Source organism: Dermacentor andersoni, chromosome 1, assembly GCF_023375885.2.
Source record: "Dermacentor andersoni chromosome 1, qqDerAnde1_hic_scaffold, whole genome shotgun sequence".
Lineage (NCBI taxonomy): Eukaryota > Metazoa > Arthropoda > Arachnida > Ixodida > Ixodidae > Dermacentor > Dermacentor andersoni.
Genome location: NC_092814.1, coordinates 241,967,791 through 242,039,879, shown reverse-complemented (window position 1 = coordinate 242,039,879; position 72,089 = coordinate 241,967,791). Strand labels below are relative to the sequence as shown.

Here is a 72,089-nt window from a genome sequence, read left to right as displayed (position 1 = left end):
TACTTCCAATCTCTTTTCACCCTCGTTAACCATGTAGTTCCAAAGTTTAGTTGTGATGCACAAACTAAGAAATTAGGTGATATTGTAATAGGTTCTGATGGTGTCTTAAACCTAATCTTGAATCACGACACTAAGAAGTGTACCGGTTCAGATGGTATCCACAATTCTTTTCTTGTAAGATACTACCAATGGACAGCTGAGTACTCTACTATAATCTTCCAGAAATCCTTAAACTCTGGTGAAGTACCAACTAAATGGAAAACAACCAAAGTCCTGGCTTTCCTGAAAAATCAGGTGATAAACAACTTCTCTCTAACTACAGGCCGATATCTCTCACACCCCAGTCATATAAAATGTTAGAACACGTTATTCACAGACATATAATCGGATTCCTTAACTCTAATGATGTTCTAACATCAGCCCAGCATGGTTTCCGTTGTGGTTATGGCACTGTGGCGCAATTAGTCGATTTCGGTCATGATATCGCTTTTAACCTAGACATAGATAATCAAGTGGATGCCATTTTAATTGACTTGTCTAAAGCTTTTGACTCTGTGATTGATTCTAAACTACTGGTAATATTAAACGCCATATTCAATAATCCCTGTCTTGTTTCTTCGATAGCCAGTTTTCTTCGTTATCGCTCGCAATTTGTTTCTTTTAACTCAGTGGACTCAACTCCTGTCGACGTTACGTCAGGCGTTCCTCAGGGATCGATATTAGGCCCTTTATTCTTTCTAACATACATCAATGATTTACCTCGTAGCACCTCAACAAAAATCAGACTTTATGCAGATGACTGCGTATTATACGAATCATTGATGACCACCACCCTCTTGCCCGATCCTATATGTCTTTCTGCGCTTGGTGCAAAACGCGGCAAATGAACATCAACTGTAGTAAAACAGTCGGGATGTCATGTGCCAATAGACAGAGCCCCTCTCGTTTGATGATTCTCTAGATGACATCCAACTTAAAAGAGTGTCTCAATAGAAATACATAGGTGTCATTCTAAAAGAACATCTTTCATTGTCTAAAGATATTGAATATGTAAACAGGAAAGCCCTAAAAAGTTAGGCCTAAAAGCCTAACACCCCCCGTGATACTTAACTGCTATTATGTAAAACGTTAATTCGCCCTGTTCTAGAATATGCATCTGTCGTTTGTTTCCCCTACAAACAATACGAAATAAGCTCGCTCCATAACGTTCAACGAAAATCTATCCGTTTCATTTGCCAAAATTACAGCCGCACTTTCTCACCAACACAGGCTGAACAATTTTTGAACATTGAGTCATTACTTTTACATTATCACATTGAAGCCTTAAAACTTTTATATGCATTTAATAACTCCACCTCTGGTCTTTCTCATTGTAACTATATTACACTTACTAACGCAGGTTGTACCCGTAGCTTCTACGCCTTGAACATATCACGTATTTATGCCCGTACTAACACATTCAAGTAGTTTTTTTCCACGTACAATGGAGCTTTGGAATTCTCTACCCGGTAACATTCGTTCATTATCACTAAAAGGTTTCATAGCTACCACTGGTAAGCACTTCGCTAACATGTAAAGAGCTTCTTCTTGATCATTCATCTTTTTGTGTATATGTGTGTTCATACACTACTATAACTTACACATTAAAATGTTCCCGCTCCTGCTATAGCCATATATTGGGCTGCAGTATATGTAAATAAACAAAACAAATAAATAAATATGCTTGTAAAGAATATTGGACGTAACGAAGATATTTTAGTGTCTCATGCGGCTTCTTTATAGCGATGCCTCGACTGTATACCCTTCCTCTACTCAAGTGTATACGATTGTACTTTCCTGAGAATGAGGCTGCGTTAGTCAGTGTGATTAATGCTGCCTTTGTATGAGAAGAGCATGGCAGTAATTTGTGTCGGAGGAAGAGTATCTGGGCGGAAGCTGCGCGAAATGTGGTCGCAAGATCAGCTTTCATCGCTGGCTCTCGTAGCCACGAGGAATGATGCATGATAATGAGAGGAAATAATCAAAGCAGCAAAGATGATGCGCTGCAGAGACAAATGTGCCATTGTGTTCTGGCTTGAGCTCGCTCACAAGGAGTTGAGACATCAAGTGATGCACGAGGAGTGTGGCCTTGCTTGTATGCCGGTTCGTTTTTATTTCTAGTTTTGCTTCTTGGTGTTTCGTATATTTGTTGTTGAGGCAGCGTGCTTTTCTGCAAGCACTTGCAAACACCTTGCGCCATATGGTGCTGGGGTGCAGGAATAATCGAGAAGTACTACCGTCATCATCACCACCAGGCGATAACATGCAGAAAGAAGCGGATTCAGAGGAAGAATTGGAAGACCAGTGGGAGGCTCTGCTGGTGACGCAAGACCCTGACAACCAGCTACGGTTGGTAAACAGGGCTCGGGCGGCGGCAGCTAGCCATGGCTACCTGGACTGAGGAGGCCACCCACCTTTGGGCTCAAGAAGTCTGGTCTAACAATAAAGTTTATCTCTCTCTCTCTTGCTTCTCGGTGTTTTGTTGTTGTTGAGGCAGCGTGCTTTTGTGGAAGCACTAGTAAGGCGGGGTTGGAGAGAGATAAGAGAAAATGAACCAAGGGGGGGGGGGGGGCAGTTTAACCTAAGGCAAGCTTACGGTTTTGTTCACTTCACCAGGATTGAGAACAAGATCGATGCGTAAATGTACGAGATAGAGAGACCGTGGAAAGGACAACACACTCGGGAGGCAAACAGGAGAAAAGAAAATGCGAATTTTCACGTGGACCTTCATGCAGGTCTTTTGAGTGCCTACATCGACTTCTGATAGTGTTAAGGATGGGGTTGGTGAGATCTGTTTTTATTAGATTCCGGTCGTCCTGCAAGGCTGAACGCATTAAAGGGGGACTCTCTCTGTACACAGTACTGCTGTCCGTATATTCAGCACACAGTGTCGGCACGCAGTAGTATTGCGTCGAACATGATAATCGGCTGTGACCGCAGTGGTAGTAGGCAACGCTGTCGGCGGTCATCCCTTTGTGGAGAAGAGTCTCAAGAGGCAATTTCACTTGGATGTCAGCGTTATATTTGTTGTCTTGCTTTCTTTTGTGCTGGTCTGCTGTCGTGCTGTAGGCTCGGAACACGAAGCACCAAAATGATGAAATTTGCACAGCCTTCATCGAGCAATCACTAAGTGGGTAGCAGAAGACCTGCGCCGCCTGCACCTTTTAAGCTGTGACGTCACGTAAGAATACTAACAGCCTATGTATCTCAATAGAAAATGCAGACAAAGCTTATAACGCCGATAATCTTTTGTTTTTCTTTCTGTTTTTTTCCTTGCAATGCATGAATTTCAATGGGAGCATTGGCCTTCCTAGACGACGTAAGAGTCAGAGCGCACAGACCTTCGTTATCTAGGACAGAAAGTGTGCCTCTCGGAGTCCAAAGACCGCTAGCTTCGATCGTATGACGTTGCGGTTATTGTTTTGCGGAAATGGCTGGGAGATAATCTTGTATTTGTTTCCCCTTTACACAGCAATAGCTCTTTTCAAAGTGCAGTTCGAACACATGCCTCTGTGTGGAACGAAATCGAAATCGCGTTTTAGGGCCCTGAGATAAACCTTGACCCAACACCACAATTTTCAAAGCGTTGATAACGGCCGCCGCCTAGGTGTTGTTCAAAAGCCTTCAAAACAGATGAGGTATGAACGAGTGAATGAAACGTACTGTCACTCTTCGTCACGAAAAGTAAAAACAAAAAAGTCAGCGACAATTACCATACTCGCTATTGCAAAATTTGAGCGCAGCTCTATATGTGTTTTCATTTCGCGATATACTGATGCAAAGAATTTTAGAGAGACATGTAACAAAATCTGATCTGTGGGGGAAGCGCGTCGAGTTTTATAGATGACTCATCGAAGGTTCCAGTGTAATCGCTGGTGCTCGTGGCTTCCAGAAAGTACTCACAATTCGCGTCGCAATCAATCAGATTAAAGAAACAATCGCAAACCATCGCAATCGAAACAAGCGCATACGAGACCAAACCAAGCAAACCAAACAAGCGCGAGCAAGAGCTGACGCGAGAATACAATAGTACGAAACGAGCGGTCCGGCTGAGACCAGTTACGAGTACGCATCGAGCGGTTGGACGGGTCTGCATGACACCAGTTTCCTGCGCACACGTCACTGAAGGGGCCGTTCTCATTGGTCTCCGCCGTTCGCGGCTCGCGTCTTTCATATCCCGCTCCGCGTTCGCTTTTTGATCTCTCGCTGGGCTCGTTCGCTCGGTTACGCCGCCGACGCTTGCCGTAGGAACGGGCGCCTAAGAGCTGCACTCTAAAAGGAGTAGATGAAGGGACTTGGGGTGAGGGAAGGGCTAAAACTGAAATCAATGCGTCTATTTGCAGCGAAGCTGTGGCTGCGGCAAGGATCCTGCTTTTTGGTTACTTCAATAATGCTAATGCCGGGGAAACGTGTTTCCTACTTGTGCGCGGTGTACTTGCAGTATGTACTAGTGCGCCGCACTCATTGCTTATAGCACCATCAAAAATGGTGTCAAGAGCGTGCGGCCAAGTTGATGTTCCACTACTGCTGACTGTGGCTACTTCCTCTTGGCGTGACAGGCTGGTCAGCGATGCACAAATGGAATCAGCTAAAGCCTACTGAGCTGCTGCCGCTAATTCTTGTAAACGGGCGCTTGAGCTAGTTTGTGGAGCTGTGTAGAACAACAGGGTCCTTGTTAGCGCACTTGAGTTGCGCGCCTACTAAATGTAATACAAGTTGATGTCGCAAGTATGCGACAGTTCTTAGTTATGTGGTCACTTTCAGTCGCAAACGTTCAACGTCTCCACTTTTTTATTCATTTGCGTAATATTTCTTCTCATAGTCTGATCCGTGAACTCATTAGAAGGAGAACTCCGTCTACTGGCGAAATTAGGCACAAATAAAGGTCTCTGCAAGGGCCGGGATATAAACACTAGTTGCTCAGTTCTCGGATAAATGCAAAGTAATATACAAGGTGATCATTTTTAAGTTTTACGGAATTAAAACAGAAATCGCCTACGGCAGATAGCATAATTATTGCCCTTTAGATGGCTTATTCGAAGAGACGGACATTACTAGCACTAGAAATCGAAACACACATTCAACTAATTAACAAAACATTCACCAATTAACTTCTTAATTACTTTACGGTGCATTTTGCAATTTACAAATTGCAGCCGGTGAGCTTGCAAGACGTAGCCACTTGAAATGAATTTCCAGGTTGACACCCAGCTTCGATATATTATTTCCTAAAGTGTGGAACGAAATACGTAGGCGTTGATTTACTTTTGTGCTTCAATGCATAAACGAGCGTTTTCTTAAAAAAGTAAATGGAACAACAGTGCATTTTAGGGCAAGTTCGATGGCGCATAGCTCCAAACTGGTGTCATTCTGTAAACTCATTTGAAGTGGATGCACATTGCAAACTCACCGGCTGCAATTAGTAATTTGCGATATGTGCCGCAAAGTAATTCATTTGAATTGAATTTTGAATTGCCTTTATTTCCATAAACGTACAATTTATGGGGGTTTTAAGGAAAAAAGTTGCACGCAGCAACTTGACGGGCCTTAAAACCCTGTCTGAGGACAGCAGCGGCAGGCACAGGCACTGATTCAGGACCGACAGCACAAACAATACATTACAATACAATACAATGTTGGCATCAACTTCTGCCGGCAAAAAAGACAATTTCAATATAAGAAGAAACACTACAAAAAATCGAGAAATCCGCAGTTAACACAAAGAAAAAAAGTAGCAAACTGAAAAAAGCAGCATGAAACAGCAAATTCGGTCATGATCAAATTTCGCTGAAAAACTCATACAACCGCGAAACAGGGCAGGAAGTGACATTGATATTATTGCGCATGAGTGTGTTTAACAGGCGTGGTAAGCAATGATGTAGCAGTTGAAAAGCGTAGTTGGTTCGAGGGCGTGGTACATGCCATTGTTCGGGTGATCGTGCGCTGTACTCTGTTCTGTTTTCAACTAACTGCGCTAGGGACGTAATGTATGACTGGTTTTGTTTCACGTGTTCACGATAGGCTAACGACAGCCTTAATTCAAAAGTTAACTTGTGGTTTTTGTTAATTAGTTTAATATGTGTTACGATTTCTCGTGAAGTAATGTCCGCATCTCACAATAATCCAACTCAAGGACTAGAATCATGCCCTCTCCAACAGGCTATCTTTAAAAATTCCACAAAACTGAAAAATGAACACCCTGTAGTACTACGTGCGATATTACTTTGGAGAACTGCATGAGTGGTAGCTGAAGTGGTGACTGTGAGGCATGTTTAGTCCCGTGTCCTCGCGTGGTCGCTTTTGTTGACTGACTGAAACAATTCAATTTCGCACGCACATTAACGTGCACGCGCACACACACACGCGCTCGGACACGCTTTTCGATTAGGACTAAATTTAAAAAAAATCACCGCCCTAGCACTTTATACAGAAGGTTAACCAATGAAGCCGAAATGTGCCGCCCCGATGTTTATCACTGGGTTAATCCCCACGGTTCATTGAACGACGACTTGGTAGGTTGCCGGATCCTCGGTATACTTGCTTGCGCTGCTTGCGCTCGGCTGCACGAGCCTGTTCTTGTGCTCGGGCTACAGCATCGGCACGGCGTAGATTAGCTCGTCCCCGGTTCTGTTCGCGGCTTTGCTGATCGAAAGCTGCCTGCTTCTCAGGAGTACGTGGCCTGCCCATTTCGGAGCCAGAGAGAAACTGCTGCGCGCTCGCTCGGTTGCGACGGAAAACAACGACGTCACTACTGGCGCAGCCAATCGCGCGCCTCTCTTCCTCTTCCTTTTTTTTTTTTTTGCGCATGCGCATGGAGTTGCGTCGCAGGAGTTTTCGGCGTACAGGCGACAGATGGACGGACGGACGAATCGGCTAGCCATATACAGCTTCGCTGTAAAAAAATGCTCGTCTACTTAGATACTCGTTAAAGAATGGCACGTGGTGAAAATTAATCTGGAGCCTACCACTACGGGCTCTCTCATAGCACGGTTGTTGCTTTGGGACGTTCAATCCCATGAATCCGTCGATAAATCAGGCAATAAAAGCACGGTGTTTCAACACAGCATTCCATTTTGAAATGCGTTTAAATGTACTATAATGCGTATCATGCGCGTGAAGGGCAACGAATGCGATCTGAGTGTTTCAGGGCCACATGTGTGTGTATGTCACAGTGTCATGTCGGAGTGACAGGAATGTTAGCATTTGTGTAGCTATGCAGCAACGACGGCGGGTCGGAAGGGTGGCTTCCAGAGGAGCGTGTTTGCTGCCCTTCTCTGGAGGCTGCGTCGGCGTACGGCTGGCGACGAGTGGCTTCGACGATAAGTTTCGTCGCTAACATTTCTCTGCATTGTCGAGCCAGTGAAGGACGCCAAGAGCGAGGCCTTGAGGCGCGTCACAAACGTCAAAGTGTGCTTGGCGGGGGAGGCAACAGTGCTGCGCATCGATAGAGCGACAGTTTTTTTAATACATGGTATTTAGGAGAAGTTGGCATCTTTAGGTGGCACCAGCTACCCATTTTCCCACAGAACAAGTATATAGGAGACATGACATAACGAGCCGGCACTTAACAAAAGAAAGGTAACAACGAGAAAGTCACGTGACGTAAATGCACTGAAACAATTCACCTCGCACACCGCATCAAAAACAATTTTGATCCTACAGTCATCTCACATAAGTTAGAGCGGAAAGTCGGCTCATATACAACAAATACAAATCACAACATATGTCATATAAGACACCCTAGAAAGTGAAGTCAGCTGTCATACACTAAATAAAGAAAAGACCAAGTCAAGTCACAGCGGTTCGAATGGTTATGGGATCAGAAAGGAATACAAACTACAATCAATAATTTCCAGCAATATTACCATCTTGCAGAAACCTTTGGAGGGTCAATACCGCTCGCCTTTGTAAGGTATCTGTCAGCCTAGGATCTTTTAATTTAAGAGTTCTGCGCTTGCGGTTTATTGCCGTTAAGGTGCGTATCAGATGACCTGTTTCAGTTTCACAACGTATACATTCCAGCAACAAACTGTGCATATCTTCATGCGCGTGGCCACAAATGCATTGCGGACTATCAGTGCGACATATCTTATGTAGGAATTTTTTTGTAAACGCGGTACCAAGTCTCAAGCGGTTAACTAGTGTTTCAAACGATCTGCTGGTATTTAGGTGTGTGGTATAATAAAACCAAGTCAAGGGTCAATTGTAAATAGTACTGAAGATTTTCAATTTTGATCAAACCGTGTTGCTTTGCAACTATGTGCTCAATTTTGTCTTAAAATATGGCGCAACTTCCTTTGGGATAGATGGAGCGAGAGGTGGATATAAATAATGAAAGGCAGGGAGGTTAAACAGGACGTAGCCCTGTTGGCTACCCTGCATTGAGGAAATGGAAAAGGTGAAGGAAAGATTAGCAGAAGGACAGAAATTCCGCGGTGGATATCGCCGACGTAGTAGCAGTCCTCTGTTCTCTATCACAACGGATACTCAGTCCGGTAGCCTTAAAAAATCGCAGCAGGGATATTGTGACCTTTTGTAACCGATATGTGAGGCCATCGCCCGAGGATCTTGTTCAAGGTGAAGTGTTTTCTGTCCAACTTATTTACAGCTGTGCAGAAGTCATGTCTTTTGGCAGTAGTACAATAGGTGGCAGTAGCCCAATAGGTGTTCTATAGTATCATCGTCACCGCAGGCATTGCACTCGGTGCTATCGCCCATTCCAATAAAATATGATCATGCATTGGTGAATGCAACGCCCAGACGTAAGCGACACAGCATTGTTTCTTCACCTTACGGAAGCCCAGATAGCAGCCGCAGTTGCAAAGATAGTCGAGAGAATGCAATCGATGGTGTGTAAATTCAGGTGCGTGCAGTGCTGGGCAGTATCGAAGATACATGTATTTTAGATACTATCTTAGATACTCTTTGAGTATCTTGTACCTGTACCATGGTACGTCTGGCAAGACGTGTATCTGTATCTGTATTTCCGACACTTGAAAGAATTTATCTCGGATTTTAAGGTACAAGATCGCAACATCACCGTGTGGAACTATAAACGTTGGCTGAACTCCGCTTCTCAAGCTGATACTGCTGCCACTACGCCACCTGAATAAAACTAAAGGCAGTAACATTATTTTATCTTTCGGCCAGCGCTGTTGCTGCTACACACCTGTCCGGTAAACCGGTATTGCGTTAATGGTAATACATTTACGGACAAGGTAAAAGTCCACAGTGGTATTTGCGCCATCATGCAGAGGCTTCTTATTGACGTTCTTGTAGTTAGATGGCAACTCGCTATAGCTGGTCGGCAAGCAGAACAGCGACTCCCATCAATTACAAAAGTTACATGCAAAAACTGCCGACAGCACAGCGTGTAAAGAGCTTTCATGTTAAGTAGCTGAAGCAACTCCAATAAGTTGTTTCGGGAGGAAAATATTATAGTTTGAGCAAGAAAGACAAAAACTTTGAGATACTAAGAGACATTTTATTCAAATGCAACAAGGTTGGTCGAAATTCAGAAATTCCCAAGCAACCATTTTTGTGCATACGCCGTAGCTCCTACATTATATATAGTAAGAAATTTGCGAATGTATCGAAGTATCTTAAGATACAAATGGAAAGTACCGTATCGGATACAATAATTGCGGTAGTATTTTGAATCTGTATCTCAAGTACTTGTTGCCCGAGTACCTTGTATCGTATCATGATACAATTGCAGAGTATCTTTTCCCAGCCCTGTGCGTGTGCCACTTCTCTAATGTCATACGGTGCACTAGCTTGCTTAAGCGTTGCACTGCGTCAGCCCTCGATAAAAGTACAGAAACAATATTTGTTTCTTCGTGTGCTTTCCTAGCAGCTTCGTCGGTGAGGTCGTTGCCGGAGATATATATATGCCTCAATGAACCGGCAGCCACTGAAACACGTTGTTGTGTACTTTCGCGATCACATGATGATGCATTTCTCGTATGTCCGACACAAGTTGTTCATAGCGCCCGCGACGAAGAGCTGATAAAAGGCATTGTAGGGCTTATTGCCCACCGATTAGCCTGTTGATGGTTAACATTATCAACGGCGCTTCGGAGGGCAACAAGCTCCGAACCGGTCGATGTTGTGACGTGAAAAATTCTATGTCTGATGCTTCTTGACACTGGTGGCATAACCGATGCGCTGGTGGAGCTGGTTTGAGTGGAAGAGCCATCCGTATATATGTGGACTCGGTCACAGTACAAAGTATGCAAACAATCCAGAGTTGCTTGCTTCAAAGCCAAGGTAGGTAGGTCAGTCTTCTTTCTTATTCTTAGGACGGAAAGGCGCACTTCAGGTTGTCGAATACACCACAAGGTGTATGCCGAGGGTGTGAAACCCGATGGTATAGAGAGGCACAATGAGTGCTGATTACGTTGCGGAACGACTACTGTGGACCTCTTTGTGGCAGGCAAGCAAGATACCTTGATTACATCCGTGAAAGGTGGCGAATATGCGCCCTCATTGTGTCGGTGGTAATGTAAGTCGTGATCGGATGGTCTCGAGCCATTATAACTGTTCCTGCTATTGAGGCGCTCCGCGGAAGGCCTAGGCAAACGCGTAGTGCATGTGCTTGCACCCTTTCAAGTGCTCGAAGATTTGACTTGCAAGTTTTGGAAAGAACGGGATAGCTTTAGCGTAGAAATCCGATAAAGAGTGCTCGGTACAGCTGTGCTATGGAGCTCCATTCGTGATCCCCATGTTCTGCTGGCGATAAAATTGAAGACGTGGACAATAGCTCTGATAGAGGAAGTCCTGATGTTTCAATGTCCTTGCGCGCTTGTCGTGCCACCTCATCCGCTGCTAGATTCCCTGGGATGTTACTCTCTTACCTTCTAACCTAATTATTAAGATAATATTGCTTGCATATGATGCAAGTGGGACGCACGTCACAGCTGTTTTCTTTTATCCTCTAATCTTCATTTTTTTTCTTTTTGCGCATGTAAACCGCTACTAGTGATAGCAGTGACGAGTATAAATTCGTTCTTTTTGAATAAAACTCCGCTGACAATTTGCGCTTCATTTGTCTTAGTGTCTCCCTTATTTTCTACTAACTCTGTGTGTCACCGTGCCTTCCACAACGCCACAGAACGACGAAGCTACACCAAACATGCCCTTTTCAAGCTCTACTTACTTTCTTTATGGAAGCTGCCACAACGTTTTCGAACAATTTGCAAGAGGATGATCAATTTAATTTCGACGGTAGCTTCAACATGATAATGGATCAGCCTTTTTTAGTATTGGAACACTGTGAGCGGCTTTCCAATATTTCGGAATAGTATAGCTGTTGCGATTGATGCCTAAATAGAAACTACTAGAGACTTCACTAATGGTTCAGCAAATCATCATATTTCCAACGAAAGGCATTTGGACTTACACTTATCCATGTTCTTCTTCATTATCCCGCAATAGAAGCTGAGAGAAAAAAAGTATTTCCCTTCCCTATATCGTGAGCACACACCTCTCCACGCAACATTTTTCTCAGCAATGAACCACTTTTTAATTTTAAAGCGGTGTTAAACTTTTTAGCAGAAACTGACACCTTAAAATTATTTGACCCGGCCATTTGTACCATGACCTCCTCTTGGAGGTTGAAGCTGCAGTGCAAGGATATCTGTAGAGCGCGTGTCTCCAAGCCTTTGCGTCCAAGGGCCCAGTGGAGGTACTAGTGCTGCTGTCACGTATACGTCTCGCTAATCATGCTTCATCGCAAAACGTTTATTATCGTAGCACACATCACTAATCATTCTCATTATTTTAATACAATTATATTTGAAGCAATTTACCGCAACTGATTATAGGCCCTCTTTGCAGCCACGCTACATCCATATTTCATGTATCATTGTCAATTTATTACACCATGTGTTTGGCGCTCTTTGGCCAGAACTGGTCCTTGAGCCAAGAAAATCCATTAATCAGCTAACTATACCGTTGGGTCCAGGTGAGGATTTCACTTTTAGCCTAGGAAACATGTTGACGACGCCATGGTAAGTTACAAGGTTAATATCTGAAATGGCTCGTGTGGTGCTGTTTGCTGACAGACTATATAAAAAGACGAGAAGAAAAAAAAATGCTGTGAAAATGATTGCTGAAGTGCTGAGTGATAGTCTTAGGACTGGTCTATCGATCCCCCTTGATGCTCCGTATACAATTTTTTTTTGTTTTTACGTTCCTTAATGCTCTTCCTAAACATGTCGCGGCCCTCACTCAATACTTTTGGTAGGGCGATTATAAAAAAATAATTCCTCGCACTTTTCATGGAGCTTTGAGATATTACGGCTAATGGGGCATATGGAAAAGGTGTCAAACTAAGATACTGCGAGTGCCTGCGCCAGGGGGTAAATTCACTTGGCTTCCAAACGGCGCCACAGAAGACGGAAGTGATCGCCTCGATGTCTTTCCATTTGTCCTTCGTGTCCTCTGGCGCCGTTTGTAAGCCATGACGAGCCAACTATGCAGCCCAACAGTACGTTTTGACCGGGTTGTAAATATTCCAATCAATCCGAATGGCACGGCCTTGCGGGCGGATTACGATCCAGTGTTCGTGCCAACCCACTCGACTCAAACTAGTGAGCTTCCCGAGATGGCCTGTTTACGAAAGTAACTAGCTCGTTCTACGTATTAATGCGACATAATTATGTGTGTCATTCAAGGGCGTTCGGCGTAATGGGGTATTATCGAAAACAGCCGGACGTGAGGGGCAGGCACGTGGACGCGAACGGGAATAAAAAAAAAGAAGGATCTAGGCAGGGGAGAGGAGGCATGCGTGGGCGATTACATGAGCGTCTCGTGACACTGTCCTCCGCCGTGGTTTGGAAAGAAGTGCGCATGCGAGGCACGTTTGGGTATCGCGCCGCTGCGTTGCTCCATCACTTGCGGAAATTGTTATAGAAAAAAGAAAAGATGTTGTATTTCTGTTGACATTTCGTTGAGCTCATTAGACATTTTCAGATGAAACGGAATTTCCTGCATGAATTTTTCAAAGGTGAAAAATTCGCTCTTCGTTCGTTATACCACCTGCTTTTCTTTAACTTTAATTCGAGCATATTTCTTATCAATCAACTGCTCAGGTTGATTATCTGAAGAAGTGTACCATACTTGGGTGACAAATGGTAATGTCCCGGTAGCCATTTAAATATGCTCACTGATAGACGTTTTAATTCTTCACTTTGGGCAACATGTTTGAATCGCGCAACATGTTTGAATCGCGAAATTAAAGCCGAGCAGTTGTGATGCCCGCTTAGCAGAAATCGCAAGACTCGCATAACTTTCGAGATTTCCTGTCTTAATGTGTGCTGCGATATACATTGGCGTTCTAGTGAACAGTATACCAAAAGCTTACATCACACAGTGTGGGATGATGTTAACTGTAACGCCAATGCGCCTTCCTTTAGCAAATATCGGATACAGATATCTGAAAAGCAGCGCAATAGCCTTAAGATTTCTGTTAAGCAGACAGGGCCTCACTACCGCTGGGCTTAAATTGCAGAATTAGAACATTTGCCCTAAACTGAATAATTAGAACTTTAATTAGTCTATTTTCTTTATTTAGCCACCTGAACACAGCAATTTGTCGCGCAAGTAACGCCCCTTCAGGTAAATCACCTGAGCAGGCTGAATCGCCCTATGTGTGGTTAAAAGAAATGCTTGGGCTAAACATACACGCGCGCGCGCACACACGAACAGTGAGTGGCCAGTGCTGAGCGGAGAGACGGTGTCGCGAGTCCGAAGCAGAGCGGGAGCGTCGGGTTGCCGAGACGTCCGAGCCACACTTGGAAGTTCCTTGGGCATCGAAAGCCGTGTGGAAAAAGACGACGGCTGCAGCCGAACGCGAAACTCCTTGTCAGGCTAAGGCAGAATATGAGATGGAGCAGTGTCAGACCCCGCGGAGAACCACGAAGGGGCTTATTCGGTGCCAATGCCTGTCTGATGGAGATTTCATTGAGTGGTAGAATCCCACAGGTGCTTATTGCACTGCATCTCTCTCGGCTGATAACATGAGGAGACCGCGAAATTTTTTTTTTTTTTTCGAAGTCCCATCGCTCCACCATTACCAAGTGAATAGGCTCCCGAACCTATTCTTAAACGTTGGCAAAGCGCAAACGAAAATGACTCCGGCGGGGCGTTATTCCCAAAGCGGATAACTCCACTGTGTCCTTTGCACGTAATATCTCTCGTACTGATTTTTGCTGGCTGACGAAGGGCGTTGGTATTCTTGTAACAACTGAATAATAATAATAATAATAATAATAATAATAATAATAATAATAATAATAATAATAATAATAATAATAATAATAATAATAAGAGTTACAAAAGGAAGTTGAGAAAGGGTGTAGTGCTCAAATTGCCTGGCAAGTTTTCCATTGCGCGGCATCTATTACGAAATGCGAGACAAGTTCTTGCCCGTGGTCGATACACTATGGCGTTTCATAACGGTCGCGTCCCTTTGGCCACGAGCCACTGTTTTCGCCGGTGTGGTGTGACGGAGAAGCTCCTGCGACGCACGTGCAGAGCGCTGTGCAAACACTCCATGCTCGTCGTGGCGCAACTGTTTACGCCGCCACCCTTTGTCTCCAGTTCAGCCGCCCCTTCAGGAGCTGCGCGACTCTGAAAAAGAATGCTATGCATGCATCGCGTTGTTGTTGTTGTTGTTGTTGTTGTTGTTTGTAAAACGACAATAAGGGAAGAATGTGTGGCTACCTTGGAGCCGGTTAACACTGCGCATCGACACACACAGACACAACAAAGAAACCAAAAGAAAAGAAGAAAAAGGGGGAGAAAATTAAGAGGGAGAAATGAAAAAGAAAGTTTCGTTGTAGCCCACGCTTACGTGGTAATCGGTGTTAAGAGAAGTTTTCTTTGATGTTCTAAAGCAAATGTTAAGCAAACGTAACGCCAATGACGCGAATGGTTTGCACAAAATCATGCAAGTGAATCGTAACTTTACGCATTTCTTTGTAGCCGACCTCTTCAATTTCTTGTTGCTAACTTGTTCTTTACTTCTATGTATAGCTGACGGCATGCTCACTCACTGCACGGACTTGTTGCTGTTGTTGCCTTAGAGCACGGCCTCGTCACATTTTGTTCTCTTCACTCCTTTTTCCACACTCAGCTGCTTCTCTTGCCACTTCTTCACTTCTTATTCGGCTTTTATATTCGAGCAGAGACCCAGCATAGCGTTTACCCAGTCACCCTAATTGTCTACTCAGCAAAGCAGCAGCAGCCAGATCCTCGATTGGGGGGGGGGGGGGGGGGGGGGGGGAGGCTAACGAAAGCTTCGTCTTCGTGCCCCATTCGCGCATATACCTCACGTAATGCCCATCAGACGGTTCTTTTGAAAGAAAATGAAGACGCGTCTTGAATCCTACACAGTAATTTAATGTTTATGAAGAAAAGCAGCGCTCCAACGAATACTTTAGAAGAATGCCTAGTTAGAAAAAAATAGGCTGCATGCCAAAGAGCTAAAAGCCGTAGTTTGAATAATTTATGACGGTGTTCTTGCCCCAGGGTCCATTGCAGTTCGCACGCTTGGTATAACTTTCGTCCTAACAACTTTGCATTTAGCAGTGAGCCACGCTGCTAGCGTGCATGAAGGTATTTTCTGCGTGGTGGCTCAATGCCCATGGAATTCCGCTGCTGAGAACGAGGCTGTCGTTTCAATTTCAGTTAAGAATACAAGAAAAAAGGCTTCTCGCCTTGGTGAAGCGAACAAAAAACTGGTTTTACCGGAGATGTGACGGCTTTGCGCGTAATATGTGCCCGAGGCAGGCGATTGATTTCATTATTAGGTATAGGCGGATTGAGGCGTCCACTTCAGCAAAACCAAGAGCACCGACAAGCCAGTATACTACAAATGAGCGCACTACTTCCAGTTTTACATTTGTTGGAATTTATCCTCGCCTTGCGGAGCGCTTTATTTAGCCACTACAAATTTCAGATGGCAGCTTCTCGTAATCAGCTCTCCCAGGTACAGCTAAGGATCACGGAGGTAAACACGCACAAATGTTCGGCAGACAAAGCACGACGGCGATATGGGCGATGCACCTGTTGGTTATCCAACTTCTTTTGTGTTTACGTCTGCGTCGTTTCCTTTTGCTGTTCACAGTTCAAACACCTGTCAGCTAGGCAATCACCTCGGTCTACTATACAGTCGTGCGCCCGCTATTTCGAAAGTGTTTATCGTTCGTGGGCCGAAGTACACTGCGGCAGAATTAAATCGGCATTGCAGGGCAGGAGCGATGAAGGGCTGCGTCGACTTCCGGCGCGTGCAGTTGTTTGGCTTATTTACGGGCTCACTTTGACACGAGCCAGCGTTGATTTTCGACAGCGCCGCGTGCCGATAATGGCTATATCTTGATCGGCAAAGCACATGTTTCGAAATCTGCGGCACAATACCGGCCTGAGCCGGATGAATCCTTCTGGCAAGGACGCGGGCGCGCGGCCCCAACCGGTCTGTTATCTGCGCTCGGGCTCTTGCAGCAGCGATTTGCAATAAAACATCGAGTGCGGCTCTCCCGAGCGATGCAAGGCAGTCGCTACAGATAAATATGTCTGCCCTCTGTTGGTCAACGTATTTCCTCGTGGAGGACACCATGACATAGACGAGTCGGCGACGCACGTCTGGAGTATTTTCTAGCCCAGTGGAAAGAGTGGCCGTTTTTTTGTTTTAGCTTAGGCTGATACCATTCAAATATGCAGTTCAGGAGACTTAACCAAACCAGCCTGGAAGTAAAAAGCAGTATGTAAACGCCGCATAATACATTAAAGAAAATGAGGGAAATGAAGCTTGTTTTCGTTTTTCAGCGCAAGCATGAAAAGAAAGGAATACTCAATATTACCTGATACAGCACGAGTGCAGCACGAATTTCTAGTGACATGTTTGTGGTATACCGAGAAACAATTTCTCGCACCGACTAAAAAAGTTTTCGTAGTAAGGGACCGGCTGACAAAGTAGTACATGTACATATATATATATATATATATATATATATATATATATATATATATATATATATATATATATATATATATATATATATATATATATATATATATATATATACGCTATTTTTCAAGCGCATTCTCTGTTGTGACCCACACAATCTTTGCACCTAATCACCCAATCTTTGCCATTTTCGACTACGTTTTACTTCCGTTGACACTGCTTCTGTTGAAGAGTACGAACCATCGCAGTTCTGCACGCAATATTTGACCTTGCTCTCGAGTACCTTTTAGTCTAAACTGCTTAATTGCTCGTCCGGAACGCTGCCTTACCAGTCTTACTGTCGCTTAACATTACGCCCTGGGCGCACGGTAAAGAATCACAGATGGTCAAAATTAACCCGCGGTCCCTCACATACGGCGTGCCTCATAATCAAATCGCTGCTCTGGCACATGAAAACCCACAACTTAACATTACGCCCATCATTTGCATTCTATCGCTCACTGCGAGGTCCTTAATTAGCTTCTTCACTAGTTTTGTTTTTCTTCTTTTTTTAAGCATAGGCACAGGTTGGCACTGTCATTATACGCTGATAATACTCGTTCTTTTATGGATATTGGTCAGGTGCTGTTAATGTCATGAGAATGCCTGCCCTATATGCTCCAACCAATTTGTATTCGTCTGGAGATTTCTTTTTCTTGATCCGGGTGCCCCGTCACTGCCTAGCTCAAATAAACGTGTGCTACTCCACAACTTCAAGACACTGAATACATATCACGAAATTTTCTTTGCTTGCCAGGAAATTGAACGTTGCTTTTGTTTTCGGCACATTAAACTTAAAACTATTGTCGATTCCATATATTGCGCAGATATCTCGATACTATAGGCATCGGCTAGTCTGAATTAAAAGAGGTCCCCAATTACTGTGAACGTAGACTTAGCGACCGCTTCTGAGTAAGTAAAGCATAAAGGGGCGATAAGCAGTGGCTTGCTTTCTTGCTTCTTCCTCAATTGTGGCGCTTACCCACTACGGGGGATTGGGTAAGAAGCTGGCGGTTAAAGGTTAAAAGTTATAGGGAAGGGGAGAGAAAAAAGAACTTATACGGAAAATTAAATCGGGATGAAGTATAACGTTCATGTTAATTAAAAGATAGATTTACGTGGCAGACATAGAAATACTTTTTCGTAATTCTCTATAAACAGCAAATTTTGTATTCTTTTTTGGGTGGTACTAGAGTAATTTCGAAGACAGAATCAGGGATTTAATGATCAATTCAATTATTGATTTCGAGAAATAACATGGTAGCCTTCTTGTGCCACATAGATAGTCGCAAATGGCCACGCAGATGTTCCTGCGTCTAAAGCCCAATGAATAAGCCCCGGAGGAGAGGGTATTTTGAGTAGTTAAAGAAATAACCAATTTTCGGAATGAAAACTCTAATTTCTTTCTCTAATCTCTAGACCCAGAGCATGCAATGTTTTCAGGTTCCTGGCAGGCTGGACACAAAGGGGACTGTGCCAGACCAGTTTTTTTTAAAACGATTAATTTCGAGGCAACCGCACCGCGAACGTGATTCCCCGAAATGCACTAATATAGTCAAAATCGATTACGGTAACAATTCCCTACCACGCGCACCAAAACTCGACGACGACTTTATCGAGATGCGTCTCCTCTTGGTCGACGTTGTCGAATTCGTGTCGTCAGAAGGCTGCGGCGGGACTTGCTTCACGTTGTATCGGCGCGTTTGGAGCGTTATCCCGTTTCACTCTTGTTTCCTCTAATAACACTCTCGGAAAGATTGACTCTATGTCATATTCGCGAAGAATGAAGTGGACTTCCGTAACTTAAAGAAATAATTATGCAGAGTCATGCACTGTGGCAATCGGTGCACGCGTAGTTTGCGTGAGCCAGCAAGGCAAAATGTGCCCAACGACGAGACAGGGGCTAAAATGTTTATTTCCCCCCGCTTTAGAGCGCGTAAGGTGCCAAATAAAGTAAGGCCCACATTTAGTAATACAGGAGGATGTAATTCCTTTCATTTTGGCGTTTGTTTAATGAACACTTTACAACACAGGTCACATTGGAACAGCACAAAACATAGTTAAGAGACACTGTATGGAACATGAGGGAACTGTTTTAGCGCAGAAAGGGAAGATGCATGCCGCATTGACTCTTGGCACGTGGAGGTGGCGGAAAGTCTACGTCCAGACTGGTTCGTTCTGCCAGTTGTCAAGGTCAACTCGTGGGATGTCCTCGCCGCTGCAGTCGACCTTAGGATTCCTGTATTGCACGGAGAGAACGTGCGATAGCAATAATAAGTTTGAAGAAAGAACTTCAATGTTTATTATTTGTAAACATCATGCCCATTCTTCGATGAAAGGGAAAGAAAATGTTTCTAGGCACTCACCAGTTTGCTTCCCTGATCATAACGAGGGGCTGTACGTATTGCAAGTTTGTGTTATCACAAATGATGCGAGCCAAGCTTGCCTTGCGGATTTGCTCAACTTGCACTGAAAAAAAAAACAATAAAGAAAGCGAGACGGAGTAAGACATCACATTGGGACATAAACAAGCTTTAGATGCGGGGGTCGTGAAGCATGCAAAGCCGAGCCCGACGAAATATAATATAACGCGAATGCTAAAACTGCGGTCACTCGTTTTCTCCCACTTATATTCTATTCATTGTATTCTTTAAGTGTCTAAACAGTGTAAATGATTGTAATAAACTAAAGCGGCATTCCTACTGAAACTCGCACTTTCATATCTGAAGGTATAGAAGGTATAGACAATTTCTGTTGACTGTTGTTGCCGCAATGAGAATTTGAATGCTCAAAAATTACTGGTGGTTTTTACTGTATGCGAGGTTATAAATAACGATCTGGAATAAGGGAAAATAAAGAAAGAGATTGGCGAGTCACATCTAGCTACCATTGATTATCAGTGCACGCAGAAGGTTGATCACTTATCGAGGCCCTCTACATGATTCCAACGATGACAAAGAGTTAGAAAATGCGGCGCTCTGCTTGGGCAGAGAGGCCACTATCTGCGCGCGAACAGCGTCGACAAAGGCGCGTTTTCGAAGTAAGCTCATCAACGGACACTCCCACCTGGCGCCGTTATGCGCGACACGCATGGCGTCAGCGAACAGCGTGCGCCGAGACCTTGTCGCGGTCCTGAGAGGGCGCTGCTCGAAGGACAGCAGTCGTGCGGCGGGTCGTACGCTTCGCGTGTGACACGAGGCGTGTTCGTGCGCCTTCAAATATGTTTGGGTGAAGAAAACTGCTTGACGTTTTTCAAGCAAAGCTTGCGGCGAGCGAAATTAACTACTTTCATTCACTGCTGAAGCACTCTAGGCGAAAATATGAACGCTTGTTAGAGCCGCGGTTTAGATGCACCACGAAAGCGGGTGCAGGGGTCGCAAAAACAGACAAAACATATCTTCATCGTCAAAGGACCACCTAAGTTATACAGACAGTAGAAACGGAGTACATAATTTTGAGTCTTAAATTCCCACTGACAGTTCAGCATCAAGAAACACTCGTTTTCTGTAAAGTAAGAGGCCGGAAATGGCGGCTCAGATGCACTGTCGACTCGCGTGAAGGAAACGAAAGCTGGTCATTATGGTTTGCAGTCCACAGAAACATCGCGAATGGCACAGCTGGGATTTCGCAGTTCAGATTAAGCTTTTGTACAAACTCGATTGAAGCAAATACGAACAGAGTAGCAGATCTCGATTTGCGACCGTCTGGCAAACAAAAAACGCTAAATATTTGGAAGGTGCTTGAAAGAGTAAATTGCTTCTCATAGATTTGATCGTGTTCGTTTCTTTGTTTATTGTATTTAACTGTTCTATGGAGATGCTCCAAGTACGTCAGTATGGTGGATGTTCGTCCGCCTTCCAAACCAAGCGTCCCAAAAGCCTTAACACAGAGAGACAGAGTTGAGGCTACGGTATTAGAGGGCCTGTAGTTGCGCGTGCTCAGCACCACGCGTGGCACTGGTCTTGCTGTCGGTTCGAACACAGTTATTCGATTTTTTAGTGTAGAAAGCAGCAGCAAACGAGATAGCCACTGAACAGGGGACCAGCGGTAGTCCCACTGCTCTATTTGCTTGTTCTTTTTTTACATATCATCCAGACGTAGTACGACATCCTGACGTTGATTATACAAATCTAAGAAGCTCACGTACGCTCATCTATTTCGCTCGAAAAGGTTGTCGTGGACAACCGCTATTACGAGCCAGAAGACAATGAGCAGTACCAGCAACAGAGGAAGTCAACGGTAAAGCTTCTCATGTGCTCTGACCTTCGTTGAAAGACGACTCCAGTCCTCCGTTCTCGTACCAGAAGCGGTCTCCGTTCTTCATCCTTCGGAACTGCTCCGCGACGATGCAGGCGAAGGTGGGGCCCAGCGTGCCTCCGGGCACCGAGCGTTCATTCACGCCCGCGGGGAACAGGTCGATGTCGTCGGGGTACCTGCGGAGCGGCACACGCGTTCAGGCCTCGCTCGCTCGAAATTGTGTTCACAACAACGGCAGTCAGCGAGAGTTGGCCTTCTCTCAACCTATAGTCAATGACAACCTAAGAATGCATGGCCAATTACCCCGCTGTCCAACTCAGTGAGAATTTGCGGAGCCAATTAAGTTCGCTCATTTCCGTGACGTCACGGCGGAGGCGAATTTATTTCAATATCGGCGTCTCCTGGGGAAGTATTTCAAAGCGGAGCTTTCTTTGCCTACTTTTCCGGGTTTCGCGTGGCTGGCTGGCCGCTGTGTGCTGCCGGGTCGGAAAGAGAAGTTTAATAGACCTAACAGAACATTTCAAATCAACAAAGGCCTGGAAATTTGCGACACTGACATGACAACAGAGTCGCCTGTCTCGGCGGATATATTTGTGGATATTTATACAAAGGTTGTATGAAACTACCAGCGAAGTGCCTTGTACAATCCTTGCATTCTCAACAAGTATGCAGATGATAATTACATCAATTATTATATTAACTTCGCAGATAAAGCCTGAACAGATATTGTTGGCTCACAGGCATTTCTAAAGCACACCAATCTGTTAATGTGATGGTGAATTATATTTACCGTATTCTTGGATTTACTTTATTTTCTTTGATGTGGCCACTAAGTGTGTTCGTGAGCCCGTTCTTGGCCAATCCTCCAAAATGTGCATGCCCGACTACGGTTTCTACATAAAAGCTGAGCATTTCATGTCGGCTCACATATATCTCTAACACCGATTTGTAAATAAAATGGCGAATTATATTCACGGATTTTTGGAGTTACTTATTTCTCTTTATTTATCCATTCGATATTTGTCATTGGGAATGTTCCCGTTCTTGGACAATTGCCCAGAATGGGCCCGTCCCACTGTGGCACAAGATGTACAGTATCTCCAAAAGTTGCTTGATACGTGGAGTACTTTTCTGTGTGTGCACCTCTCGCTGCCATTGTTCCCTAGACAAGCGTCATACATCGCCTTACAGTCCTTGCGACATCGCTGCGTGTACGTCTCACACTGCGCATCCACCTCAATCGGAGTTTGCGTTTCGGCACAGATTCTGAACGAAGCAGTGCATAAACATAAAAATTTCACGACAATAAAGTTGGGACCTTTGTGGTGGATAAACAAGATCCTTCCATGAGATTACTCATTGCATAGGACGAAAGTAAACAAAATTGTACGCATCGCTACTAGTCGTAAATCATTTAAAATCGATCTGGCTTTTTCTGCTTTATTAAGTAGCTGATGACCCATACTAACGCACGAAACCTCATTTACTTCAGAGCGCGACAGGTAATTATTTGGAGTCTCGCTGTAGCGACCAGTCCAAGTTTCGGTTTCAGAGAGCAATGAAATGGGCTAGAGAAGGAATGGAAACACTGATGGGCACGTGATCGCAAAATCTGTGGCGTATGCTATGATGCGCGCGAGCTTCGGGTTGCTAGTTCGTCTGCTACGCCTGCACGTGCTTCGTGATGTTCTCGTCACCATCGTCGTCGTCGTCGTTTTCGTCGTCCAGCGGCGACGATTTCCTGCAGGCGTGAGCCACCTACGTATTAGACATGGCCAATCACTTTCGATTCGACCCACTAGAAAGCAGCGACTCGGATATTGCGGCCGTCGACAGCGAGGACGAACCTTAAGACCCTCGCATCGGCCACATCGTTTCATCGGTAAGACACGACAAATCGGCGTCGAACGTCGTGGCCTGCACGGTATTTAACAGTAACGTATCCACTTCTGCCAGTGAAGGCTATTGTGGGGAAAACGATGCATCGCTATTCCCAACCCTGAATGTGTTCGGCAGAAGTCAACGACGCAGTATATACGCGGCATTGTACGGTTGTACTCGCAATTCGTGCCTGGTCAGTGCAGCGCAGTCAAGCTGATAGTGCGGGAAATCTGCGGACACGACAAGAACTGCCGCTTAATTCTGCAGTTGCAGCGACACTGAGAGCGTACCACTACAAGAAACAACTGAGAAGAAGAGCACATGCAAGCAGCATGGTGGCGTTCTTTCGGTTGTTTACGATCCTTCCTTGATGTCGATGTCGCGAGGCGCGCTGCGTTTTGCGGTTGGCTGCGCGCACGTACTTTAAAATTGATTTTAAAGATGTCCTGAGCTGTATTCGCCGTTGATATTTTACGTGTATATATATATATACACGTAAAATTGACTGTATAACGTGTGGCGCTGTCTTCAGTAGAAACTGCAACAGAGGACCTTACGCAGCTTGTGTGAATTTGCGCAGTTGCGCAGTTTAGCATCTTAGCCCTTCGAACGATGCTGCGCCGCGTAGCAGCTACCGTGGGTGGCATAACAGACTACTACATAGAAGCTTTGTGACCGTAATAAAAGTTACGAAAGAATATTGCTTAAGGTTCACAGCATAGGGCGTGTTAACCTGGGACTTCGTCAAGGCCCCTTGTGTATCTCTCATGATATGCGGGAATTTCTGTAGCAACCTTTCTTATGACCACTATTAAAGTTAACGTCTGCTCTAATAAACGAACAAAAATGTATAATACCCACCCACCTCCATACCTACGCAAGCTTACTTTGACGAAACGGCGGGCTTACTTGTAGACCTGTGCGAATGCTTGCACCGACTCGGGCGTCATCACCTCGGCGAGCTGCGAGAAGTCGGTGATGCGGGCCATGCCACAGTACTCTCGCCAGTCGTTGTAGCTCGGAATGCCGTGGTCGCGGCCCCGCTGGATGTTCAGTGCCACCAGGTCCATGCCGAAGCCCTGACCCAGCGGCTCGTACAGGTGGTTTGTCAACTGCACACACCGCCGTCATTCTATGAGTCCTCTTGTTTCTTTTTCGTCCATGGCGGCGGCATCGACAACGTTTCGTATTTATTATAACGTGTTGTACTTGTCTCTTCATAATGCCATTTTACATTGACTTTAGCAGGGACAGCCAATTATGCGTACGCCGACTATAACATCTCTCAGAGACTTCGGGCGACCGTGACAGTATGAACTTCCAGGAGGCGCCGCCTTAGATGATTCACTCGCGTGGTTGAAATTTGCGCTGTGGAATTAAAGTGTAGTGTTCTAGTGAGTTAGACAGAGTTGTAGAGGTGTAGGCGCCTCCGTGGTTCCATGGTTCTAGTGTCAGTGAGGCCGATGAGAATATAAAACCAGTTGCTCTTGCAAGGAACCCCACTCGACCGTTGCACTCTCCTCAATGTATTTGAATGAGATCCAGTGGCACTCCTATTAAGCCTGTCTTAATTGCGTTTTCAAAGGTGTTCAACAGCGGCCTTAATACCTATAAGCAACATAGCCCAACGTCTCCGAGAATCAATAAATGGATTCAGTGAAGAGGAACCTTACGATCCCACCGCTGTCGCTATCACAATTGTGTGCATAAAGTGTGAAGAATCGCGCGCAATACAAATTGATTATTCGTTCTTTCAACTGAAAAAAATTTGATGTGCACATTCCTTCTCAAAAGTATACATGCCGGCCATGGCAGCCGAGCCCTGGGGAGCTTCGTCAACTCTATACATCAGCCCCACTGCCCACCTTGAGCTGGGAACTTTTAACAAAGGTTGTGATTTCCTTGCAAGCAGCGCCGAACTGAAGCTATGCGAGATAACGCCTCGGAGAATAGCTATCCAGCTGCAGCCGTATCACAACAGATCGGCGAAAACTTGGTCACACGCGTTTAACAGTGACCGCTCTAGTACTGTGCGAGCCATCGGACCAGATAAGATGACTTTCTGCGGTCGTAGTTCTTTTCTCTATTATGCTGACGTGAAGTCACGGGAGAAGAAACTGACTGTTATCATGCTTCTTGTCACCACATTCTTCTCAGTGTGATAAGAATGCGGTGGCGCAACATAGTCCGATGGTCGTACGAGTATTGTGTCCGTACTCTAGATTACTTAAACTTCCCTTTTCCACCGACTTTGCGTTTTCTTTACTAGCTTTATGATTGAGAAGCAGGTAGCACTAAAGCCCACACGCGATTCCCCGGCGACAGAGGTGTCTCGGCAAAATAATTCCCCAGCACTGGATAATTTATATCTAAGCGTTGCGTCGTTAAATTGACAAAATAAATAAATTCTGCAGTGTTACGTGCCGAAACCCCGATACGATTATGAGACGTGCCGTAATAGGGGACTCCGGCTAAATTTTGACCACCTGGTGTTATTTAACGTGCACCTAAATCTAAGTGCACGAGCGTTTTTGCATTTCGCATCCATTGAACTGCGTTCGCCACGGCCAGGATCGAATTCGCGTACTCGAGCTCGGCAGCGCAACGCTATGGCCGCCAAGATAACGCGGCGGGTGGCGCTACAACGATAGCCGCTATTGCTGTAGTAGTAGGAAAAGGGACCCAACGTTTTACAGCCGAATTTAATGCGTTTCGGTTAGAAAGACTCAGTCTTCTCCTTTCAACCTCCCTTAAAGTACGAACCAAGTGAGTTGGTTGCGCATCGGAGGCTTAAACTCAATTAAAACTCATATCAGCAGCAAAAAAAAAAAAAAAAAAAAAAAAAAAAAAAAAAAAGGTTAACAGTTTGAAATTGCACGCGCAGTCTGAATACACGCAGTTCATCACGTACGTAAACCTCCAAAATACGCTTCTCCTTGCTTTCACCTATAACAAGTTACTTCTTTTTCTCGTGAACGTATTTAGTTTTACTGCTTACAAGTGTTACGTTTATTGCTGCGTCGCAGAGGAGAATCTTAAACGGGCCGTGCAACTAGTTTTTCTTGAATGTGCAGTCAAAACCGCCTTGTCTCTAGACGATTCTAGATAAAAGAGAAATGGTATAGAGGTAGAAAAAAAAAAAAAGGAGCCAGCGCAGCTATTTTCCACCTAAAATCGGTCGTTGCCTGATTGGGCGTACGTTTCTCTTCTGGTGCTTACTTTTCAATGGGTAGAGCATTGCTATCGCGAGCGTATCGCTGCAGCTTCCAGCCGGCTAGTGAATAGAAATGGAGAATGAAAGCCGTAAAACTGGCAAGAAAAGCTAATTTTCGCCCTTCTTGACTCTGCTGATAATACACGTACTGAAAAAAAAAATATTGCGAGAAGAGGTTCCCGAGAGTGGCGAGCTCTGACAACAGAGGCGTTCCGAAAGTTCGTTGGAAGCTATTGTTGGGCTGCTTGAAGGTTAGATTTCGCAGAAAAGGCATCTGGAGACCCACTAATGTTTTCGCGTTTGTATTTATGTTCGCGAGCAAACACAATCACGTACGCTCTATTTCTAGTTCGCTCATCAACAACGATAACCACAGATTTCATCTACAACAGAATGTAAACATGCCACTTTCTGCACAAGATTTTCTGACCATCGTTTCCCAACGAGTACAACAAGAACACTATTTTCTTTTTCTGACCAACTAAGCTAGAGCAAAATGTAAACGGGTTCATTTGGAGGAGACAAACAAGCTATGTGTAAGTGCCCATTTTCCCTCTCCTCTAAAGACCACAGACTACGGTTTGATCACGGTCGAGACACATGCTGTTTCGACAAATTCGGAAGCCTATTCCAAGGTGGCGTATGATACCAACGATTACCATCATTACCGATGATATTCACTAGAGCAGAGCCTCGCGGCAAGAAAACAATGAATTACAGCTTTCTCAAGCTTCATAATTACGTCCGTACAACTCATGCTTCTTCGTTTGGGACGTTTGCTAGGGCACCGGATCTCGTGAGCTGCTTCTCCGTAATGTTCTTTGCTAGAGACACGTAGACGCTTTAGAAACCGGCTTTCATATACCCAGATATTCTTGCATAGTCGCACGTGCAATAACACATATACAAGCTCCACAAAGCACTATATACATCTTGTTTGTTTTTTTCACCTTTCTCACAAGGCACGTATTGTCACATACCTGCTCAGTGACGAAGCGATCGTAGGTTTGAGCGGCCTGGCTGATGAGGCCACGATAGAAGCGGTCGAGGTTTCCGGGTGCATAAATTTCTGCAGGGTTGAAGAACTGCGTCGCAAGCGGAACTCGCTTGTGCACGGAGCCATCCTCATTGATGAGCTCAATGTTGCCCTGGAACAGAAAGTGCGCACGATTTGGGGAATGCCGAGAGGACCGAGGACGGCCACAGCAAAGGGATTTCAGGCCCAGAAGGCACGGCAACACGGACAGTGAAGCCACTGACTTTGCCTGCATACATGCTGCTCAGCCGGATTTTTGCAGAGGCGCAACAGACTTCAGCCATCTGTACGTCGCATTGATTCAAATGCGACAGTGGTTTGATTGGTCCCTTCTGTGCGTATACTAAGGCCAGCACATAATTCGAAAATTTAACGCTAGAAGTTAGTCTAACTAACTGATCAACTGTGTAGCCAAATTTCTATATAATATACGTATGCGAGGGCTGGAAAAAAAAGCTATTTCTTATATTTTTTTCCTCGTGCAAAAAAGAGAACGAGAGAAAAAGAGAGGACAATCAACATCCATTTCACACAAGGAAGCGCGCATTAAGGCAAGTCACGCGGAACTGGCCTTGGTGTCACTGAGTGAGCATAAACGGCCACGCAACGTGCCATATGTGTAATACTTATGGTGTCCCAGATATATATATATATATATATATATATATAAATATATGTATATAGAGAGAGAGACAGACAGAGAGAGAGAGAGAGAAAGGCACACAAAAGACAGGAGGGAGGTTAACCAGAGATTATCTCCGGTTGGCTACCCTGTACCGAGGAAGGGGAAAAGGGGTGCACTGCACATCACAAGTCCGATGCAGCCCCCCCCCCCCCCCACCAGAACCCAAGATCACTGCCACTGTCACCGATGCACAGCGTACACAGGCAACCACAGGGCTACTGCGCTACTCACGCTACCAAAAAAAAAGTATTATCATCATCATCTAGAGCGTGCATGAAACAAAAGACCTCGGAATCACTCTCCCGATCACTCCCGGCAAAATTACAGCCCATAACGTGCATGTCACTAAGGTAAACGGCGCCCCGTATCAGCCCGCCACCTTCCTCTACCTTACCACCTCACTACAAGAGATGCACCCAGTTACACATACAGTTTCTGGTAAGGTTAACACGCTGCACAGAGCATGGGGACATCGTAAGAACACTGCTAAATGTACCACGAGCCTTTACACCATCCAGAAACACCAGTTCACTATCCTTAACTGCCCGGACTCCCCCACGTCCAAATGCGTAGAGTGGTATACCACCACTGACCTGCGCTCGAGGCTCACGCGCAGATTGGCACAATACTCAAGACACACTCACGAGCGAACACAATCTTCTCCAAATGCTCCATTTAATTAAGGTGGACGTCCATCAACACACACTCACCAGTTGACATAAATTGCGGAAAACTTCGCCACTCGTTTCTCTAGAATTTCTCGGCTTTGCAGAATGCATTCAGAACATACATGATGGTCCACACGAAAAAACACACACACCTTCACACAGCAGGCCCACGAGAACCGAGAGACACCTTTTCATTCAGTGCTCACCATGGCCTCATCAGCGGATGGAACAAAACAAGTGCAATGTCCAACTCCAAAGCAGAATAACTTAGCTCAATGCCGACTTTGCCACGTACTCAGAATATCCCACGGTGTAGTCAAACAACACGCTACGCGTTATCTCAGCCTGGCGCTTTGTCCGAGGGCTCACCAACTCCACACAGACCAAGGCATCCCGCGAACTATCCTCAACGAATATGCGCCTCCAGACGTAATCTGCGAAATTCCTTGCGCCAAATATGTTGCTGCTCCTACATATCCCCATACCAACACACATCCGCAAAGGCCTATACTATCTGGTGGATTGAAAGGGGATTCCTAGTCACGTAAGAATGTTGGGTAATGAAAAAATGAAACTGCTAGCCTGAGACACTTTTTCGCTCACCCAGCATTTCCGGGCCTCACCACATGATGTACCAAGCATACGTTCCAAATCTGCAGCACTCTTATAAGATTATACTAACAAGCGCCAGCGACATGCACACTGCAAGGCCCAGCAGCACGCAGAAGAACACGTTTTGCGTAAGTAGGCGATATAAGCCTTCGGTGTGAAATAGGAGGCTCCATATTTGCAAAATAAGTAAAACACACTGCGTTTTCTTTTCAGCATGAAATGCAGTTAGGAATCGGTCTTCGGTTACATACCTGCCAACCTGTGAAGTTCGAGATTTGCAAAAATTCTCGGGGATATGACAAGGGGGAAAAGAGGGAAGGAGAGGGGGAGGCATAGCACGCATTTTTTAAATGTTTTCCCTCAGCACACACTTGTTCTGAGTACATTCGCACTTAAATTACGATGATGTTCCTTTGGACGCAGCCCACAAGCAGCAGTAAACTTCGAATAACAGGGGCTTACAATGAAAAAAAAAATATATCACGGCGGCTGCTTCAGTGACCTTGTTCTTGCCGATTTGACCTGCTCAAGAAACTTGCCTTAATAAAAAAACTTGCTTTAATAAATGGCACCAGCAGTTTTTGTATGCATTTCTTTTTGTGCCGATCTTGCCCCAGCTCTTCTTTCAACTTCAAGTCTTTTCTGAAAACAAAATTCACTTTTCCTAAAACTTGACGAAGCATTCGTAAAATCGTTAAACAAGCCCGAATTGGTAAACATTACGAAAAAATTTACCGACGATTACGATACTCTCTAATTGGAAATTTGAGTGCCGCTATATACGTGTTTTCATTTCGCCATGTATTGGCTAGGGTAGACAATCAGTCTCGTGCGGCACATTCCAAACGAAGCGAAGTGTGGCGCGTGTGCTTCGCTAATCGGGACATCGTAAGAGGCTGACAACATACCAAAAAATTACTCAACGCTACAAACTCAACAGTAGAACACTCCCACCACCGCATTCACAGCTCAGGAAGACGCAAGAGACCACACTCGGATTGTTGCAAACCAACACGTTGCGGCACCGATTGAGGCTTCATCTCATGTTCCCTATTCAATGTGACGAACAATGTAACTACTGCGAATAGCTAGGAACATTGCAAACAAAATCCAGACTTGCCTCCTCTACCCTCTACACCCCATCCCCAAGAGCAGTGGGAGACACTGCTGTCCAGCTCCCGCCTCTCGGACCAGATTATGTTGGTTGAGAGGGTGGTCGCAGGAAAGACGGCGAATGGATTCTCGTAAACAGGGAACCACTCCTGCAAATCAAGCCATCTTTAGGCTCATTAAAGATGCTTTTCTTTCTCCCTCGCGAGAGGCAGCGCGTGGGTGACGCGTGGGTGCGATTCGCAGTAGCCGCCGCAGGCAGACTTCTGCTCATGCAGCGCTTTGTTTTCATACAGACGACGCGCGCTACTCTGGCGGCCTATCGTAGCCATCGTCGCCGCACAGCCGCTCTTGTGCGGCACCACGCTTTTCTTCTCACGCTTTCGCTCCACCAACGACAAGAGCGGCTCTTCATCGCGGCGAAGTCGTGCCACCAGTGTCATCGAGCCTTACTCGTAGCCGCTCACCGTCGGTATACCGTCACCGTCATCGTCGGCTCGTAGCTGCTCACCGTCACCGTCGGCACTGCTCCCTTGCAGGAGCAGTGCTCCCCGTCACACACGCTGGTACCGCGGACTCACCTCTGCAGCAGACGCTGCGCACGAGCGTAGCCCTCCCCGGTGCCTCCCCGCTTCACGGCAACCTGTCCCCCCCCCTCGGACGCGCAGATGAGAGCGCCCACGCGGCTGCGGATGCCGTGGCCGCCGGCAGCTCAGCGCTCCTCCGCCGCTTTCCGCCTCGTGGTTCCGCTGCCCCCTCCTCCGGCGCTTTCCTCCAGCTCTCTTCGCTATGTATTGCTTTGATCGAGCGCTTCGCGTTCGCTTTCATCTTTCGCGGCGCTTGTTCGCTCGGTACGCCGACGCCACTGACGCTCGCCGCAGGAGCGGGCTATTAATAGCTGCTCTCTAAAGCTTGCGAGAGTTGGCTGGTATGCGGATATTCTGCTTATTGCTATTGGAAGTATCTTTAACATAATTTTGCCTAAATTATGCTCTCTGGCAGCAGGATGACCAATGTAAGCTGACACCATCGAGCTATTCCAAATATAAGCCTCCAAAAGAATCGTCTCTGCGCGGTTGTACATTACGTGCCTCATCATGAAAACAACAAATGAGTAGTGGGATGTCATCAATATATGCCGGCGCACATAAAAAAAGTTTTGGAAGTTCATTATACCGAAAGGCGCGCAAATAATGGCTATTATAATCGCATTCATCGAAATCTAGCTTGAGGTCGACACGAAATTGATTAGCGGCTCCTGACTGTACACGCTGTCAGAGAGTACATCCTGTATACGTTAGGGCATTACTAACTTCATTTTGTCTTTTCCGAAGTCAAAATTTGGGACAGTAAAGCTGCTTCAAGGTCGGCGGTGTAATTAAAACCGAACAGGCCTAACCGCCGCACCACTGACTTGATGCGGCCCAAGGCTATAATAGTGTTCTTATGCCTCTCCGATGTTCGTTGCAAAACAGAAGCACATCTGCTCCCTTCTGCTTGCTTCACTTCCGCCATCTAACCTAGCCTACCCAGACACCTTGCTGCCCATTTCCTTGTGGCGGAAAACAAAAATTCCGGTGCAGAAACATCTGGGAGAAGCGGACACGCTGCCAGACACGCACCGATTTGTAAGACGCGTACAAGCAGCCCCTATGGGCCAAACGTCCGGCTTTTTTGGTGGGCGTCGTTTAGAAGATTTCGCCCAGACCGTTTTGCTTGCTTTGCGAAATCGAGAACGAAGACAACAGGACAAATAAGCGAGCACCACCATCGCCACCACTGTTAAAATCCGAGTGGCTCTCACATTCCCTGGATATGTGCATCGGCGTGCCGAATCGGCCGCTGCAGCCTGACGATGTTCCACGTGATTGCCAACGGCCGTGGTTCGCTTAGCTTGCAGACGAGCGCACCTCGGTCGTTTGTCATGCGGTGCGCGCATGTCATGCCTAAAGTTTGTTGCCTGTGTTGACTTTCCGAGGTTCAGCAACTGATACATACGAGGACCCGATACGCCTTATCGATGCATTTGACCACTGACCTGCACGAGTGTGTGTCCGTACCGGTAGGCGGCGGCGGCGAAAACGTTGCCGATGCCGGCATTCAACTCCGGGTCGTAGCTGTGGCTGTACCCGTAAGGTGTCAACAGCAGGTCGAACTGTTCCATCACGTTACGGCCTGCAAAACGAACGATTTCGGAGCCTTTATCAATATCTGCCAGCAACACATTAACACGTATACGTCGTATATACATCCTCAGCGCGTGGGCGATCCCACCTTTAACTTTCTTTTTTGCTCGCTTGTTTGTTCGTTTAAAAAAATTACAAAATGGCAAGAATACCCGGTATTTGCATGCTCGGTACATACATAGTTAAAGGCGCCTTCCGGCACATTTCGGTAGGCGAGTAAACAGGCACGCCCGTATGATATGAAAATGAGTACATGGTGACCTGAATGCGCACACGTAGCAAATCAGTTTAGTTACCCAAATTGAATTCTGGGGTCATACGTGCCAAAACCACGATTTGATTGTGAGGCAAAGCGTAGGACTCCGAATTAATTTTGACCGCCAGCGGGTCATTAACATGCCCCCAATGCACGGGACATAGGAGTTTTTGCATTCCGCCCTCATCAGAATATATATATATATATATATATATATATATATATATATATATATATATATATATATATATATATATATATATATATATATATATATATATATCGAACGCGTAATGCGATGACGTGGGAGCGTTCCCCACCTTGCGGCAAGTTCTTTTTCATCCAACTTCCATTTATTTATCATTGCTTTAATTCAATGAGTAACTACAAGTAATTTCCCCTATGTTGTCTTTGGTGTCATTGATTGTTGGCTTCTTATGATATGATTAATAAAAATCGGGCCCCTCCGTTAAACCCTTTCTGCTCGTTCATTACATAACGAAGGTCGCGAGTCCGACCACACTGATGCCTTCAGGTAGCATGTGTGGGTTTATTGACCAGTTGCCTTCACCCAAAAAGTTCACGTGCTCGTGACTCCTGCGGCAAAAAGGATGTCCACCGCAAAAAATTGTGAGTGGTGGCGCTGGCTAACGCTCCCAGGATTAGTTCTAGCAGTAAAACATGAATACCCAAGAAAGTGGATGGCACAACGTCGCCGCGGTAGCTCAATTGGTAGAGCATCGCCCGCGTAAGGCAAATACGTGGGATCGATCCCCACTTGCGGCAAGTTGTTTTATGATGCACTTTCATTTCCATTAATTTATCATTTTTTCAATTCAATGAGTAAGTACAAGTAGTTTCCCCTATGTTGTCCTTGTGGTCATTGCTTATTGGCTTCTTATGACACACACACACACACACACACATATATATATATATATATATATATATATATATATATATATATATATATATATATATATATATATATATATATATATGCGTGAATGTGTGTGTGAAGACACAAAGAGCTTCCACGAAGTTCATGCAGCCCATACAAACTTTCGCCCGAAAGTCGAATACATTGGTCTTGTTCTTTATGATTTCGCCTGCATGCCATACAAGCCGTCGTTCATATCGCTGCGAAGATTATTTACGCTATGACGTTTAGTTCTCCTGCAGAGGGCGCGGACGCTGGCTACGCACGCACTTCTTTCTGCGCTTTTCTGATCGGCCGAAGGCTTTCTCGGCGTGGATTTCTCTGTACGCCCGTGATTGGCTTTAGTACAGTCAGGAGCGTCGGTGAAAAAATAAAAAATAAAAACAGGACTGAACCACCTTCTCGCCTCCATTTCTACCATTGTCGACGCCCAACGTTTCATGATTGCCCTACAAGACGTCTTGCGATATTTTAAGCATGAAACGTTTTTTAGCTCCCTTTGTCGGCGCCCTTCAAGTGACCTTGAACCAAAAGCCAGAGCCATTATGCGCGGGCAGCGTTGCTGACAAGGAAATTTATTCACCCGTAGGCACGCTTACAACTGTGGTATGAACGAAAAGTACAATATAAGGTACAGCACATGTAATACATCATACTTGATGTAAACAAAACAGATTAGCAAATGAAATAATAAATGGTGTCTGCTTGACACTGGCTTTGCCACACACAACAACAACAACAACAAAAACAACAACAAAATTCATTACAGCGTCCACGCAAAAGCATTATTGTTGCCTCGAAATTATGAAAGGTACCCGGGGCACATACAGATACAGTCTGAACTCAGGCAACAGAATTGAGCATTATTCTGGATGTAGAGAGACTTTGCCTCGGGAGACGGTTATATACCGCGTAGACCAGTGGCGAAGAAACTCGGCTTCACCGAGTTTGAACAACTGTTCTTCAAGATGTCTCCATGCAGAACCGTTGTCAGATGGGAACAGGACTTGGCACCTTTGAAGGCACCGCGTCCATGAGCGTACATATCTCATCAACCCATCATCATCCGATACATTGACCCCGGTTCTCCCCCACAACCCGGGCTGACTGGGTGGGGGGACTTGGTTCGGGCCAACGGTCCTTCCCGGACAAGGGGGCTGTTGTGGTGCAGCAACACAGAGTTACCGCACTCAATACACAAACAGCCGTGTCGGCCTTACAGGACTTAAGCCTGAATGACCCTCGGACTGCCTCGGCGCAGAAAAAGGCCAAGGCATACAACCATGCAGAGCACCAAAGCCGTCCGCGGAGCAGCGCGACCAACCAAGGGTGCGCCACCACCGGTTCTAGCTCCGGGTTCCGCTGAACCAAACAAAACCCCGTAGATCGACTGGCGCACACGGCCGAGTCGAGCGACCTTAGGAGCATGCATCATAACTTAATGGAGAGCTTTCCGCCTGACTCATCAAAAATCACCACAGGACGGGCCCACACTTCGAGAAACTTCTTCTCGCCCAAGCGGTGCCGCTCCCGGGTGAGATGGAACCAGACCACCTTCCGTGCTTTCGCAAACACTTCGTGAAGTCCCGGCGCCCTCGCCCCGAAAACTGCATCGCGGCGTGCCAACCACACTTGGTAGGAGCACTCGGCGAGGAGAAGCACGAACTGGTTGAGAACGAAATGAGACCATCCGGACAACCAGTGAACGCGTAAGTAAGTGCGGTCTCGGGCCCCCACCCTTTCGTACAGGACCGCATTACGTACACTAGTTACTGCCCTAACAAGTTACAAAAAATATTGCTTCCGAGTTCTTCCTAATGTTTGCTCACTACATCGCTCAAGCTGTAACATTTAGTACCCTGAAGCTTTATTTGTCATTTCCAATAAGCGACGTTTAAAAGGCAGATACACTGCACTATACATTTGAGTGTCATCGTTTGGCGCTGAGACAGGGTTGCCTGCGCTCTTTTCAACGCCAGCGACCCGTGAGTTCTGCGACTCGGATTTTGCGCTGCCTCCTTCGAGAGATGGCGCCACGCTGCGTGACGAGGGGAGGTATTCTGCAAGAGTCCACCAAGTGAACATACCTATACCGTCTGCTGTTGAAGTTCTGATTGGCTGTGGCGCCTGGTTGCTGTGGATGCGCAGCCCAGCCCAGCCAATCAGAACTTCAGCAGCAGACCAAATGGACATGTCCACTAGGTGGACTCTTGCAGAATACCTCCGCAGGCCGGCACCGTCCGGCGTGCCACGAATGGTTGTGAGATGGTTGTGACTAATCGTCGTAATTACTCCAACCAATCCGCGTTGCCGTTAGCCATTTCATGCTTACATCTACTCTCGATTACGGGAGAGCAAGCATTTTTTTTCTGTGCGTTATTATGCTATTATTTGCTGCATGTGTTACGCTTTACATTGCCGCACTATATTCTGTAGCACCATTTGGCAAATAAATAAACATATAACGAAACAGAAAAGAAAAGGTTTGTGATCTCCTCAAGATGATGACACTGCCATGGATAGCACTGCATTTTTGCTAATAGCGGCAAAGGAATCTGTAAAGCGGCAGCTTGACCAGACAGACTAATGGGCTAACTGGGCACAAGAATTGCGCATCTACTTGCAAAGAAAGAAAAATTAATTAGCATTATTGCGTGTTACTTCTCAAAATTTCGAAAGCTTCTTTGACCACTTTCTATTAAATACCAATTACTAAAAAAAAAGATAGTAGCTTAGATATTAGCCAATAGGAGCACTCTTTTTTTATTAACGGCGCGCACCACAATTAGATTAAAATGTTCATAACAAACAAAATATTCGCCAAGGTTAGTCCAAATATATATTGTGCCAGTTATTATTTGCTTCTTTCTTTTTATAACCGAAAGATTGGGAGTGCGGATACCCGAGACTTTGAATACTGAACGAATAATTCCGTTTCCAATCACGGCATCATATTCGAAAATGCAACTTCGGAAGCCAACGCAGCCGGAAATTCTACTCAATTTCAACAACCTCCCTCCCAGAATAATGGAATATTATCTGCCCAATGATATATATTTGCTGCACATCGCCGGCTGAAAAAGCTTATGAAACAATCGTCGTATTCATTCTTTGTACGATTGCGTACGGTGTCTTTATCAGATGTTTGGCCATATGCTTGGCTCCTTCCAAGTTTATCATAGCTAGTGATGTTAAACATTTTTCGCTTAGCGGAGCTTACTATGTTGGCGCCACTAACGGGAACTGTATAGTGTGGCACTTACCCTTCGTTCTTTTTATGACAGATGTGAACCGCGACTTTCAATGTCACTTTAGAAGGTATAGCTGATTTGAAGTTCTATCTACTACATCTATTGGGATGTTTTTTTTTTCAATTTGATTTTTTTAATTATCACCTCAACGTCAAAACTTTAGGTAACCTAAAATTTTCGCGCAATTGAATAAATTTCCAAGAAATGTCGCATGATTCGAAGGTCGTAAAGCGGATTTTATTTACATTTTTTCCATTTCCATCTCCTGTAAGTTAACTTGCCGTTACTTCCTTCGCCAATACATCCCAAGTGAGCCAGCTGTCCACGTTTTCTTGGTATAGGCAAGCACAGCTTCAAGGCGGCACTTTCGTATTTGGCCAACACCAATTAAAGGCCTCGACGCTTTAATAAAAACATTCCTTCAAGTGGTTTCTCTTTCTTTAATGCAGGAGATTGACACACTCACACCGGTGTCCATTGGTCCGGCTGAAACGAAGACTCAATGCACGGTGGACAGCGAAGTTGCGAGCGCATCTTCACTATCGACAGAAAGGCTACACGCACCTAGCAGGATGGGCAGGAACTCGTTGAAGGCGATGTGCTGGAACTCGGCGGCCACAACCCGGCGCGCCTCCTGGTAGAGGATCTCGTCCTTCCAGCCCGGGTTCAGCCGGTGAAGCTCGGCGGCTACGCGGTTGTGCTCGCGCATCCACAGCGTGTGCATCGCCGTCAAGCTCAGCTGCTCGTTCACGCGCTCGTCACCTGCGGACCAAAGTGCGCCGCGACTTTCGAGGGGGCACACCGTCGCGATGTGGCGTGCTCGACGACAAACACGCAGCTGGCCCTATAGTGAAAGTTCTCATCGCGCTTGAGGCCAAGCGCGCCGTGAAGAAAGGGCCCTAGTGAAATCATTGCGCTCTCGCCAGAGGAAATTCGTGAACGACGTGAGCATTAGTCGTTGGAAAGCGTTTACGCTATCCGGTCGCTCGTTGCTTGGGAAGCCTCGATTGGTGGATTTCATTTATGTATTTACTTGCTTAAAGTTTTGGTAAATGCGCCACCCACTGCGACATGCGTTGAGCGCACTCACCCGCTCGGAAGCAGATGAAGTCTGTGCCTTGCTCGTTGCACTCCTGCGTGCTGTCTGTCTGTCTCGGCAGGAGCTCGTCCCTGCTGAAGAAGGTGGAAGCCAGGCGGCCTGCAAGTGGTCAGGCGTGGTGAGACCCCTGCGTTCTGCCCGCGGCAATGGTCGCCGTCGTGCGTGATAAGCTCGAGCAAATTGCGTGCTTACCGTCTCTAAAGCTTCGCAGAGACTTCGCCTCTTCTTCTGTCGAGCCGTAAATGTTTGACGCATCCATATAGGCCGTCAGCTGGTTCAGCTGCTCGCGAGGTCCTGCGAAAATGACAGTGAATAAAAGCAACTTGAAGGCACCTTGCTGTTACAGCTACGTATTTGTTTATAAATATCAGAGGCAGTGACATTGGGAGAGTAACAATGTTAGTACGGAGATGTTACACCGTAGTTATGTTGAACTGCTTTCTTGGTTGATTACTTCGGCTTAAAGATTATGTACGCCAGCCGAACCCTATAATTTGTGGGCTACTATTTGTTCATCTCGCAATTAATCGCATGTTTCTCCTGAAAAATGCGTTTCAGCAATCATTCGAAACATCACATTGTCATCTACTATGTGTAGATGACAATAAGAATAAAAATGGGTTGGATCGCATACGGCAGACATCGTGAGCTCCTGAATGGGAGCTTTTCGTTATAATTGAAAACGAAAGTATATAATCAGTGCATTTTACCGGTGCTGACATATTGGGCAGAAACTTGGAGGCTGACAAAGAAGCTTGAGAACAAATTAAGGACCGCGCAAAGAGCGATGGAACGAAGAATGCTAGGCATAACTTTAAGAGACAGAAAGAGAGCAGTTTGGATCAGAGAGCAAACGGGCATAGACGATATTCTAATAGACATTAAGAGAACAAAATGGCGCTGGGCAGGTCATGTAATGCGCAGTCTAGATAACCGTTGGACCATTAGGGTAACAGAATGGGTAACAAGAGAAGGGAAGCACAGTAGAGGACGGCAGAAGACTAGATGGAGTGACGAAATTAGGAAATTTGCTGGTGCTATTTGGAGTCGGTTGGCGCAGGACAGGGATAATTGGAGATCGCAGGGAGAGGCCTTCGTCCTGCAGTGGACATGAATAGGATGATGATGATGATGATGATGATGATGATGATGATGATGATGTGTAGAGACTGCTCGTTCACTAAAAGTCTCCCTCGTAAATGTTTAAGGTTTATTCATTTCAATGAAGCTGTCGTTTCTAATAACCTGCCGGAAGCATGTGCTAAATGTGTTGCGCTGCTCGAGACTGAAGCTGCCGGCGTTGCATTGTGCGTTTGTCACATGCGTTATAGGACCTCATGCAGTGAATCAATGAGACGTATCTCTTTCTGCCTCTTGAACGCGCTGCCCAAGGCCCCGTTCACCTTTTGTCAGACAGCTTATCTCCCATTTCTTTTTTTTATGCGGACCACTGGTATCCCATAACATGTTTCAGGTTGGTCTTATGTGTTACAATTGCCGGTTATGGTTGCAGCATCGACATTCATGCACGCACCGCACATCTCTTGGGGTTTTCTTAAAGGGGTCCCTCAGAGCATTGTTTTTTCCGCAGTACCCTTCATTCTCGAGTACGATTCCAATGTCTTTCGCAAAGCAGTAGTTGCACTGTGGATACCAGTATGGTGTTCAAACGGGTCAGCCGAATATTTCTGCCACCAGACGCAAAAAACGTTTTTTTTTTTAACTATGTACAACAACATTACTCCTTAAGAAATTGGAAATGAGACGTTGTTGGAAGCGAAAAATTGTTACGTTCCATGGTCAATTCACCTCCGTCTATGGAGGCGTGCAACGGCTATAGAGCACTGTTGCATTGTTCAAGAGGTTGCCGTGATACTCTCCTTTTCTGGGACGTCCTCCAAAGAAGAACCGAAGAGCACTTCGTTGAGACAACTCTATTCTCGATTTGTTCCTTGCCTTTCAGAAATCCCAAAGACCCTTCTTATTATATGTCTACGCTAATCGGTCACCGTAGTCGCTGGAAGAGTAGGATGCGCGACAAGCATGACGAAAGCCTGCGATCAACGAAGTCGTTTCTTCGAGAAACTGCGGCGAACGTACGCAGGATGTACCGTAAATATCAAGATGTAATTTGATATGATCAAATAGATATCCACATCTGTGTTAGGTGCCTGTGCCTGCATGTCTGAGTATTAAGCGGAAGTGTACATAAAACCTCGACATTTTTCTGTGGGCTGCCTTTTGCTACTTACTTTTTCCACGCCGTAAAAGAAGAAAAAAAGAAACAGCTGTTGTGGTGCAGCAATTAGAGCACCTCGCTCGATAAGTACGATAAGATATATCTTCTAACGCCGTCCTGAAAGATGCTTTTCTTTTTTTCTGCTGAGAAGCACTTTGTAAAGACAATGTCGAATGAGCTATTGTTCTGCGAAACGCGTATTTCTTTTTGTTTTCATTTTTTTTCAGAGGCATTTTGTACTGACATACCGACTGACGTCAATAAGCCTACCGTTTGAAGAAAGGCCTTACGCGAAGACCGGTTTGTGATCTGTATGACGGCTCTCCCCATTAAAATGGAAGATATCGTGTTTTTTTTTTTAACCTAATTTTTTATGTTTCCGTAAAAAAAAAGGGGGGGTGATATGTCGATACGATTTCACAAAATAGGACGAGCGAGTGTAGCGAAAAATCAGGCATGTTTGCTTCATAATAAGCGAAATGTCACTGGAACTGTCGCTTCAAACCCATGAAAGGCAAAACCAAATGAGTTGACAGTACCATTCACATGTAGCTGTAACAAAACGTCGTTGATTTCAGTGTGGTATTTCGTGCCCCCATTTTGCACTTGTACAGTTATTTGATTTGCGAAAATTTTACAAAAGTTAGCTGGTATGTTTTTCGCCTACTCGTATTTATCAGAAAAGCAATGACTGTAGGAACTTGCGTTTGTAACGCGGCACCCATTTTCTGTTCAATTTTTACCAAAGCTTTTCCCTTCCACTTTTTCAGCAGCCCGGAAAAAATAAGCGCAGGAATTGGCTCTTCACGCTAGTTCGCGGTGACGTACGCCGTATGTTAAACATTAAAAATCAAGAAGCGTGCTCTGGATACGGAATTCAACGCTGGCTTTGTCTTTCGACCAATTTAGTAGACGTGCTCATTCTCGGCTTATGGGGATTCGTTCCACCAAGCTATAGCCACACTCAACAAGGGCCATTATGACGTAAACCGCGGAGTCAAATTCGCCGAATAATGCATAGGGTTTGGGGTTTTTTTTGGCTGCGAAAAGGGAGTTAAACGTGCGTGCTTCTTTGAAGCTGTGGTAATGCAGGACTCCTATCAGTAGATTCAGAAAGCGGATGTTATCATCACCATGCGGAGTGTGCAATAAAGAGTATCTGTAACAAAGAGCTAGCTCGAATGAAGCTCTGTAAGCCAAGAACGATCATGTCTACTAAATTTTGGGAACACAATTTAACAATGTGGAAGCACCTGTGTCTAGCATTGATAAAGACTTGGCGTCAGTCGTCGTAGTCACCCAGAGAAAATGAAGGAAATAGAGGCACCGGTATCTGAACTCGACAAGCAATTAGCTTCCCTGTTTAATAAAGTTGATGAGTTAGAAAACAGAGGATATAAAAATCATTTGATTATTTATGGATTAGAAGAATGTAAGAGTGAAACTACTGCGCAGTGAAAGAAGAGGTAATCGAACAAAAGTTGGGCGTACTTGTAACTGATATTCAACGGTTACATAGATTAGGTCGTAAAACCGAAAATGAAACGAGACCTGTAATAATAAAACTTCTTGTCTACCGTGAAGAAGATTCGGTGCTGAAAATGTCCCATCAGTTAAAGGATACTCAACTGTCCTCTCCGAAGATTTTTCGAGACGTGTACAGGAAATGAGAAAAACATGCTGTGGGAAAACTCAACTGATTAGAGACAACGAGGGTCTAAGTTAAAACTTCTGTTCGATAAGCTGAGCATTGACGGAGTGATTATTTAGGTGGAATAACACCGACAGGTGTCGGCATAAACTTAACGAAAAGGGTACTGCACGACGCATATATGAAGGGCCCTCACTGAAAATACTCAACATAAATTGTAGAAGCATTGTGAATAAGGTGACCGACTTCGAGGCTCTGTTGTTTTCTCATAATCCAGATATTCAGATATTTCTATTTGGAAAGAAATCTGGTTGAACCCTGCATTTTGTGACACTGAACTTACCCCGAATGAATATAGTGCGTACAGAAAAGATCGCGAAGGCAAAGGTGGAGGAGTATGCTTGATTGTCAAGGACTCTATCAACCGACTACCGGTGAAACGGTGATTACGTGCAGCTTTACTTGGCGTCTCATCATGGAGAACACAATTAGCCGTATAGCGAACTAGCCATGGATGTTCTACTTTAGTCTTTAGATTTGTCCTGTTGCAGTGTTCTACTTTGGTCTTCAGATTTGTCCTGTTGCTCTCCTTTCCTCTTTCCTTTTTCCTCCCCTCCTTCCTATCTTCCATTTCTGTGTTTCTGTCACCTCCCTTCAGAAGAGTAGGCAGGCGTTGTGCCCCTTCCGGTGGCAGTTGCCAGCCTGCTCCTCGCTTTCCCTTTCCTGATACCTGTGTATATGTGTATATGTGTTCAAAACAAATATCCACATAATCAGCATGCCAGACACATCTAATATTGAATGTGTGTTTTGTAAGGTCTATCTTGGCAAGGTCAGATATATTATCGGAGCTATGTATAGACTCCCTGGTTCTTCTCTTAGCGTACTAGAAGGCCTTACAAGCAACCTGCTCACATATGTGAAGCCTACCCGACGCGCTGGCTTAGCGGCGATGGTGTTGCGCCGCTAAGCACGAGGTCGCGGAAACAAATTGCGGCCGCGGCGGCCACATTTCGGTGAGGGCGGAATGCGAAAACGCCCGTTTCTCCTGCATTGGGGGCACGTTAAATATCCGCTGGTGGTCAAAATTAAACCGCAGTTCCCGACTACGGCGTGCTTCATAATCAAATCGTGGTTCTGGCACGCAAAAAAAAAAAAGAGAATTCAATTCATATGTGAAGCCTGGTGATCGTGTTGTCCTGGCAGGCGATATTAATCAGCCAAATGTAGACTGGTTTACTCTTTCGCTCAAAGGTCCTAACGATAAATCTGGATACGATATGTTGGATGTCGCATTTTTTTTCTTTTACTTCGAGTTGTAAACAGCTTTACCAGAATACAATTTACCCATAAGTCGGTTCTTGACTTACTTTTCCTTAGCGGAAATATCGATGATAATTACGATTGCGACATTATTCCTGGCATATCCGACCACCAGACAGTGTTGCTTATTCTATCTGACGTTTCTATAACTGAGAGACGCAAGGTGTCCACCTTTGGTGACTTTTCTCCTACCGGTGATGTGTCTATTACAGATATACTGTCATTTAATGTTTTACTTTCTTGAACAGTGGTGATGATGTGCGCAAACTTTGGGACCGTTTTGTCCCAAGCCGAACTAAAACGAGGCAAAAAAAGGAACCTCCAGGATTTATCAGGAGACGTTGCAACTAAGATGGACATTAAAAGGATTAAAAAAGAAAAGGAAAACAGTCATTCTCAGACTAGTTGTCGCCGAACGAAAGAATTTCTGCTATTTCTTCTCAACTTAAGCAGCATATTGACCTAGACAAACAACGTTGTTACGGAACATCACTGCCCAACTTTATTTCGACGTCATGAGAGAAATTTTGGAGGTCAATCTCCTCCAAATCTAAAGATTGTGAAGCGTTTGAATAGATGACGCACTAGTATATGACTAAAATAAATCGGCTGATGTATTTAATGAGCATGTTAAATCGGTATTTACGCAGGGTTGTGCCTAGTTTTGATTTCTCTGTGCGACCTATAGAAGATGTAGTTATTAGTGAACAGGTCATTTTCAATATGCTTCTGAATCTTGATGTGAATGAACAATGAGTGAAGCAGACAACACTGCAAAATAGTTTTTGAAAATATATGCCGAATGGGTCGCAAATATCCTCCATGCTTCATTTGCGATGTTGTTGCCAGAAGGCCAAGTACTGAGTGACTGGGGGACTGCTAGATTAAAACCCCTTCATAAAAGTGGAACGAAGAAATGCATTGCTCACTGCCTTCCTATCTCAATAACGTCAACTGTTTGTATACTACTCGAGCACATCGTTCATAGCCATATATGGGAGTGTCTAGAAAAAAACATAAAATATTAACTGAATATCGCCGTGGATCCAGAAGAAGGTTCTCAACTTACACGCAGCTTTTGGAAACACTGCATGATTTTGCCAACTCAATAAATAATGGACCCCAAATTGATGCAATATTTATGGGCTTCGAAAAGCCTTTCGAGAAGGTTTCGCATAAAAATTAGTTTTTAAACTAGAAAATGCACTACAGAACAGACAACTTTTAACTTGGCCGAACGTTTATCTTAGCAATAGACAGCAATCTGTCGTTTTCAAAGATCATCCGTCAAGCCGATTTTCAGTTGACTCAAGCGTCCCACAAGGCTCTGTGCTTGGGCTATTACTTTTCTTAAAATTTATTAATGACATTGTACGCTATATACCCGTTATCATATAACTTTTGGCTGATGACTGTCGGCTGCAATCCAGTGACAAAAATTCTGCGATCAAGTAATACTAAAGCAGGCCTCTCAGAAAGTTTGTGCATGGTGTGAAGCCTGGCAAATGTATATTAACTTTAACAAAACAGTCTTTATTAAAATTACGAAAAAGAAGAACCCTGTTATCTTTGTCTATTCTGTCACGGAGTTACAGAGTATAAGGATTTAGGTTTTTGATTACTTGGATTTAAATTGGACTAATCGTATCGATCTTATAACCAGTAATGCGTGCCGAAAGCTGCACTTCATTGGAGGAGTTCTTATGGTCTATACGCCTCAAGTCCTTCTGCTGGCATACAAGACAGTTATACCGCTAACAATTCATTATGCTGCGATTATTCGGGACCCATAGACAAAACGAATATTGACAAACTGGAAAGAGTGCAAAAAAAAAAAGGCTGTTCATTTTGTTTTTAATAGTTTCGGCAGCACATCAATAACATGGTCTATTGTCTAAAGCCAATCTACAAACCTTAAGCCCGAGAAACCGCTATTCACGTTTGAAGTTTCTTCATCAATTAATTAAAGGGCATTATAAGGTCGACACGACCGAAAGATTCATTTATCACCTGGATACGCCGCTGGGCAACGTCATAATCTATCAATAACGCCATTAACTACTAGAAGCAACTGTTTTTAATATTCCTTTTTTCCGAGAACTGTTACCGAGTGGAATAACCTAACTAATCATTCTGTGTTGACCCCAACGCTATCATGGTTTGTATAGAGTTTAGAGTGAATGCATTGCATATTTTGTCGCGTTATCAGCTTTACGTGAAACCTGTACTGCTTGAATGCCTGTGCAAATTTTGTTGACAATCGCATCTTGTAAACTACCCTGCTAAAATTCCCAGAAAGGGGCTTGCAGAATAAATGAATGAATGAATAAATAAATAAATAAATAAATAAATAAATAAATAAATAAATAAATAAATAAATACGAATTCGTCATTGGTACGAATTCCCGCGATATTACTATTGCCTCGCAAGCGGCATATGGGCAAAGCATGACTGCACTGGCGAACGTGCGCAGCAACATCAAGTTCGAGCATTTATTAAAGTGAATGGAGAGTTTACAGATAAATAAATTCAGGGTTTTTCACGTGCCAAAGCTTGGGGTTCTTAAACACGCGTCTAAATACAAATGCACGGGCGCTTTTCTCCCCATCAACAATGCGACCAGCGCGGCCGGCATCGAATCCGCGACCTCGAGCTCAGCTGTGCAACGCCGTAGCCACTGAGCTGCTATACCGCGGTGGATTCGGTGCTGTGTTGCCAGCGTTCCTTATTGCCTCCTAATGTTTCCCCATATCTAGCCCTGTACTACTGACGGCGCCTTTATGTTATACAATTAGGGGTCATCAATTGTGGGAAGCGCGCCGGTGACGCCGACATAATGGCTCTAATGCTGTGAGTAATTAGATTTAGGATCGTTAAATACCTTACGCGAACGGTCACGTACGTAAACAGTCTTAACTGTGCTGAACTGTACAACTGCTATCGTTCAACGTAAATTTCGCGTGGTTTGAAATTTGCGTCAGGGTTCTGCTTGATTCTCCTTTTGTTTTTATCGGGTTAATGTAACTTCTTATATATATAGCATTAATTTCGACAGTTAACTTCAAAACAACACTGAGGTAAAAAAAAAATACTGAGATTTCATCAAAATTCTTCCGCTCGTAATAAAAAAAGAATTCGTAAGCTAGAAATGTTCTCGCAAGAGCAGATGCCAGCGAAGCGTGATGTTCAACATATTATTATCGAAATCGGCTGAATTGCAAACAATGCATAGGAATGAAAAGCTTTGTTAATTCAGGGCCTGAAGCAGCAATCAAGGGCGCCTAAAAATAAGTTCATTCCCCGTATTCTCTTTCTTTTTCTTTCTTGCTTTCTATCTTTGTTCTTTGTTGAAATAGAGGGATATAAATGAGATTCGAAAGCAACACACTGTTGTTGCCTACTATGAAGGACGTAATTGGGGGAGCTGGCCTCCTGGTTGGATCCTGACTCCGCGGCGCGAAGCGCCAGTGATGTCATCATTCATAATGAACATAAACGTAACTGACGTCTACTAAATAATGGATACAATAAATACGTTAAAAAGGCCCTATACCGCAATCAAGGCAAACGAAAACAACAAACTCGTCTCTCGCAACACACGAAGCAAAAGCACTTAATACAAGCATTTATTTTGGTCAAGCTTTTGTCTAAGACTCCATAAGTACTGTTAATAAGCAAATATAAGAAATATATTTGTATTATGCGGTCATACAATCAATCTACACGCCAACAAGAATAACATTTTGGCAAAAGAAGAGGGATTACTATTCATGAGCTAAGGTGCGACCGGTGTCGTGTTCGCGTGGCAACGTCTGTCTTTACTCGTGTCAGTAAAAAATACAAGGAGGATCGTAATTGAACGTGAACCTCTAGCTTTTCTGCTTTTTGCCATGCCAATTATGCAAGGATATTCGTAGTACAGAAACATAATTTGACCATGCATACTTTGTTTCCTTTAATTTGTTCACGATTGCTCAAACACAATAGAAGTTCTGCGTACATTGCAGCAATAAGTTGCTGTAATGCTTTTATTTAATCATATTTGGGCCGCCAACGTTGACCACTGTCACGCTGGGTGGATAGGGGTAGGCTATATGAGGACAATTCTCTTCACAATTCCTTGTGATTTATCGCATATATACATAGTTTAAAACTAGAAAATAAAGAATATGAAGCAGCCTATACGAGTCTCCTATGCCTTACTGTTAAGCGGATGACGACGCCTTCGTAAATCGCCTTCACTCCGCGTATTTCAGTAGAACTCATTTGGCTATCGGCCACGAGCAAACGAAGCTTAATGCTTGATCAGTACTTGGGAGATAGATCGTGCTATTGAGGCGTCCGCCTTAAGAGCGACAGTTACGTTGCCCGCGGTGATATAACGGCGGCACTATTCTTTGTTGTCGCAACATTCCGCGGGCGGCCACAGGAAGAAGCGGGAACTCGTGCTCACCAAACGTGCACTTGGGCCTTGGTGCTGGCACAGAACGCACAAACTCGAGGCATCGCAGCTGGAACTGAGCGTAGAAGTGGTCATCGGCGGGCAGCTCGATAGGCATGCAGGCGTGGTGTCGCTTGGTCGGGTTCGAGATCAGCTCCTCGTCGCAGCAAGTGATGGCCGAACCGTTGCGGACTGCGCAGAGTGTTCGTCATTATGCCAGACGCATAAAAGCTTGCTGCTACAGAGCAAATGCGGTGGTTCGATCGACGAATCGGTCTTTTCAGCGTTCCGTATAGCACCACAACGTTTCAACGGCCTGTGTTACAAAGGCCAGTATCCAAACAAGACAGAAGTTGAAAGAAAGGTGGAAACTTGCAGTGATGATCACTAGTCGAACGAGGAACGTCGCTTTAAGTCAGCGTTTCGACAAGGGGAACTTGTCTTCATCAGGGCAGGAACCGCTTTCCTTAGAAACCCGTTAATGTACGCATAGCTCACTTCCCCCGACCCCTCATAGATGAGGAGGTTCCTCTCCTATGAGTGCCCGGGAAATTGAGCTACGCGTACTTAAAAACGCTACTAAGAAAAGCAGTTGCTGCCCTAACGAAGACAAGCTCCCCTGCCGAAACGTTGACTTAAAGCGACCTTCCTCGTTCGACTACTGCTCAAGGCCAGTATAGTGTGATAGACAAAATGCAAAGCAACTTTTACAGTAAAACCAGTATTTCCATTTGTGCCCATTACCGCCAGGTCTAGTCAAGCTTATACTTGTCTATAGCATACCTTTAGCAAAAGCTTATGCGTATAAGTATATATGGCATCTTCGTAAGCCAAATAATGTGTCATAATACTTGCATGCAGAACAGTGATTGTAGCTGCTTGGATTGTGACATGTTGCGTTATACTCGACCTCGGAGCACGTTCTGCCTTTGTTAAGCTACCGGGCGTGTAGACCCTATCATAAAAGGACCAGCCGGTCGTTCCCGAAAACGGCCGGTTGACATCTGGAATTTTTGCATGATAGGGTCTCGCAATCTGGATATGGATATGGTGATGATTTCATTGTATTACGCTTGTTGTTTTGCGTTAGTTTCGTCGTCCCTTGAGAGAGCCCGACGAGCGTTACCAGAATTACGCCATCTGAATTTGCGTGCTGCAGTTTTGATTATTGAAGAAGACGTCCGGTTGGCTACCCTACACCGGGGGAATGGGGAAGGGGGAAACAAAGATGAAGAAGACTGAGTGTTGCATCGACCAATGGCTCACCTTACACCTCTTTCGCGCGATACGTGTCCAGCTCCCGAGTCAATAGAGTAAACAAACCCCTGGCATATTTGTCTACAGCGTGGGAGCGGCGTGCCGCAGCGTGCGCTGGCGCCGTCCGATGGAATTTACTTCTGCATGCAGCAAGCGGGTGGCTTGTCGGCAGGCCATCGTGGCCATCGCCGAGTCGTGCTGCCCTCTACGTCGAACGCAACCACTGTAGTGGTCTGTAGGTGGCTATAGGTCGCGCCGTGAGGATAGTCTAATCGAAATTTCGTATCCCGGCAACTACTCAGGCTGGCCGCACGGGGGACGGTGTTGTCATTAGAAAGCAGCATTGAAAGCCAATTGCTTGCGAGACGCACAAGTATCGGCAACCAGGCCGTATGGTGACGCATATTCAACGCACTTTATCCAGCCACCTACGACGGACGACGCAAACGCCCTTCTATAAGCACATCGCTGACGCTCTCCAGACAAGTGGGATGGGACCGCTGAAACTCAGCGAAGCAATATTTCTGAACGAGACACGTTCTATCCGGCTTTCCTGCGTAACTTTATAAAATTTAAGAACAGCGCGACAGAAGTGCGCTGTTAGCGGAGGCGGTGTCATGTTAAGCGCGTTCCGAACGAACATTTGCTTTAATTTTTCGTGGGCTTACAAGTATGTCGGATTGAAGCTGATTATGAGTATTGTTTTAAGGGAAACTTTGTAACTGAGGACGACAATATTTAGTTTAGTGCTCTCCATTCATAATCTAGACATTGCAAGGAAATGACTGTTAATTCATAAAACACTTCACGCAAATTTTTTATTTGACACGTAGAACTTTCTTTGAAAATTATTGAATAAGAATTAACTTTACCGTGTGGGAAAACAAATGTCACGTCAAATAAAATTGCACGACTTAGAGGTGCTTTTCTGAGCATTTGTGGCATGACTACCAGAGTAACTAATAATTTCGTTCCTTTCAAGGGTCCTCTTTACCGCACACGACCTTATTTCTCATGTACATTTCCTGGTGGATTCTCAGTGGGCACACTAAAGAACCATGTGGAATTTTTTTTTATTATGGGGTTTTACGTGCCAAAACCACTTTCTGATTATGAGGCACGCCGTAGTGGGGGACTCCGGAAATTTCGACCACCTGGGGTTCTCTAACGTGCACCTAAATCTAAGTACACGGGTGTTTTCGCATTTCGCCCCCATCTAAATGCGGCCGCCGGGGCCGGGATTCGATCCCGCAACCTCGTGCTCAGCAGCCTAACACCATAGCCACTGAGCAACCACGGCGGGTAACCAGGTGGAATATAGTCGATTTATAATGTTAATTTTATGAAATCCTCGCAAGAGTAAATGGCAACACTGAGGAAGGTTTCCTTCGCGATGCACTAGATAACTAGAATGACATTTGAATCGATGGGAATGCCTCCCTTCGAGGCCCTCTTGTATACGTTCATCGCCCATCTGAAGCGCTACGTAAATTTTGGGCGGAAATAAACCGACAAGCAAAAATGAACTTTCTGTGAAATAGAGTTGTCCCTTATAAAATCCAGCTGGGTAGTGCAACTCAGCCAAACGTGTACCTGAGCGCAGACAGGGATGTGTCGGGGTGGGGAACTTATTGGTACGCTGTGATTTTCATCTTACTTCAAGGCACTCCTTGGTTCATTATTTGTTGATAAACATTTTTTTGTCAAAGACGCTCTCTAGCAGGTTTCTGTTCGGAGTAAAACCAGACACACGCTATAACAAGAAAGTTCACCGTGGACTCACACCGGGACACTCCAGTCAGAGTGAGGTCGTGGTCGACAAACTGGGCGAACTGCATGAGCATGAGTGTGTTCCTTTCGTTGGGGAAATCAGCGTCAGGGTCCGCCGCGACGGAGATCTTTCTCGGGTTGGGAAGCGGGCTTCCATCGACGCTGACTCGCGGAAGCGTGAGCCCTGCAATGGTGGCAGTGGAGGACAAACACGTAAGCTAACAAGGTTACGAATTGGGCCCTGTTGGTTATACTTTGTTCAATATAAACGCGCTGCTTAACAGCACAGAACGAAGAAAGAGTGACCTAATTAGGCAAACATCACACAGAGAGCGAACAACTTAAAACTATTGAGGCTTTCAGAAATCAACAGTTCTTAGTTCGCGGGCTGAGTGATGTGTGTCCCGTTTTCCGCTTCTGCCGAACGAGACATAGAAGTTTGAACGAACTGTCGTGGCAGTATATTGATGCATCCCTTTCATGCTTCTGATGTATTCATCATCATCCCATTCAAAGCTCACTGCGGGGCAAAGGTCTCTTCCAGTAATCTTTGATTACTCCCATTCTGCCATCAACCGTGCATTCTATGCCCGCACTTAATCTTATCACTTAATTTAACCGTGCTTCTCATATGAGGCGACATAGAACACCAGCCTTGTAAGAAATGTTACTTCAGCATATTCAGTAATGAAATAACAAAAAATGGTATTTCACAGAAAGCTATATTCAATTGCTTTTTTTTTGTTGCTTTTATAGTGCTTGCTTACCGTCGGCATAGTTGGGCGGCATGAACCTCTCAAAGGCAGTCAGCGACTTGCCCCACTCGCGGTTTTGCAGATTGTTGCAGAGACCATCGGGGGAACGGTATTTTGTAGATGGGCAGCGAGGGATCTTTGGGCAAGCATCGGCGATCACCGTGTTCTGGAAATTGAACCTCTGAAGACCGTCTCGACCCTGTGTCGAGTCCAGGTTGAATCTGCGAGTGCAAAATATCTTGGAAGGCGACGATCTCGCGCATGCTCGAGCAAGCACCGTGTATGCGCCAAGACAGTATTGACGTAAAGACTGCCGTAAATATCACTGACTTTTTTTTTTCTTTCTGACGTGGTTAGTGTTGTAGAACTGAAGCGAAGAATTCAGTTCACGTTAGTTACAATTAATTTACTTACTTTAATTCTGCTTGTTTATCTTACTTGACTATAATTTATTCGGCTACGTCGCTGAGAGAATGCACGCTTATACGAGACAGCATTTGTGATTAATGGAAGAGTTTATTTATGACAAAAAAAAGACATGCTGCCGTTATGTATTATTTCTATCTATCCTTTCAAATAGGAAAAATACAACTGTGAGTTCACGCCCGCAGAAAATTTCTACAACTCCTCCCAACGCTCTTGTACAAAAGAAAAAAAAGTGCAACTTGCCTTGATGTGTGCAAGTGTACCTATAGAAGTATACCTGTGCGCGTCAGGCGTCTTCCTTTCGCTCGATGGTGTGCGACATCCATGCATGAGGAATAGTATATTGGATGGTAGGCTGCTGCAGAAATACTTCCGTGCTTGCCAACAATTTAAAATTGGGTCCGTTGTTCGCATTAAAAAAAATTTCTGCCAGTGCGTTTAGCATTTATCATCGAATGCTAGGAGTTGCAACATTTGCTTTGTAGGAATACGTATATTAGGCGAATGATCACGGCGGCATCAACTGCGCCCGCTCTGCGTGCGCCGTGAGTATAAATTGAACAGAAGAAAAAAAAAGGTAGATACAAAGACCCCTTTGCCTGCAATAACTTCTCACTGCGATACACCTTCATATTGCAGCTGTCAGTGAAAATATACCACTCGTCGCCACACACCCGCACATGCGACAAATATCGACGAGCGTAGAAACATACCGAGGGCGAATCAGAAACTCCTTGCCCCTATGTTTTTTAGCCAAATTACAGCTGTAAATGCGAAGTCAACATATCCATTCCTAGCAGTGGACCTTTCTTGGACCGGCCTGGCCTTATCTGCCGATATCTCCTCGGCACGGCGCTGCTGTCAGCTGTTGAAGATGGCGGTTGTGCTTCACACGTCCACGGCGTACGAGCAACGATTCGTTTTCTATGGAGCAAGGGACGAACGCCCACCGAAATCCACAGGGAAATGGAGCCCACGTATTGGGAAATGTGTCTCGCTTCGAGAAGTGTGAGGAGGTGGTGTTGTGAGTTCGCAAAAGGCCGTGAAAGCTTGCATGACAACGAGCGTTCGAGGAGGCCGCGTGCGTCGCTGATTGACGACCGCGATAGGACAAATTTAGTGCTGCGATTGGAAAAATTTCTGAACCGGTGTGAGGACTATGTGGAAAAATAGTGCAAGATACGTGCAATAGTACGTATATATGTAATTAACTGTATGTACCTTATTTTGGGTGATTTGGGTGTTTGGACCTATTTTTATAGGTGCAAACACTTTCTGATTTGCCCTCGTATGTGCGCGTTGCAGTCGGTTTTCATTTGCGGGTGTTTAAAGGTTTGCTGATGATATATATTCTCAGAGCTCCATATACTACAATACAATAAGAGAAAGCCGCTGTGCCACGCTAAAGAAAACTTTCCTTTACCGACAGTGAACTACAAGTGCAAGACAGGCAGGGCCACTACCTTCGAGTTCCCGAATCAACTTCCCGTAACATCATAGCTTCTGACAACGTCTAGCCGAGGCTATGTTATTTTTAGTTATTAACAAGAGAACAGCATCACTCTATAAAAACTACAAAAAGAATTTAATCTGACAACTTTTTTAGGCTTTTCAAGCCTACAAAGACAAGTTGAGACATTCTCCTTTGACAGTTGTCTTATCCCGCCGTTGAACGAGCGTTGAGAGGGTTGCAAAGGCTTAATGCGCAGCTACAGGCTGGTTTAGTGTTTTTTTCTTGCGGGGCAATAACGATGACGACATTTATTTATTTAATTGATTATTTGCTAGCTCATTAATTAATCCCTAACTAAATATTTAAATTACTGCTCAGAAGATTGGAGGTGTATAGGGAGAAAAAGCTCAACAGACATCGACGAGCTCCTGAACACTGCATTTCTCGCCGGCAAATGCGGCAACACAGCAGAGGCACGAGAAACGCATCACCCAATAGAAAATTCAACTATACAAGAATAAAAAAGCGCAACACACTGAAACTGCAATAAAAGACGCATCGGTATAGCTGTTCGAGTAACTATAATATAAAAAGTTGGCTAAATCAGATCTGGCAGAGGATAACAAAGATAAACCACTGCTCTCAATACTACGAATAAGTGCAGGGAGGCAGTGGCGCAGCATCTGAAAGCCGTAACGAGAGCGCAGTGTAGCAACAGAGATGTGCGATGGAGTACTGAACCTGTAGGTATCGGCCCAGCAGGTCGCCATTGCAATGTCAGAAGAGTTGTTACATTGTGCATTGTCTCTTGTTGTCCTCGATAGGGGGCTAACACAGGCATGACTTTGAAGAATGGTGTTGGCGATCGAGCAAATTTTTAGCCAATGTATCTTTCATCGTCTGCGTCATTTTTAAATCGAGAGATCAGCAGTGACATACATATACGTCTTATTTTCGGCAACCTGCGAAATACGTGCTCACAATACATTCTCTTTTCTGCCATCTTCTTGCACTGATGAGATCGTTCTTATAACCACTTTTCGAGCACTCCCTCCCGGCAAAAGGGAACCAGAGTGTCTCTTACGCTTTCGGCTGACGTCTTATAGCTGAAAACTACATCAGCTGCAGTCATGTGGGGGAACGTACCTGCGAGCGAGCTCCCGCGTGGCTTCCAAGCCGATGAGACCGTCCCTGCCGAGAGACTGGACGATTGGCTTGGAACCGAAGAAGGCAGCATGCAGGGACGCGGTCGTATGTCGCTTTGCGAAAAGGCCTGAAGCCAGACAGAGTTCGCAATTAGGAACCTGGATATATATATATTTTTTGTAAATCGTCTCTGCCGTTTAAAGCACGTGAAAATAGAAGGACATTCAGTTAATTTTCTCTGTTTTTTCCTTCTTCTATGTCTTGATATGACAATCCTAATATTCCACACATGCTATCTACACATGATCATGTTTGCCACATGTATGCTACTCACTTGCCCGCTTCTAAGACCCCGTTCGACTTATCGTTGTCGGAAAGCAAACGAGATCGAGGGTGCTTCCCATCCCCGCCTTTTCCCTGAGCGCTGCTGGCTAAAAGTTTCAAGGTCAGCTTCTGCATATAAGGTGCAGGTAAGTACCCACTGTATATCTATCTGCAGTGCCTGGTAATAAGAGGAAAGTTGACATACCTTCGCCAGCTCTACAATATTTTGCACTTACGCAAGTCTTGCAGATCCCGCGCTACTCGTTGATGTATTTACACCCACGGATTTGTCATGCCTGTATCGTCGTCCATAAGCACTTGGAGCCTGTCAATAAAGGCTTCATTCTCGCAAATGTTCATTCACAAGGCATCTGCCACAGCTACTGAGCTGGCTACACTGCTGGCAGCCTTTTAAGCTGCCTGTCATCGGGAGTGGGTGATCTTCAGTTTCACACAGGCCGCTATTCAATCCTTGAAGAGATCGCGGCTGCGGAGAGACACGAACTGGCCTCTAGGATGAGCCATTGTTGTACTTAAATGGTGCCCGCCCGCTGGGGCAAAGTCGGTAACGTCAGACCTTAGCGTACTGCGTTACAGTAGCTCCTCCGGACTGGTTTTAACACAGTTCTGAAGTGACTGTTGTGTTAGTGATTAAGTGGTGCTTGCAACGTAGCCCATGGTGTGACGATGGGCGAAAATGCGGGTCCCACGTGTCCTTTTGACCCCAACTTACTTCTACATGCCACGTGGTCTTGATTGGCGCAGCCGAACATGCCTACATCGTCTTCGTTTGAATGTAGCATACACGGATGACTTATAGGAAAATAAGCTATTCTGCGCACACGTGTGACCCACAGGCATAGTATAAGAGGACTTGGAACATGTGATTTGCATATGTAGATGCTCCGCAACCTCTAGAAGTGCCTCTGTGGCGGCGCACGACGAAGTGCGTCAAGGCAGCGCGAGTTGCAGCGAGTGCGTAAGTCACGAGAATAAATGTGACGTGCTTTTTGTATCTCGACGTGGCAACATATACCTTCTCCGTCACACCTTAAAAAACACTCTGAGCATTCTTCACAACATGCGCATTCAACGTAGTGGCGTAGCCAGCAATTTTTTGTAGGGCGGTGGGTGGGAGGCAGTCCTCGTATTTAGATAGGGGAAGGGGGGGGGGGAGGAGGAGCGCCAGGCGCGCGTTGTCTCACTTCACTTTATTCGAGGTACTCGTCTAGTCGAGGGTCGCTCCTTGTCCCGCCTGAGCGACTGCGCGACCATCTGCGTCGGATTGCGTGCTACTGGCGGATGCGATTCCACGATCGCAAGCGTGGCTTCATCATCCCGCAAACCAGCCGCCGACTACCCTTCAATTACTACCACACTTCAACTTCTACTACAACTCAATTTTCGCCGCTGTAGCTGAATTGTCGGAACGTCCAAACGACGCGCAGAAATTATGGGTTGTAATTTCGCCGTTGGCTTCTTGTTTTTTCTTCCGTTTTCAATCTATTTCCCTTAGTTATAAGCAAGTTGCTCTGCTATATCTAAGCACTCTTTACCCTGACTCTTCCCGCACTATCTGCATAACTGTGTATTTGCACAGCGCTCAGTCGGGGGTATTGTTCCATTGGCGACCAACTTGCTACTTCACTACAATAAATCAGGGGCAATTTAGCGGTAAATGCAAAAGAAATGTGTCAGCATTATAACTCATTTGCCTGCTATACATATAGCAGGCAAGTCAGCTTAGCAAAAAATCTTCCTTTTTTTTTTTTGGTCCCCCAGTATGACATTCACACGAATAAAATAAAAATAAAAATAAAGATATTTAATGTCTGTTTTCTCAGCAATTTTCGCACTACGTGTAACGTCAGTGATCACGCACAAAGTATACAAGCCTGTCACAATCATAATTGACAACCAAATTCACTTTTGAATGCATTTCCCAGCTTTCACTAAGGTTCTAACCGGGGCTAGTTGGCATGACATCGTTTTGTTTACTGCGCTGAACATTTCACGCAACGGATAATAAAAATGAGACGGACATACATGTGCGCGACCAGTGTGCGAACAATCACAGCAGCTACTGAGCAGCGGCTAACTTGTGGCACAGGTGAAAATAAATGCGCTAGTGAGCGAGTCTCCAGGTGATCTGCAAATGCTGTAACCCAGAGCGAAACGTGGTATTCTCTACCTACCGTCGTTCAGCAAAGCTCTCTCGGTGTCTTCGATTCCACGGACGACACTCAGACTGGCTCTTCCAGCGATGTCTAAATCATCTTTTGAGATTTTTGGCACAGCTACTCTTCGTCCAATCACAGTCACGGGTCGACTTACAGGACCTGAGTGGAAATAAACATCCTCCCTTAGCTGGGGACCCTCAAGTATAGTGCGGGAAAACGTCATTTTTTTTCGTCAGTGGCTTGTTGCTTAACAGCCTCGAGTGGTTTATCCCCGACAGACAGCTCAAAGGTCTATCCCGAAGCAATGGCTAGATGGTGGTCGTTGCAGGGCGCTTTGCATTCAGCAGAACATAGATTCATAGAAAGAAACGAAAGTTCTCTCTTAACACGAATTCGTCATGTTCCCTTCCGACCCGACAAGATTATGTCATGCTCTCGATTTCATTGAAAAAAATTACCACTGAGAGAATAAGAAAATTGTTCACTGAAAATGAACATAAGTGAAATGAATTACCTGCTATCAATGCCTACAGGACACTAAGACAGCCGTAAGAAATTAGGAAGAAGGAGAGTGAAACAAATAAGCTTTGTGATATGCGTAATAGTGGCAGTTGGTTCAGTGCGTTAATCAACAACAAAAACAACAACAAAAATAGCAAAGCCGAATTCGTTTTGGCAATCGCAGTGATTTTCGAGTCTCTGAAAGTAATGATCGTGGGCGAAAAACTATTGCTAAATGCAAATCGCCAGTCGTCGCGCAGGATCATGCTCCGAGATCTCCTCATTTTGCATAAGTAAGCAAAGTTACGGTTGTACTCAGACTGTATTTTTCTAGTCTAATGAAACTGTACGCTATACTATAGCACCGCAATTATTTCTGTTTTACGAATTCGACAAGGAAAAGTGGCTGTGATAAACGTCGTAAGAGCCATTTCAAAACCTAATGTTATCGTCCGGCGTATTGCACAGTGTCCTCATAGTTGCGCAAGAAAAAAAAAATAGTACACAGCGTTTAGCCGTTCTTTGCTAATGATTAAAGGGGTTTTATCACGCAAGGATAGCCGTGCTTTATAAAAGTATGCCGTTAACACTGCTATAATAATCACAGGTAACAAAATCGAGAAGGTAGAAGAAAAAAGCACAAATGTAACTTGCTAAGGATTTTGATTGATTTACTGTGAATAAATTAAACCACGAGTAAAAGAAATACTGAATTTTGTATTACTTATCAAAAAAAAAAACACGTCAACAATGATGGTATCACTTAGTCCATTAATCAATGTCCACTTGAACGCACTTAATTCTATGCTTATCTTGGTATTATTTTTAACAGCCATTTACGTTGACAATGTCATACAGAAACTCCTTGCTTTTAGCTAGCATCTTGCCATTAGGCCCTTTTGGAGGCACAGGGACATTTTGAAGCATTCTTCGCATTTGCATTTTTCTTTTATTCATTGTCACCTGTTATATTACATTGAGTCTTAAGGATAGGCCTTCAGAACGTAACTTGAACCTCTTCGACGCCTACAAAAACAGTACGTACGATAAGCGTTTTCCAGCGGAATAAAATTAGTAAGTTGATTTTTGTGAATTTGCAAATATTGTCGTTCCACATTCTACGTGTATTAAATATGGTCAATGGTGTGAACAACATGGTAAAAATCAGCTATCAGTTTCATGTCTCAATACTTCGCATGCCAGCTCGTCTAACACGGAATGAAACTGCTGGCAACTTTTATATGACCTCCCACAAGAAATAAATATTACCGCAGACTGGTTCCATTCATCGGTATAAAATTGGAACAACGTATCATTTGAAATAAAACAAGGTAAAATATAACAGACTGGGTAAAAAAAGTACTGTTTTCTGCAATTATCTGCGCACTCAGTCTAAAATATCCATATCATGTGCACGGCTCTTATTATGTATATGTATCTGAATGTCAACTGTTTTTTCGTTGTATTAGTTCTAGAACACATTATAGTGTTTTTTTCTCTTTAAAATGAAGTTGGATTTGAGAGCGAGCTTGCGTTTGCTAATTAACTGCTCTCCATCAACGTTATAATGTAAGATTTTGTGTATTTTGTTCCTGAGTGTCTCTTTGTGGTTATTTGTGCATATACGCAATTTATTAACTTATATTACTGCACATTGCATTTTTGTAAATGGGTCCATTATAAACCAATGGCTATTGAGCTGTACAGTGTGTGCAAACATTTGTATTGAATTTGTGAAACCACTGAAATAAAGAAATAGAAGATAAGCTTCAGCCTCGCTTTGGCAAATACTCGTAATCTTCGTGCAGCAAGCAAGTCCAGTCATAAACAGAGAAAGAACTAATCGGTTCACCTTATCCACTGCGTGTTCAACACAGGGTAGTGTGATCTTCATAATCTTGTAATGTCCAACAACTTCACTCATAAGGTTCAATAAAAGCACTGGGAGTAATGTCAACGGGTTCAAATCAGATATCTTAAGTCGTCACTGTAAGCTCCGCTCTACAGTTACACTGACACGACCATCAATGAGACAGGTGTGAGCTATTGTTTTAAGTTGAAGCATCTGTAACTTAGTCGGGAAAAAAATCAAAGCCAAATATAATTAATTTTTGTTCAACAAAGCCATATAAATTCTGCGCAGAAAAAGAGAGCAGTGAGCTACTGTTTAAAAAAGTTAGAAGGGTTAACACAATATACAATGATCAGTAATGAAAAAATAATTACCTTTATTTTCATACATTCTAAGGGCCCAACCCTGCGCATCAGGCTGTTATACTCCCGGTCACGGCTGCCGCATTTCGATGGGGGCGAAATACGAAAACACCTGTGTACATACATTTAGGTGCACGTTAAAGAACCCCAGGTGGCCCAAATTTCCTGAGTCCCCCCCTACGGCGTGGCTCATAATCGGATCGTGGTTTTGACACATAAAACCCCATAATTTAATTTTTTGAGGCTGTTATACGCTGAATTTTAGTGTCAGATGTGTCATCATTTTCGATTGTTCACAGCTTACTTAGCGGGTGACTATAGAGCTGCTGCTGCACCGTGTGGTCAGGCCTATGTGGAAATTCTGGCGCTCCCAATCCGCCGAAGTGGGAAGCGATAAGGAGATTTTCAGTTCTGGGGACGCAACGCGCGCTCAGTTTCATGGTTCACAGTCAATTCTGGTCACTTGCACAGTAGACAACAAACTTGCCTAAAAATAGAATGTACGTGTGATTTGCTATAGGAGGAACATGATATTACGTGCGAAACGCAGATTGGTCAAAAAACTACGTAATTTGTTCATTTCTCTCACTCACTCTGTCCCGATGCCGCTGGCGTGTCGAGAGGACAGCAGACATGGATGCCCTCGCCGCAACTAGAGCTTGCGATGTCCTCAATCACGTTGAACTGGAACACGCAGTGGCTCAGGGCTTGGCAGACGCCCGGCTGACCCGACGCCGTCTGGCAGTCTGAGCTGGGGCGCACGGCCGCGGCTACCTGTCTCTGGCTCTGCTGGCTTTGGGGCCGGGACTGGTTGCGGGACTGACCGCGGCTGCCGCCTTGTCCTGCATCCCATCAAGCACGACAGTGCCACGTTCGGTGCGCGAAAGGCTTTGCACTTATCGGTATTCACCGGGCTCTAGAGAACGAGAACAAGAACACAGCGGGAAAAAAAGAAGAGGGGAGAGAAGACAGCTCAATCACGAGAGGAAATATGCACTTTTTTAGAAAGTGGTGATGGACCTAGCTTCCTTCAAAGTAAGCCATAAATAAGGGAGGAGCTATAATGCCCGCGAGAGGCTTGGAACGTGACCAGAATTTTTCGAAGCAAGCAACCGAGAAAGCACTAGTTAGAATAGTTTGGGCAACGTACTATGTCCTGTGCATACCGAGCCAGGACTCTGGTTCAGGGTCCTGACTTGGTGAACACAACTCGAGCTTGTTCTCCACGACTATCTTCATTGTCTCATAAAACCTATCTGCTTATTTTGCTCACCATGTTTATTCGAGGAGGCAGATAAAAGCTACAGTCTACAATAGCTCGAGGCCATTTGGTCCGCGGCGATGTCTGAAGGCATGATGGTACACCGAGATGAGCATACCTCTCCTCCGTTGCGCCCAGCTCGGGTCAGCCAGGATAAGCAGGGCCAAGACGCCGGTCAAGAGAAGAGTCCGCATCTTGGTGCCTGCAGAAAACGGGACAGCAGGAGCGCTCAGACGCCCCACCGACATTGCACCGGTAGCTTTGCCAGCCAGCAGCCCCGGTAAGAGACGCCGTACCCTTCCGATGGAAGTAGGCGGAATCCTCGAGTTTCACCCGATAAGCATGCAGCACGCACGTCTTCCGCGCGGCACAGCGGGCGCGGCACGCTCCACCGGCGCTGATACCAGCGCCGATCTTCCGCAATGCAGCACAGCTTCAGGGTCAACAGCGTAACGCCGTGCGAGACACGTGCATGGCGGCGGAGGCCAGCCGTTCACGCGGATGCCTTTTACAGGAAAGCGACACGGATATAGGCGAACCGCTCGGTCGTGGGGAGCTCCCTCAAGGTCTTATCGCACCAACACGCGGAGCCAAAGTTGCCTCGAAACTTTCTCTCCTTGTCTTGCCTTCTCCTCGCTTGTCTTCCATCTTGCTCAACGGTGCTAACTGCTGATACCAAGCGGCCAGAGACGGAACGGAACATATTTCTTCCCTGGATCCAGTCACCGACATACGTATAGTGGGGAAAGCTTTATTTGTCGGTGCGGTTCTATTGTGCACTGTTCACCTAATATTAAATATGTGAATCATTTTTCAATTTTTTAAAATCGCGGTGATTCTATAGGAATGGCTACTCCTAATCGCGTGAAATACAAAAAAAAAAAAAACAGTTTGTTCGTTATAATGGGCGGCTTAATATCCAGCCTAATCATTAACCGGCCCCTGATTAGATGACACCATTCCGAATTTCCACAACATTGCGGGATTTTCTAGTTGTGAGTGAAGTAACAGGTTGTTTTTTATTCTGAACAAGTCTTCATCGCGAACGATTCTTTCCTTTCACACGAACTGCACCAAACACAAATAATTTGCAGTGTAGTGATTTCTATGCACCTCGGTAGGAGGTGGATAGAAGTCACGAGATTTGCAGGGGGACTTCATCTACGAGAAATTTGGTTACATCAGAGTTACCACAAGATGTGTTGGTGCTGCTGCAGGAATCCAACTGGATCGAATGCTTTGTTCAACAAGCATGATAGTCGAGTTCAGCTATACCATGCATATATCCGCACGTGCCGATACTCGTCCTAAAGAAAAACTTAAAATCTTCGATAATGCAGAGTATGTCCTCATTCGTGCACACATATCTAGATATGATCAGTGCAGTCTAGTACTTTCGTATTCGTCGTGATCGACAAAGTTTGTGAGACGCCGAGTGCGGCTCCAGAGTCCTCATTCTTCCATTTTTCGCGCCATTCTCCGGATCTTGTTTACAACGGGCAGTGGAAACCACTATCGCGGTTCTTTCGGTGGCATAATTTCTGTCACGTGATCGTTTTCTCTGGTAGCGTCGCCCCCTTAAACGGAACCGCCGTGATGGAGCCCATTATGCCCATACTTCTCTCTGTGTCCGCCTCGTATAGAACACGTAATAGAGCCGAGCAAGCCGTGGGACGTGTCCAACATATTGTGTTCTGGAAAATCCCCAGAATGCCGCAAAATACCGGCCGGCCACGTGTCTCCGTATTTTTTTCTTTCTGCCTCTGAACCGGTAGGGTTAAAAGCATGAAGGTCTGCTTCGGGTTTTGTATATTTTAATACAGTCTTGGTCTCTTATCCACGTCTCTAGTTTCACCGAGTGTGCTCTAAAATACGACGTGGTATGCTGGCCAGATCAGCGAATTGTTGACTGAGGCAAATAATATCAGGGATAATAATAACAGAGATCCTATAGAAAATAGGGCAGAAGCATGTAGTTGCAGAGAAACGGGGGCTAGAGGGATGGTTCACTCAATTATCGACCACCACTAAGTCAAGCGTTAATACCAACACGTGTAATACTCATGAAATATTAATTCCTTGACTAGGCACTCTGAATTATTCAGTTTGGTTGCACTCGATAATCGACGCATTAAACGAGCATAACAAAAACTTTTATTGCAATTCTTGTGGGTCCCTTGATTACGGTTGCCTGCAGTTCGCAAACTTTGGGGACTCTTCTTAACATATGGAACTGTCTCACGGAGATTATGGGACGACTGTTGACTTCCACCCGCCGTGTTGTTGCAGGCATCAGGGTGTGGCTGTGTAAAATGCTCACCATTGGGTGGCTATCTTAACGGCCTAGTCTACTATCATCTGTATCGGATTACATGTGCAAGTATTCTTACAGCGAAGCTGTCTATGGCTAGGATCCCAGGATTTCTTCGTGGAGTAACGTCGACAGGAAACTATCGTCATCTCTGGCTCGTACCCCCAAATGCAATGTCTCATACCCCCTTAATACAGAGACTACAAGCACTCAGCAAAGTGAAGCGAACAGTCTATACATTCTTTGGAATCACGCATACAATAAACAGAGCAGCACACGTTTCAATAAAGAACAAGCTCAAAACAAGCACCCAAACCACATAATTGATGATAAGGCGCTCCTGCGCCTAGATGCAATGCGAAGCACGTAGCGCGCCTAACATGCGTTTCCAGGTAAAGATTACTGTTGCACAAGCTTCCGCGGCGACGGCCGCTTGACTGTAGCATACGACGCAGGGAGTGACGTAACTACACTTTCGTACGTAAAAGAAGAACCCGCCTAGCAGCTGATTTGTGTTGTGGCAGTGCTCTAGGAAGGCCACGTATAGTGAGGACTCCTGAAGAGCAGCGTGCATACGATGCGCGGCGAATTTCTCTTATCTCTGGCTCACTCTTTGTAGGTGCACGAAGTAGCGGCGCAAGCCAAGTCGCAGGCCGTCGAAACGGCCTAGGCTGATAATTTGGTAAAGTGCATGGGAATTTCGCCGCGTGATTAATTTCAACCTACGTCGCAATGGGTAATCGTTCTAGTGGTTGCGTACAGCTTCGCTGTCCAACTACCTTCACAGCGTGGATTGGTGACCATTTTTTTTTTGTCGGATGTTTTATTTTTATTTTTCGTTCGCACGCCTTTTTTGTTATTCATGAGGTGCTTGCACAAGCTTCTCTAGCCGAATGCAGAAGAAAACATCACTAATCTGTTTATATTGGATAGACAACGTTTACAAAAAGTTGACGACGCGCTCAGTGACAAATCGAGCAAACAATTTGACAATGAATGCTCCTAATTTCTCCTAACCACAGTTGTGCTTTAGGAGAGATCCTAAACAGATAAGTTTTGTTTCAGAAATTATAAAATATTTTGTAACCCTTGAAAATGAAGATCACTGAGAAAATACACATCGTGCCGAGGCCTGGCTGAAAATATCATGTTTATTACTGGTCTTGGTACTCCTTTGGCGTGGCGCTTGCTGAATGTTCAGGAAAGTGTGACACTTGGTTCTGCTCTAACGAGCAGCCTGAGACCTTCGGTCAGTAATCCCTACATTGAGCTCATCTGCTTCTATGCAAAGGCTATCTTTCTAGTGACCTCTCTACCCTCTATCTCTTATTTTCTCTGTCTCTCTCTACTTCTCTAGTATAAATTGAGGCACACAATTTCTCGCTGTGTGCTGCAATAAAGCTTGTGAAAACGTTATGCTAATCATTCGCAATCATATGTATTCATTCTACAGCGTAACCTGTTATGGGCTCATTCCAAGAACCGTTTCGGTTGGCGATAGTGTCCGCCTCCGCCGCCGGTGTTCAGTGTCCGTAGCAGCTATCGCCGGGAATGAGAAAAAATACCCTGTTCCCGACGGGATCCCAGCCGGGCCCGCTGGGTGGAAGTCAGCTACTCTATCGCTAAGCCCCGCCAGTGCTTGCTAGCATGCAGCGAAAAGGTGCCCTATAAACGCGCTTAACGCGCGAGGAGACATGCGATGTGACATGCGCATCGCGTAGGCTCGATACGTGCACATTTTGCATTACAGTTGCATATTATTACACCAAGTAGAACGCCATGTAGAAGAAAGATACATAGGTAGCGCACAAGGCAGTTAACGAAGGTTTGTGGAAGGAAGTTTAAGATGTTACAAGAATGCTAGAAAAAATAAATATTGCGTACCTGAATAAGTCAAGCTGGCTAGGTGACTATGCAACCACCACGTTTCAAAGGGGATGCCAATAAATCATCATCATCATTAGAATCGTTTTTTGTCACTTCTCAAATCAAGTTGGCTAGGTGACTATGTCACCGCCGCGTTTCATAAGGGATGTCAGTAAGTCATCATCATTAGCATCGTATCGTGCTACTTGTCAAATCTAGCTGGCTAGGTGACTATGTCACCATTGTGTTTCAAAAAAGATGCCAGTAAATCACCATCATCATCATCATTAGCATCGTATCGTGCCATTTGACACGCGACGTGACATGCGCGCCGCGTAGCGTCGATACGGACAAGCTTCGCATTGAAGGTTTGTTATATTCAACCAGCTGTCCCGACATGTAGCTCTTGCATATATCATTTGCGTGCTGCATGTAGCTGGACCTGGTTAACTCAAACAGGCTAGGTGACTATTTGTCATCACCCCGTTTCGAAGGAGATACCAACAAGCCATCGTTATCATTATCATCATCAACAGCAGCATACCGTGCTACGGGTCAAGGAATATGACATGTGCACCATGTAGTCAGGATACTTGTGTTTACTTTCAGTACACGTTATTGCGCCTCAAGGCACGAACCGCTGATGAAGCAGCGTATCGTAGAGCTAATCGTGCGTCTGCAATCAGGCAGCGTCGGGTTCAGCAGACCGCTGTGCAGAGAGCAGCACAAGCCGCAGCTCGGCGTCGACGCAGGGCCGACAGTTCAGATCGTTCTCGTGAAGCCGACGCGAATAGACTTCGTCGCAGAGACCCTGTACTGCGTGCTGCTGAAAATAGAGCTCCTGTGGAGCCGCTCCTCCAGCTTACGCTGCGACTGTGCTGCGTGTGCCACGTAGGCCTGTGACTTTTTTCCTGCTATAAGCAACAATTCTGTGCAAAGTTAGGCATTTAAGTTAAAATTAAAGTTAATTCCATTAAGTGTCTCCATTATTATACATCGCGTCTTATTATGCTTCTAGCGTTGCCGGACAAAACCTTGGCAGTTAAACTGACTGGATGTACAACAAAATGAGACCTGCGTGCAATCCACAAGGCACGCACGTAATGGCGCCAGCGCACTGTGAAGAAACTTCAGTAACTTCCGGATTTGGGTGCGGTATACCTCGATACAGCATATGGCGCATGCTCACTGCGAGGTGATAATTTCTCAGTTTTCCTGAATTTTTAGATCGCGCTTGTTGAAGATAACATAATTCTGGTCCTTGAGCTGGATTATTCAGAAAGGCGGATATTACTTCCACGCGAAATCGAAACACATGTTCAACTAATTGAAAAATTCACTAATCAACTTCTTAGTTAATTACTTTACGGCACATATTGCAATTTACGAATTGTAGCCGGTGAGTTGGCAAGGCATATCCACTTGGAATGAATTTCTAGAATGACACAAGTTTAGAGATATGCGCCATCATACTCACAGCAAAAAAGCACTGTTGTTCCACTTATTTTTTAAACAAAACGCTCTTTAATGGGCAGAAGCACAAAAAAAAAAAACTTGAACGCCCACGTATTTCGTCCCACACTTTGGGAAATAATATCTCGAAACTGGTGCAAACCTGGAAATTCGTTCAAAGTGGCTACTTCTTGCAAGCTCACCGGCTACAATTTGTAAATTGAAATATGTACCGTATAGGAACTAAGAAGGTAACTATTCAATTTTTGTTCATTATTTGAATATTTGTTGCAATTTCTCGTGCTCGTAATGTTCGCCTCTCTGCATAATACAGCTCAAGGACAAGAACAACGCTATCTGCCACAGGCGATTTTTAAACGTTACGGAAAACTTAAAAATGATAACATAATATACTACTTTAGCTTCCTGCTAGCATGGTAAAACCAAGCGGTGTCACTGCTCTTTTTGAAAACACAAGAGACCTCGATTTTAACAGGTAGCGAACATAAATAACTTACTAAAGACAAGAAAGATGACAGTCAAATACTTACTGATACATTGGCATCGCGTTTCATAAATATGTTTGACCTTTGCATCTCCTGAGTGTAAGATAAGTTTGAAGAACTGAATTTGTACCCAAAAATGTTAAACGTCTTTCACTATGAGGCAGAGACGTGCGAAATTACGCATGACCTGTAATTATTTCTTATAACATCCCCGCATTGCGTGATGAGTTCATGAGGCTTGTCTTATAGAACCTATTCTCCTACTATACTACCATTTACTCTTCCATCACAATACATTGAAAAATGATATATTGTAGCCAGTCAGGCTTCAATTACTGGTCTTGGTGTTAACAGCGCAAAACGTAGACGGGACACGAGACGAGAAGACGACACCAAAAGCATTGACTTTCAACAACACCAGGATGGAAATCCAACAAGCGCAAGCTGCTATTCTAGCAAATTACTGGTATGCTGTTTAAAAGCCATCCTTTACGTTCTTGTTATGTATTTGCCTCTCGGCGCTCATTCGCGTTGGTACGTCAGAGTAAAGCCTTGACTGGCCGGTGTCAAATATGTTCTAGGGCGAAACTGCTTCCGCAGATGGAAATTTGAAAAAAAAAATAGCCCTGGTTTCTTTTTGATTTGGAGACAGCACACAGCTGTCGGATACCCATCCTGCCACAGGAAGAGAGCGTTCACATCAAACATGGACGTCGGCGCTGGTCCTGGCCCATTATCGACACATGGCCTCCTCGGAGTAGTTCAGGATGGGCCAGTCACGCGGGTGCTGCTCACCTGTGTGTGCGCGTAGACTCGAAGGCGAGGAGAGTTTCGGAGTTTCCGCCGACGGAGTCAGGCGGACTACTGAGCCAGTCACTCAGTGCAGCCGGCCGATCGTAGAGGTGGAGAGCCGCTATTGAAACCAGGAGAAAAAGAGAAGCCCCCAACGAGTTTCACTCCCGTCAGCGCCCAGTCGACGAGGCGCCCGCCGGAGCCAAGGAAAGGCTCCGTCTGTGCGCTGAGTGTTTCTTAATTTCTGCCAGAGGGGGGATTTACGCTCTCGCAAGGAACCTTTCCCCTCGACGCGGCGCGCGAATGTGGTCGTCTCCTCTTTCGTCTCCGCTTATGTTAATGCAGCTAAGAGAGAAAAACAGCAGGAGCGGCGGTTTAAGAAAGCACTTTCTTCCACCTTCGCTCTGACACCATCTCCTCTCGCATGCACCGTACGTCGGCGACGCGCTCGCAAATGATTCCAGGAAAGGAGCCCACGTTGCGAAATGGACACTAAGATTGCACTTCGTCGAAGGCAACACAGTCGTGGTTTAACCTTGCACGCGTTGTGTGTCGCCTGCCTCGCCCTTTCGTTTTCCTTGTTTCTTGCGCATCTCCCCATTCGCCTGCTCGTGTGTCGCGTGTTTGGCCGATGTGTCGCGCAGAGAAAAATAGGCGCTGCACGTCGAACGGTCAAGGACTCGCAGCCGCACCAACTGTTAGCTTGTGCCGCAACGAGCTTCTATAATGTGGAGACAAGCGCACGGGCTTAGTTGGACGCCCGCTGAGCTGCCACGCGTGCCCACCGGCGGCCCCACGGGGCAAGTTTGGGCCAGCGGGGTGCGCCCCCGGTGCGATTAATAACAGCTACAATCCACGGCCGGCCAACACCGGGCTCCTGCGAGCAAGCGGCCCGCCGTTGGCAGCAGAGCCTCCGACGCGTCTGGCCTCTCAAGGACGATGACGGCCGCCTCCCAAAGACGAGTCCGGGTGCAAAACAGCCTCGAAACTTCGGGACACAACGAAACTCGTCTTTTAAACCGGGTGCCCATCGACGTCTACAGCGCAGCCGTCTGGGCGCCGAGTTCGACGGACTGAGGAGCGTGAGAAAACGACAAGCGTTGGATAGGTGGTGGCTCAAGGAGACTGACCAGACGAGCCTTCAGAAATGCCGTAAACTCTCGGAGGTGATGCGAAAGGTCCGCGGACCTGTATTGGAACCTGCACGTGCCTTAAGCTACTTCGCGGCGTCTCAGAGGACACGGCGCTGTCTTCTGAGCAGAAAGCTATAGCGTGCGATTCTGAGTCGCGGTGGCTGCGTTTCGGTAAGGGCGGAATGGCAAGCGCCTGCGTTGTGAGATTTAGGGGCACATTAAATTATTCCATAAAGCCAGAAGTAATCTGGAGCTTTCTGTATACTATGGCGTCCTGTCATAGCTAAATAGTTGCTTTAGTACTTAAAATACCAGAAATTATTAGGAAGCACGCTTGATCATTGTCGTCTCGCTGGGTGTGGCACCTGACAAGGTGTGGGCTACTCACGTGTAAAAAATACTTATTTCAACGTCGATATTTATCAGTTTTCATTTATAAATATCAATGGTGTTAAAAAGCTGCTTGGCAGCGTTTTTCTAAAGTAGTCTGTAAAGGATTCGGTATTCAGTGCATGAGCATGGAACTGTCTGATACTTGAAGGAAGGTTAAAACTGCGCGTAAAAAAACAAGAACAACCGAAAGGAACACACCACAAGCGCACACCATGGGCTCACCTGCGCTCGTGGTGTGTTGGGTGCTCCTTTCGGTTGTCCTCGTCTTTTTTTTTTTCGCGCAGCTTTAGCCTTCCTTCAAGTACGAACTAAGTAGCCTTCAAGAACGTAATACCTGTCATTCCGTTCGATCTGATTATTCTCGATAGCACAAAGCTGGCGAATGACACAGAAACCTACGTCCGCATTCCGACGGGTATAAGATACTGAATAGGCTTATTCAACTGCCGTCCATCTATAAATGCGCCAAGAACTTTATTGACAAGTGAATGCTGCTGCTCTCCGTAAGCACGCTGTCACTGGGCTCGCCGCATGCCTACTGAGAGCACTTTGGAAACAGGCAATGTTTGTTGTGTGTTATAAAGCTCCTAGTACATTTAGCGTCACGTTTGTGACGTTTGTGATAACCGTCCCACGCCGGTTGTCTGTCAGCGGTAATTTAGCCTACGCAGTGCCTAGTGCTACATTGCGAGCAGGTCCTCGAATACGCTGGTCGTGCAGGTATGGAGCATAGCGCATGCCAGACACCTGGCGCAGGTGATGAGATGACAAAGTCGATTGCTTGTAAATATGTAATGCAACGTTCTAAATATACGTCTATCTGTGCCTCTCGACACCGTGAGTAGATCTAAGAAAGAAATGCTAAGACACACAAACGTGAACACTCTAATCCCAGACTACAAGACAGTTCTGAGTGCCAAAATTACTTACTCAGCGGGTAATTCATTCACCCATCCAGTTTAGTCATCATCGTCGTAATCGTTGCCTTGTTGCACTAAACTAGTTCATGGATTCGTTGTCCCGCCCACTCATACAGTTTGTCTTCCAAATATTCTTGAAACAGCACTTCAACCAAGATTATCCTCAAACCTACTAAATTTATTTACCCGCACCATGTTATGTTAATAGGGCCCGTACTTTCTACTCTATAGTTCTCAGACACACGCAAGTCGATTGATTGGTCCATCCAATATGTCCGAAAGTAACGCTAAGGCTATGAGAGACGCCGTAGCAGAGCGTTCCGGATTAAATTTTGCCATCTGCAGTCTTTTAACGGGCCCCCAAATCTAACTATGCGGGCTATGGAAAGTACTCCAATCGGCGCCACTGTACGAAACCGCGAACCCTGAAGCCATCTTGTTGACAACATGTCGTGGTACCCGCCGGCTCAAAGTCATCACTACAACAACTGCATCGTTGCCTACCCCGTGAAAAGCTTTCTAAGCAATCTCTGTCACTGATTAAAGATATCAGAATAAGATGTTTAAAAATAAAATTACCGTGCGTTCCGTCACACGTTGGAATTGAAGGGAATGAGAAACCTGACGTTCTTGTGTGACAAATTCTGTCGTGTGCCGGGAAAGCGAGAGCACGAAGAACCTAGACCACCCAAGGATGCAGTTCGCAACCATATTAGAACGCTTTAATGACCTCTACATCAACCTCCTGTGGTTAAAGAACCTACTCGTGAGAGGCTATGTTCCTGTATCGCATCCAAAGCGGCTCCACCTATAACCAGACTAATAGTTATTTATGGCGGGACGATCTTCCTCGCTGCTGTGGTCGTATATAGGTGATATGAAACATTTCACCTGGATGTTCCTTAATTCCACATGGAAAGCAAGACGCTGCTTCACAGGCTACCAAGAAAGGGTCTTCTTCACGAGATCTTCCTAAACATAGTGTTCTCTCAAGAGTCCTGCGTAATTGAGAAAGGAGCTCCGCTGCTGTTGGTAGCCTTCCTCCGAAACGCCGAGCTGATCAACCTAAGTGATAAACCCATGGTTACAACGTAGGAAATACTTAGGCGGAACAATTGCCCGCCAACGTGCCAGGCTAACACTGCCTGTTGCAACAGGAGCAGCAGCACTACCACCAAGGCCATCGAATCGCATTTGAAATCTCAGACAATCGCACAAGCATACTCATTTCTTCGAAAGCACCACATTATGGTTCCCTATGGCAAAAACGATAAAAATGGATCCACAGTCAATCCGTGAAAGCCACTCGCCGAAGTAGCGAGACTTCTTGATTTCGTGAGCAAAAAATTATGGGGTTTTACGTGCCAAAACCACTTTCTGATTATGAGGCACGCCGTAGTGGAGGACTCCGGGATTTTCGACCACCTGGGGTTCTTTAACGTGCACCTAAATATAAGTACACGGGTGTTTTCGCATTTCGCCCCCATCGAAATGCGGCCGCCGGGGCCGGGATTCGATCCCGCGACCTC

General features: G+C 45.3%; 1 protein-coding gene and 1 non-coding gene across 4 annotated transcripts; one reads left to right on the top strand and one right to left on the bottom strand.

Moving 5' to 3' along the window:
• Positions 1-19,038: 19,038 nt before the first annotated feature.
• On the bottom strand, positions 19,039-68,368 carry LOC126548095 (salivary peroxidase/catechol oxidase-like). Of its 3 annotated transcripts, none has more exons than XM_050196200.3 (17): positions 68,118-68,368; positions 61,306-61,389; positions 60,520-60,768; positions 57,227-57,370; positions 54,708-54,834; positions 51,695-51,903; positions 50,941-51,111; positions 47,913-48,092; positions 38,438-38,539; positions 38,237-38,344; positions 37,711-37,908; positions 32,552-32,688; positions 27,383-27,550; positions 24,098-24,300; positions 21,314-21,483; positions 19,417-19,519; positions 19,039-19,289 (listed from the first exon to the last, which is right to left on the bottom strand). In XM_050196200.3, exons 2-17 carry the CDS (start codon positions 61,379-61,381, stop codon positions 19,208-19,210), a joined length of 2,427 nt encoding a protein of 808 aa, XP_050052157.1. In that variant the 5' UTR covers positions 61,382-61,389; positions 68,118-68,368; the 3' UTR covers positions 19,039-19,207. The 3 variants fall into 3 exon arrangements, with proteins under 3 accessions (XP_050052157.1, XP_050052158.1, XP_050052159.2); XM_050196201.3 differs by lacking the exon at positions 68,118-68,368 and adding an exon at positions 61,484-61,749; XM_050196202.3 differs by lacking the exon at positions 68,118-68,368 and having other exon boundaries at positions 61,306-61,468.
• Positions 33,670-33,741, top strand: TRNAT-CGU (transfer RNA threonine (anticodon CGU)). The gene has a single exon. It is a non-coding gene; the product is annotated as a tRNA-Thr (tRNA).
• Positions 68,369-72,089: the final 3,721 nt, after the last annotated feature.

Bases quoted from the DNA above. Each gene is read 5' to 3' on its own strand.
- LOC126548095 (XM_050196202.3), bottom strand. From the start codon at position 61,435: ATGTCGGTGGGGCGTCTGAGCGCTCCTGCTGTCCCGTTTTCTGCAGGC. The intron at 60,769-61,305 runs GTATGCTCATCT...GATGGGATGCAG, and splicing joins CTGGGCGCAACGGAGGAGAG to GACAAGGCGGCAGCCGCGGT. The intron at 38,540-47,912 runs GTGAGCACGAGT...TCATTTTCGCAG, and splicing joins AAGGCCCAAGTGCACGTTTG to GACCTCGCGAGCAGCTGAAC.